At 31.7% G+C, this 61,802-nt stretch overlaps 2 protein-coding genes across 2 annotated transcripts; one reads left to right on the top strand and one right to left on the bottom strand.

Annotated features, from left to right (window-relative positions):
• The first annotated feature begins 2,959 nt into the window (after positions 1-2,959).
• Positions 2,960-14,371, top strand: LOC134706657 (uncharacterized). Its single transcript, XM_063565787.1, has 5 exons — positions 2,960-3,076; positions 7,469-7,610; positions 12,542-12,622; positions 13,178-13,284; positions 13,921-14,371. The coding sequence occupies exons 2-5, from the start codon at positions 7,538-7,540 to the stop codon at positions 14,164-14,166; spliced, it is 507 nt and encodes a 168-aa protein (XP_063421857.1). The 5' UTR covers positions 2,960-3,076; positions 7,469-7,537; the 3' UTR covers positions 14,167-14,371.
• A 44,445-nt stretch (positions 14,372-58,816) lies between these two features.
• LOC134706649 (fez family zinc finger protein 2-like) lies at positions 58,817-61,224 on the bottom strand. Its single transcript, XM_063565774.1, has 2 exons — positions 61,095-61,224; positions 58,817-60,651 (listed from the first exon to the last, which is right to left on the bottom strand). Exon 2 carries the CDS (start codon positions 60,624-60,626, stop codon positions 59,217-59,219), a length of 1,410 nt encoding a protein of 469 aa, XP_063421844.1. The 5' UTR covers positions 60,627-60,651; positions 61,095-61,224; the 3' UTR covers positions 58,817-59,216.
• Between the last annotated feature and the right edge of the window lie 578 nt (positions 61,225-61,802).

The following is a 61,802-nucleotide window of genomic DNA, read 5'->3' as shown; positions in this document are numbered from 1 at the left end:
ACATTAACAACAGCGAAAAACAATTGCCACTTGTTTTCTATGCAGTCTTACAGAATGAAAAAAAAATAGCGTATAGTCGGCAACAAAAGACTCCGACATGCAAAATTTGAAACTAATTGCGAAAACTGGTGACTTTGATAATAAAAAATTTACGAAAACCACGTATGGCAGACATTAACAAGCGAAAACCATGTTAGCAACAAAAAAGACAACCACTCAATAGTTAAGTGTTGAGAATGGAAATGGGAAATGTGTCAAAGAGACAACAACACGACCATAGAAAAAACAACAGCAGAAAAAAAATATGTTTGTCAGATTTGATTTTTCGTAAAATTGTTTTCTAATAAATTAGACCGTTAGTTTTCTCAGTTTATTTAATTTATGTTTGTCATGTCGGGATCTTTTATTAAATTTTAATCCTGTTACCTTTAGTAACTATTCACACCACTGGGTCTATGCCACTGCTGGTGGATGTTTCGTCCCCGGGGATATCACCAGCCCAGTAGTCAACACTTCGTAGTTGACATGAATATCAATTATATGGTCATTTTTATAAATTTCTGTTGACGAAACTTTGATTTTTTCTAAAAAACTAAGAATTTTCTTATCCCAGGAATAGATTACCTTGGCCGTCTTTGGCACAACTTTTTGAAATTTGGGGTCCTCAATGCTCTTCAACTTCGTACTTGTTTGGCTTCATTACTATTTTGATCTGATCGCCACTGATGATTCTTATGTAGACGAAACGCGCGTCTGGCGTATTAAATTATAATCATAGCCGACTATACGGTATAAGTTTCTTCTCATTGTTGAAGACCGTACTGTTGTTACTGCTTACATCCGTTTAATTTGAACCAGGCGAATAGTTGTCTCATAGGCAATAACATCACATCTTCTTGTTCGTATATTAACTAGTATCCGTCATTTCAATATTGATAGTATAGATGCGTTTAACAAAGTCACCACTCATAGAACTATTTAATGAGAGGAAATCCATGCATTTCAGATCTCCATTCATTCATGGATGATACGAGGATATTAAAAATCAAATCTAAAGTAATTAAAAACAAAAACCTAACATGACATATACAATTATCATAACAGAATGGGATAATTTTGTTTTACATTCCAGACGTTAAATATAGTTTATGGTTGATATAAACGTACGATGAGCGTCAACTGTGTAGACAATGTTTACAAAACAATTCAAACTCAACTTGTCTATTAAAATAAAGGCAACAGTAGTATACCGCTGTTCAAAAGTCATAAATCGACTGAGAGAAGCCAAATCCAGGTTTCAATTTAAACCCGAGGAAAACAAAGGAACAACAGAAACACTGAAGTGCAACAAAAATTAACACCAACATACAAAGAAACGAACTATTTGATAACAACTGCTACAGTCCTGACTTTATACAGAACATTTTAAAAGGCGAATGAATCTCTGTAAAGTTGTATACATATTTTAAAATCTAATTATCATTGAAGCCAAATATCTAAATGATCATATTTTGTCATCAACTATTTCAGCTGGGTTTTTCAAATAGAAAAATGTAGTTTCAGATAGAATAAAATTGGATCATTCGTTTGTATTGTGCAATTTCATATAACGAAAAAAAATATGCTTGGTCTTGTCACCTTAGACCACTTCCGTTACCATAGTTAGATATTGGAATCCATTAGTCCTTCAACAAAATTAATCACTTGATCAAACTTGATGGTGCGAAAGTAGTCCCATTTCAGAATTACAAATTTTGATTATATTGATAATCTTTTGTTCATACCTTGAAAAGATAACGTCTGAACCATTGACACTCTAAAACAGATTTATCCATCGGATCACCAGTAGTGATGGTGATACATGGCTGTGTAAATTCTGTATATACAACTCGTCTAAACATCAACACAATAATGTTAGATCTGTAAATTTGCTTTCGCATATTTTTTTTGTTCTGAACAGTAAGCAATAAGGGCCCGACATGACTTGTGAAAAACATTTCAAACAGGAAAACCAACTGTCTTATCAATATAAAAACGAGAAATTTGAAACCTAAAATACAAAACATATACTGAACGAATAAACTTGATCTATTAAACAATATAAATACAATATTAATAAAACATAGCCATTATATCAAGTAAAAAATGAAATACATCATTTACCAATTGGTTCTGAAAATTGGTTATCTGATGGTGAGGCAAAATAGCGTATTGGGTAAGTTTAAATTTTACAGGCATCCTCGAACAATTAATGTTGGTATTGTTTATAATAGAAGGAATGTAACAAATTCCTAACAAGAGCATATGCTTGCATTCCCATATTGAATGTGAAGTAGTCCTGCGTTGTTATGTATACAAACAGTCTGCTTCGTTTGTTGCATTATTTCGTTCACTGGTGGGTTGTTATTTTTAACATAAATCAAACATTTAGTTTGAGAGGTTTTTTTAAATGACTGAAAATACTTTTTCCCTACTTAAAAATATTTAAAAAGTAATTGAAAAACAAAGGTCATTATGAAATTATACCCTGCTTGAGGTATCAATTTATTCTCGAGATGAAAGTAAGATCTAACGATGTTCATGGATTGTTAAAGTAAATTTAAGAATGGTGAGGAATATGCCAAAGAGACAACAACCCAACCAAGGAGCAGATAACAGCCAACGGCCACCAATGCATAAAAATCTCACACCCGGGGTGGGCCAAAGCTAACTCCTTAATAAAAATGCACTAGTTCAGTGAAACAAGTGTTGTGAAGAATATAGATTTCAATCGAACATTAACAGCTGATAAAAGTGAAGTATTTAGAAGAGTGTTTGTAAAAAAGTCGATGAGTAGCATTACACATTTATTAATATTGTTTATAAGTATTATGTGTAAGGATATACTAATGAAATGTGGCTATTTATGTCGATGCCATTTACATTTGGATAATATATTTCCGGAGTATCGTTTTCCTTCCTCGTTTTTGTGTATTATGCACATTTAAAACACATGATAACTGTTTTTGTCGTATAATAAATAGTATGCTTATGTAGAAGACACTTGATGCTCCGACAGATTCAAATAAACTAACAGGTCAGCACATAAATAATAGTATTTCATAATTAACGTAGGACTAAAATCTAAATAGTTAAGTTAATGTTACTTTTTGTTTTATGAATTTTAACTAATAATTGTTTCGTTTATCTAAAGTTTTTTAAATGCTTGAAAAAAACGTAGTATCAATCACTGACCTTCATAGCTAATTTAAAATACGGTTTTGTCCTTGTTCACAAGTTGTTTTGTACAATCTTCTTATTTATAGTATCCAATGACAAATAGTCGGGGCGAGAAAAAAAATAATTTTATTTTATAGTTTCGTTCACGAATGACGAAATACGTCTTTTTAAAAAAAAAAATTATTTGAAAATACTCTGAGTTTAATGATGATGCGCATCATTCTTGATTTATTGATGCCCGCGTCACACTGTCCCGATTTTTACGCCGATGGCAACACGATTATAGAAATTTTCATAATCGGGACTGATCGTATCCATATCGGGCTATTCGTAGTGCCATCTTTAACCATCGTAGAACCATCGGCCACTTTTTCTAGCCTTCGGAGACAACTTCGGGAAGGGTTCTAAATTTTTTAACATGTTAAAAAATCCCCGAAGGTGCGTCCGATGTGGATAAATGTCACCGGGAATGCATCTTTGAACATCGTATTGCATTCGTGTTTTCATCGTTTCCATTGGGCAGTTTTGACATTACGATGTCTACACGAATGAAACACAAAGCTACCCGAAGGTCTTATGATGGCAACACGATTACGTGAATACTTCGTAATCCCGTCGTGTTGCCATCGAATAAAAGTACGAAGGCGACAAGATGGAACTACGACGGCAGCTAAATTTAAGTTAATTTTCGCGCTAAAATATATTTAAAGTGCCAAGCGCAATATGCACTGGTCAGTCAAATACGACAGTTATCTCAGATGGTGCCATTAAAACAAAATACATATATGGTTTGGCGATATCTGGCCACAGCTTTTATTCATAATATGATAGATTCATATAATATATAATATATATATACATGTAGATAGATATGTTGTAGATAGATACTAAGATATGTTGTAGATAGATAGATAGACCATAGACCATGTATATGTAGATAGATCTATGGTCGGTTACCCGAAGATAATATGGCAACCAGGTAGATAGATAGATATATGTGAAGATAGATATATATGAAATGCACCGTGGGATACACTGGTGCTTAAAATTTAGAAAACACCGTGGGATACACAAGTGTAGTCTGTATTATCCAAAAACCTAAAATTTCATAGTTAACATTAAGATTCTATGCAGCGAATTCTGCCATTTACGGGAATATATTTATGATGCTCAAAGTTCAAAAATAAAAGTCACTTTTCTCAACAGCAAACGAGTTAACATCATCAGTCAAATCTGTATCACCACTATCACCGACAAAACCTGAAAAATAAATACAAAAGAGCAGTATCTTGTTCAATAAAAAGGAGTGGGAGGGCGGGTTTTCAAGTTTACCGCTTACAAAATTTAAACATCTTGCTTGCTGCGATGCACATTCTAAAAAGGAATAAATGACGTCACATAATATAACGTCACTCATGTCGGGTAAATCTAAAACATGAAACACAATCCGTGAGTCGCCCCGGCGATAACTGAATTTAAGTCTATTAACTTAAATTCCATTAAGAAAGACGTTCACAAAACATGGAGTCCTATCATATGATTCTATGATATCAATAAAGGCGACAGCGTTGTTTCTTTTAATTCAAATGGAACAAGAAGAGCAGCTATTACATGCTCAGGATTTACCTTTACAAGTCAAATATTATTTTTTGTCAATTTTTCATATCAAGTAACATAATGAAAATCATAAACGCGCCTCGTACACCAACACTGCAGGTATACACGTATATAGGGAAACCAACTTTTTCTTCATTATTCTTTTTTTTATGTATCGTCTGAGTTGTTGTCACACGAATGTTTACTCTATAACCATTTTGTTTTCTATATGTCATATTTTGCCGCATTTGTTGCTTTCTCCACATCCTTCCTTTTGTCTATATTACTATGATATTCTCCTGGAAAGAGCTCTTTTTGAATAAAAGGGATCAACGAACCCATTACCTTACCTTTAGGATAGATCAGTAAACATGGGCATAATGGGTGATTATTAAGACTAGTCTTCACATTTTACAGTTAAAAAAAGGCAATGCCGAGCGTGGCATCCCCTCGTATGTAACATATTGGGGACAAATATGGACACTATATTTGTATATGAAACATGTAGAAAATGGTAAATTGAATATGCATATTTGATACATAAGCTATTTTTTTTAGAAATCAACCAAAACATTCAGTAACTGGAAATACCTTTAATACTGTCTTTATAACCAGCAGGTAAAAAATTGAGCAACCAATTTCCTGTGTATTATGCTATTTCAGGAAAGAAAAAACAAGTCCATCTGCATGACCTTGACCTTTGACCTTGAACATAAAAAATGTCAGATCATTTAATACAAGGAGGAACAATATATCAAATGGGGTTAAAATCTTTTGAAGCATATTGGTTTTAGAGTGTCCAAAAGGGTAATATTGCCTTGTAATACAACTGCCACTGTGACCTTGACCTTTGAACTTTAATGTCAATAGCGCTTAAGATATCCTTAACGAGATACACCATACCAAGTTTTGAGCATTTTGGTTCTAGAGTGTCCATAACAATTTTATCTACACGCAACCTACATATAGTAGGCGAGGGGATAATAAACTAAGTTTTATAAGAATTAGACAAAAAGATCGATTTCTCGCCATGCATGGCAGAATTGTACAGAAACGATATGTTGTCGAAATTCTGTTTGTATCATAAAAAAGTTCAAAACAGGTAGAACGCATTTTAGACATCGTATGGCCATCGCGCCATCATCGTAATCCATCGCGTAGCCTACGTAATCCATCGTGTTGCCTTCGTGATCCACCTTGTAGGCTTCGGCTGAGATATGAAGCTTAAATACCCGTCTTCGGTTAACCTTCGTATGTCCATCTTTTGCTATCGTATATAATTTCGGCACCATCGTATAGACTTCGTTATTCGTCGTACTTGCTTCGGTCACTTTTTGGTATTTTTAACGAGATCGGGACCAACTTCGTACGAACTTACAATTTTCGCATTCGGGTGTCCATTGTCTATAAAAATCGGGACAGTGTGACGCGGGCATAATTAGAGTCGGACACAATCGTAACTGTCCAGATTTTATTTAATATCAAGAAATACCTAGAAAATAAAATAATTACCACGAAAAGCAGATAAAGTGTTAGAAAGTGTTATATTAGTAGATCATGCTGTGCATTTCACCGACTTTTCGCGTACGCTTTTTACCAACTTCTAATTATTCAAAATAATTTCTGACTTCGCAGTCTCAAGATTTTGCTTCCGATGTGAACAATATATGTACATTGTCGAAATATATAAAAATGTATTTGTATGAGCATGTCCCGACAAAATTCATAATTATATTGTGTTCTCCTGCAATTAACATGCCGAGACCTTTAAGGTTTTTGTTGTTTTTAAAATCTACAAAAAAAATCGACATATTTTCACGCGGACAGCGAAGAGGATCCCCAAAATGAACAGTCACATAGAAAGAAATATTCAAATTATCCGTTCATTCGTTTGTTCAATTTAGATGTGGAGTACAAATACAAATAGAGTAAATATGTATTTGATTGGTGTACTTGTTATTTGTACACTAGTTTGGCTGATTGCAGGATAAATGTTTATATTCGGTCATGTTAGGCTTCTGCATTTTATTTTTCCATCGGTCAACTATAAACCCAGTTGATGATGTTATGTATTTTTCATGATAGTATATTTGTATTTATTCATTACAAGCTCTTTGATCGTCTAAACTAACAAACAAAACACTACACATTTTAGTCTTTGACCCACACGAAACTTGTATTATAATTGCGATTGTAACTATTTAATTGAAAAAAACAAGGTGATAATAATACTTCGATCTAACAAATATCCTTCTTGGTCAATCTTCCCTTTTACCTTGAACTCATATATATATTGTGAACTTAAAATTGCTTTTAAAATTAAATTCGCAGTTAATTTTCATATTCATAAGCACATTTTAACGAAAAATATTTACACTGTAGTATAGGATAGCAAAGATCCCAGTACTTTAACGAAATGACTATTTATTGAACTTTATCAGCTTTTAAAGTTGTGACTTAACCTGTTCAAATAAAGGAACAAAACATGTTTACTCGACATGTTTTTTCAGACCAGAAAAGATGTATTTTAAGTGATCTTGTGCATGCCTTTGGTGATCTCGTATCTCGTTATCAATACGTACATATAAACATGCATTCCTGTATTACCTGAATTTTATCAATATCTATGGCCTTGTCATTTGTATTTTCATAGATGTCACAGGTCGCATTTACGATATAACCATACCTGGATCAGCTGTTTTAAAACAACTATAGGACAAAAATGGCTGGTGAGAATGAACGGACTGTTGTGCTTTGTATGGATGGGAGCTATCATTCAGATTTAGCTTTTGATTGTAAGTATATTTAATATGGTGACATTTCTTGTCTATTTTTTTTTATCTCAAGGCTAGGGTTAAATAACATGGAGTGTTTGTATTTATTTTATTAACTTAAATGGATTTTTTAAACTTTAGCAAAACGTCTTTACCACCGTAGTACCATTACAAAGCAACATAAATAGGAATATGAAACGAATGAAACATTGCAATTGGTACATGGGATAGACATGTGATCAACAATAAGAAAGTCAGGAGGTCAGTCATATCTCAGGAAATTGTTTTGCTTTGTAAAAGAGGGACGAAAGATACCAGAGGGACAGTCAAACTCATAAATCGAAAATAAACTGCCAACGCCATGGCAAAAAGTGAAAAAGACAAACAGACTAACAATAGTACACATGACACAACATAGAAAACTAAAGAATAATCAACACGAACCCAACCAAAAACTAGGGGTGATCTCAGGTGCTCCGGAAGGGTAAGCAGACCCTGCTCCACATGTGGCTACCGTCGTGTTGCTTATGTGATAACAAATCCGGTAAATAGTATTATTCGGTAGGTCACATTCATGAAAGGGAAGGGGATTGTAGTTACGACGTTAGGAACATATCCGATATCATTTGTAAAACAGTTATTCCCTAACGGTCAACCAAATCGTGATGGCGTCCGTAAAATTTACGAAGGGATGATTTCAACCTCACCATTTGGAACTCTTGGTTTAAAAGCTTTTTTGTGAGCAGCAACCCTCTATCAAGAAAATCATGATAGGAAATGCAAGCACGGGAATATCATAACAATTGGATGATGTATACCCCGTATGCAGGTCCTGCTGGAATGTTGCTGCTTAAAATTGGAAAGTTCACAATTGGAAAGTTGAAATCATCTCTTTTGTCGTAAAGTTTTGTATTCAACCTACCCTCATTGTCACTTTCTAGATGCAAGTCAAGATATGAGGCCGACTTAACTGTATATGTAGTATCTTTCATCTCATAGTCACCAAATTTTGAATTATTTAGTGAAAGAACATCATCTATATAGCGGAAAGTAGAGTTAAAGGATATTGCTGACTTCTTATCTTTCTTCCTTAATAGTTCCTGTATGATTTCAGCCTTATAATAATAAAGAAAAAAGTCGGCAAGAAGAGGGGCACAATTTGTTCCCATTGGAATGCCGACAGTCTGTTGAAACACACGTCCTCCGAATGTAACAAATATGTTTTCAATCAAGAAATCAAGCATCTTGATAATGTCAGTTTCAGAGATTTTTTTGTTTGAATCAGAGTGATCCGTTACAAAGTAGGATTTATCCCTCCCTAAGACAAGATACTTGTATCTACGTTGGCCATTCTTTCTTATGAAACAAAGCAATACCAACTCTTTTAATTTGTCTTTTAGTTTTGAATGTGGAATACTTGTGTATAGTGTAGAAAAATCAAATGTTTTAATACTACTACAAGATGAAAGAGAGTTAGATTGTATGTACTCTAAAATATCTTTGGTATTTTTAAGTATCCACATCTGATTCACGCCACCTCTAGAATAGGCAGTTTCACAATAAATTTGACGCCCGTCTTCGATTGCTGATAAAATAGATGTTAATAATTTAGAAAGAGGTTTCGTGGAGTAACAGACCTATGATTATCCAGGATTACCTCTTTTGTAAGTGTCGTTAGGGTATATGTTGAGTTTCCAAGTAAATTGTCCATACCTAATTCGTTTATCAATCAGTAAATGTTATGAGTTTTTTACACACAAAAACGATGTTGTTTGGGGCTTTATCTGCTGAGACAACAACATATTTGTCATGGAGGTATGATAAGTGTTTCGCAACATTTGTAAGAAAGCCGATAATTTGAAAGAATCAACTTTTGTCAATTTTACTTAAAAGCTAGTGGACATTACAGGTTTCTGACAGTGAATTCATTTTTTGGAGAGAAAAAAGCAAATGGAGTTTGTACATGCGGCTACGATGGTAAATGAGTTTCCGGAGGATTACGAATGCATGTTTCTGTATTGTTATGTGTTTATTTCGATCCTCAATTGTCCTCTTAAAAATTGAAAATAAAATGTTGCTAATTATAAGACGGATACTTATACATTCCCACAACAAAAAGACATTAAATACAGCTCTGAGAGTCTCGTAGTTACTGACAGGTAGTTTCAAGTCAATAACAACTGATAACAAATCATGCATTTAAGACTTATAATCACTATTTTTTGCATTTTTCCTTTGATCTTTTTTGTGATAATTTTCATATCATGCTTCTCGCTTGATATGGAAAAATTATCGCTAGAAACTAAGGAGGCCACGTGGCGTTGCTAACGAAATTGACATTGAAATTGACAACGTCGTCATAGGTAAAATAGCGGTAAACAGATTATCATTGGTCATCTCAACTCGATTGCTTTTCTCACTTTCGCTGTACCAGCTCAAGCGAGAAAATCAATCTCGTTGAGATAATCAACGATAAACTATAATTCTCAATCAGTAAACACCCAACGTCCATGAAATTAGTGAAAAGATGTCAGAGAAAAAAATTACCTTGTGCAATCCCAAGATACATCTACAGACAGTTTGCAGTGCCATAAATAATAAACTGAAATAAGAAAAATGTCAAACGACGTTATTTGTTGATTCAACTACTGAGAGTAAATTTTATATGTACATGTAGCAGAAATCGTCTAAAAATGGTAAGATAATAATAACATCTACCAAAAGTACAAATATTTGGCTCATTGTTCAAGAGTTCAAAATTGTAGTTTATATAAAATCCTCTCCGTTTTACAACCGGGAGTCATTTTGTACAGCTTGTTATTTTATTTGTCAAAGTAATTAATGCAGGGTTTTAATCTGATATTTCATTAAGTAATTTATAATACACCTAAACAAAAGTAAAATGCACGAAACGAACAAAATGCCTCGATTCTTTTTTTTTTTTATTTACTGCATGTTTTGTGTCTGAAAGGAAACATTACATAACTCATTTTGTCCAAAAGTCTGAAATTGATATGAACAGCATCTGCAAAGACAATTTGAAGACACCAAGACAGTCCTCTAAATGTAAAAGGCGAAAAATATATGGCCTTCAACAATGATCAAAGCCCATATCGCATAGTCAGCTATAAAAGGTACGTTTTCTTATTTATTTGTTTGAACTGCTTCATCCTTTTAAGCAAGATATATCAATGGGCTTCTCTTTCCTTTTTAAAAGTCTTTGATCGTCCACGTCAATTACACTGAACACAATTCATAGTCGTCCGCTCTAAACAGGGACAAAATTCATAGTCGTCCGCCCTAAACAGGAACACAATTCATAGTCGTCCGCTCTAAACAGGAACAAAATTCATAGTCGTCCGCTCTAAACAGGGACAAAATTCATAGTCGTCCGCCCTAAACAGGAACACAATTCATAGTCGTCCGCTCTAAACAGGAACAAAATTCATAGTCGTCCGCTCTAAACAGGAACAAAATTCATAGTCGTCCGCCCTAAACAGGAACAAAATTCATAGTCTTCCGCTCTAAACAGGAACAAAATTCATAGTCGTCCGCTCTAAACAGGAACAAAATTCATAGTCGTCCGCTCTAAACAGGAACAAAATTCATAGTCGTCCGCTCTAAACAGGAACAAAATTCATAGTCGTCAGCTCTAAACAGTAATAAAATTCATAGTCGTCAGCCCAAAACAGGAATAACAATAAAACGCACTCAACGTAACTGGAGACATACACATTAGTGTCATCACCAGGATTATGTAAGAGGTCAGACCTAGATAAGTGTGTAAAAAAACAATATTAGATGCTGACAAATGTAATGCATCAATGTTGACACTAAACCATTTGTGTGTCTAACTCTGCAAAAAAATACTTGTTAACTGTCTAACTATATTTTCCACTTGAAGATGCATTCTTATTGGTTTTCTTTTTCATTTGTGAATAATGTTATTATGTAATTGTGCTAACGCTAAATCAGTAAAAACTGTCTTGGTTTGAGTTTGACTATTATATTTAGATCAATATACAAATGTAAAAGCCTTTATTTTTTCTCCCCAAGCCTAAGTTTCGGTTGGACATGTTACAAATTACAGCTGGAAACACGTCGTCCTATAATCGGAACTTCCACTGATATCTCGAATTTAATTGCATGAAGCTATGGAAACGAGTTTGTATATACTTTTTCCCGAACTTTGCGTCTATCGTCCATTCGTCTAGTTATGATCTACAAACTCATGATGGCGTAAAACTTACGACGGGCTAGTTTCAAATTCACCATTTAGAATTCCTTTCTCAATTTTATTGGTTTAAAAGCTTCCTTGTGAGCAGCAACCCTCTATCAAGGAAATCATGATAGAAAAGACAAGCCCGGGAATATCACAAATAAGTACTACGTATGAAGGTGCTGCTGGAATGTTGGGGTGGTTTATATCGTGACAGTTAAACTACGTTCAGAAATAGTTGAATGAAAAAACACAGGATATGTTTCTTCTCTAAACACAATCTGTTCTATTTGAAACACAATTTTAAACAAAATTAACAAGAATACAATGAGTTAATAAAGGACAAGGTATGATAAGGGACGTTTTTGCCCCCCCCCCCCTTTTTTTCCAGAATTTTTAAACTTTAAAGTTGAAACCAATCACGCTTGTATAATGAACTTCAGTATCTGTTCGTCCCTGTAGAACCTTATTTTTAGGTGGTATGTACTCAAATATGTTCAAACTTAGACCTTGAAAAGGCTTAAACTCCTATATATTGTACCAAGAAAATGACAACCAGTGGAATTTCTTGTGGATTATTTTAAATTATTTTTTTATTTTCTGAAAAAAAATGTCAAATTTGAGAGAAAACTCTCAGCCCAAATTGGTAGTGAATTCATTACATACCTTTTGATGTTTGTTTATTCATCAGACACGGGCACTTACTTTTGATTTAATGTTTATTATTTTTCAGGGTACAAGTCTCATATAAAAAAAGACAATGACTACGTCATAATAGCGACCTGCTTCGATAGACATGCCTATGGAATTTATGGTAATATAATTTTAATGAACGTGATGGATTCCTGAACATTACCAGTGATTCATGTTTATAAAAAAAATCTCAAGAGATAAGAATTGTGTTCACAAGTTTCGTCTACAAAAGAAGCGCCAGGGTATAAGTTTACCAAGTGTGTACAGTGCTTTAGAGCGTTTTATTTATAATTCATATCATTCTTTAGTTTACTAAGGATTCCGGTCCTTTGAAATGATACCAAGCCACTTTACTTTATTCTTCATGTGACAAATGAAAAGTGCATTTTTGGTTGTAAAATTGTTTTGAAAAAGTGACCAAATCGTAACGATACGTGCATTTGTGCGATCCGTAAGATTTAGTAGGGAAATTTCGTGTAAATAATAATCTTTCTTATTGTTACTATTTTCTGTTTTTTTTTTTGTGTAAGTTAAGTTGAGGCATTTACGAATGTTTTGTCATTTTAATAGATATTTGGTTGGCTCTTTGAATTTTAAAAAATCGAAAATTATAATAAATCTCTTAAAACATTTACCATCAGATATTCATAAATATCTCTTGGTTGTTTTTCTGTAGCATTTGGGACGGCTGATTCTGCCGAGCTGGCTTCACAACTCCAAAGAGATATTGATTCACACAAAGAGCATGCTGAAGAACTTAAGATAAAGCTAGCTAAAGAAGGAGTAAGTCTAACATATTAATCATTATCATAGTTCACAATTTACATCGATTCACCAAGTGACATATTTCTGTTGTTTTTACGAGTGCTTTAACAACCATTTAGGAATTTCTTAATAAAAAAAACAGGAGACAGGACAGTATTGGCCATTTGGATGTTAGAAATCACGTTTCTATGTTCACAAGCTTTTTAATACCACACACTTTACTTAAAGCTGTTATCATAATGCTAGTAAGTTGAATGTTTGGTTGGCTTGCTTGCTGTGTTTTTATAAATGTTCACTCAAGCTTTGTTATTAAGATTGACATCTTCAATCCCTAGACAGACGGGGCTTCAACTTGTATACATTGGGTTTTTTTTTTACTTTAAATAATATTATAAGAATAAAGTATATACACAAATTGCACAGCCGCAATATATATGGGAGGATAATTTGAAGTATGATTTATTGTTCTTGAGGTTGTTAATCGTGCTGTCTTATCCATGTGTGAGCAGCCGTTTTGAGTCATGTTGCATTTTTTGTTAAAAGTAAATCTTTGAAACAAAGAATGTGGCCCTCATTCGATATTATATGATCACCTTTATCGGCCAAATAAAGAAACTATTGAAATAAAAATTTTCTTGTTTAAAATAATTTCAGATGAAAGGGGAAGTTTTTATAACTGCTGGAAAGGCCGGTGAAAATGCAATCAAAGTGGCCCATGAAAGAAACGCTGCAATGATAGTGTGTGGTGCCAGAGGTCATGGAACTGTACGACGTACGATCATGGGAAGCAATAGCGAGTACATAATGCACCATGCCGACATACCTGTCATAATATGTCGACATAAACCTCACCAGAATCCTACAGCTGAACATAAACACGAGGACAAACACAAGCACTAAACCAATATTACCCATGCGAACGTTAGGACAAACACAAGCACTAAATCAATATACACATGTGAACGTCAGGACAAAATTAAAGCATTGAATCAAGAATTATACATGACATATGTGTTCTTTTTTATATGCATTTGGGGACATTTTACAAAGAGAATTGGGCGGCATTAATAATTGTAAGTTGTAATAATAAATGCTTTTTACAAGATCATCGGAGTTATCTTTCTTTATATAGAGAAGAAAAATGGCATGGTCATAGCGAAAACAAAAAATGCAATAACCAATCTCCAATAGTGCAGGTATAACCAAGACACACAATGTGTAATGTTTCAGTGTCTTGGTTCTATAAACGACATTACAAAACAAGGTATAAGATAATTGATTGATTGACTGATTATGGGTGGAAATCTACCTACAAACATTACATGGCATTGCATATTAAAGTCCGAACATGCTAGTTTACAATTTTTTTTAACTTTTTTTGGTAAACATTTTTTGAGTTGGGGTCGTCTGAACACGTCACACGAAAGCATGCGCCTCCACGTTGTAAAGCCAACTACATAGAAATGTTAAGGAAAACAGTAATCCTGAAAACTTAACGACGAAAGCAGTCTACTATGGTCAACTCAATCTGATTAAAATTCAGACAATTAATACCTCTATAGCTTAATTATATTGTGATCAACTTTGTCTTCGGGTTGCAGTAGCTCTAGTACAATTATATTTCGTATGCATTCCGTGTAAATGATAAAAAAATCTTCAAAATAAATTATTGAAAATTCCATTGTCATATGTGGATGCTGAATTTATATCATTTATTTGTATTATAATCATACTAATTCTTAAGTATTGATGATGATGGAAGCTTTTAACGATCTTAAAAGGCTACACAGCCCTATTAAACACGGACGGTCTCTTAAGTAATATAAGTTATCCATAAGTTCTCTATTATAAATACATATTCCACAATCGAACCTATAGAGAGGCTGATATAGTGAACAAGATCAACAGATTCATTCAAGATCATTCAATTGTCATTAACTGTACAACTCGCACAAATATAAATGAAAGATCGTTGACCAAGACTATCTTCGTAGATATCTAAAATTGTGTTTTTAATATGAATAAAACATCTGACCAATTGCTGTCGCGGTCAATTTATTTACTCCATGTTCCCTTTTATACATATTGTTAATAAATTGGTAACATGAGATCAAACGGACAACGTTTTAAAACTACTAAGGAAAAGAATCTACTTAATTAAAAAGGGATAATATTGTAAATCAAATTAGTCGTCTTTTTCACAGCCTTCCGACTTACAATTATGAAAGTGGCAAATATTTCAAAATATCAATCAACAATGCACTACCCGGACTGTTCAAATAACACATGGACGAGTGCATAAGTTTTTCTGAGTAAACATATAATCTCTAAGGCCTTATGTCGGGCTTTTGGAGAAATGGGAATATGCTTACCAAATAATCAGATTTATCGGTGAGCTGCTCCGAATGATCTAGTACAATGTTTAACGATGACATGTGCTTATGTAACAGAGTTGTCTCGCTTTACGGGTTCAATTTATTTCTAACCAGTTAAGATGGGGTTTTTACGAGGGAAAAATATTAAAATATGTCAGTTTTGGTTATATTTGACTTCATCTTCCTGTAGACTTGTCTTTTCCTATTATTGAAATGGTGGGGTTATTTTTGGTTCAATATAATGATATATCTATACTGGTCAAAGTATCTGTCTCTTTTGGTCATATACATAGCACTTGCAATGTTTTAAATACTTATTATCACGGGTTTTCATATACTTTTGTTTGGGAGTTTCTGCTGGAAATAAATCCTGAAAAGCACTGTTGACGAACGAAATTGGTTTATGTTAGTTTTATCTATAATTACAGATGAAGTTTAGTTGAACCTGTAGAAAACTTATTTTTAAGCCTAAGGGGACAATGTCATGTTTTTCTCTGACTTTTTTTGACGTCTTTACACGAAATCCATTGGGTGTTGGATGTGTACGAATTGATAATTAAGTCTTAGATGCATTCTTTTTTTATTAGTTGTGTGAGGCTTGAACTAGCTGTCAGTTAACTGCGAGTATTTTTCAGATCTGTACCTAGTGTCTTTTTGTTGTTCGGACGTACAAGTACCCGTCCACGTCCACGTGCATTTTTATCCATCTGCTGAGTTAAGCCTTTTTCAACTGATTTTTATAGTTCGTTATGTTGTACTGTTATATCGCTGTCCCAAGTAAGGGGAGGGTTGAGATTCCGCTAACATGATTAATCACGCAAAATTATGTATGTATGTACCTGTCCACAGTTCAAAGTATTCCATATTTGAAAAATTGATTTGGAACAGGTAGTTTAAATGTTTTCCACTGTTGTTTGGGTTGATTTTGTTAGAATTTTGGAATGTAATGTACAGTATATAATTAGTGCCATTAGTATATTAAATTAATAATTAATAAACAAATCCAGAAAATCAATAATCCACGAAAAAATAAAAAGGATTTTTAATTTGCTGTAATATGATTTACGTGTGACAGAAACTAATGTTTAACTGCTTTAATTCCTGTCATTTCAAAAATTCAGAAATGCCAAATTTGTATTTGTATATATGGAATATGCACACAGCTCATAGACCTGCATGTGTATTAGTTTCTTATCTATTATGGGGTGATTTCAAACCTATTTACTGGACCGGTGCTATCATAGTTCGGACATTTTGTAAAATGCACACTGCACATACAATTATTGGGAGCTTATACAAGAATCTAACCATCGGATGACTGTCATTTTCAGTTCCAAATTATGTACGGCTGTAATGATAAATCAAATACACAATGAATTTATAAGACGTATAATTTTCAACGTTCTTCAAAATAGTAATGTTTAGGTATTTGCATACAAAATTACTACTCTATTGTACGGGGACAGAGTAGGACGCTCTATATTGAACTTTCGTATTTTATACTATTAAATCATTGCAAATTGTTAAATAAATTACTTCTAATAGAGAGCTGTTGTTTCTATTTACATAAACAGCGTAGCCTTCTGTCTTTAGATGCTTTAGAGTTAATGTGGGTCAGCTGATGAGATGTGGATGCGTATTCATACATCACACACATCAAACGGACTCAACCCAGAACAGAACTGTACTAATAAGGGTTCTTATGTACATGTAAAGAGACAGACGCGTGTGTCTTAAGGTGGTATGCGAGTCTAAAATAAAAATGATAGAATTGGTTCATACGTTGTCAAAATGTAGTATCTATTGATACATATTCACAAATATTATAAAAATGATAGGTCACCGTGCATTTTCTCAAGCTACATGACACATTTTGTATGGTTTATACAGGAAAAAACACAATTTTGTGAATAGAAACTAAACAAAATGATAGAATTGTAAAATAAATCGGGAAAAGATTGCTTTCAAACAACGCTTTGAGAATATCAAAAGAAAAGATAGGGTCACCGTACGTTTTTTCCAGCTAAAAGACAAAATAGGAAAATTTCATGTAGAGTCCTTCAGAAAATGCACCCCTTAAAACGCCAATTTGAAAATATTCAAAAAAAAACGAAAATAATCTACTCTTGTAAAAATATTATATTTCTAAGTTATATTCTTATAAATTTGTTCTTTTAGATGAAAATTCACATTAAATATCTGCAATCCTGCATCAAATTTTGCTAACTTGATAGAAAATATGGACCTTAGATTCTCTGTTTTTTACAATCCAAGATGGCGAAAGACACCCATACCACCTTAAGGGCATACGATACAGTTACAGGGAAGGTAATGACGTTGCTACATAATTTGTTATTTTCGCGACGTCAAATGTGACATATCGGGAAAAGATGCATTTTTCGACTGATTTTTATCATTCAAACTGATTTAATTTGAAAACGAGTCCATGGACCCCTTTTTTTCAAAACGGCATTTTGTTTCATTTTGCAGGGAGATTATGTGACCCAAATTTTATAAAACTGTAAATAGAGGATTTTTTTTTATTTTGATAAACATGCAGTAAAAAATGACGTTTTTTCCTCAATTCATGAACATTTGATAAATATGAGTTATTTCTGAATAGAAAATTGCATATTTTTTTAGGATATTTATAAAATACAGAAATTACCGATTATTTGACAAAAAACAATTTGTGTTTATCTTTTACAACAAAAAAGTTATGTCTTTCTTTCGAAAAAGAAATTACGGCCATAAATCTGAATTTTGAGCAAATATACAAAATTTCGACCTCATTTTACTCAAAAAGTAGCAAATGAAGGTATATTATTTATTACATATTTGATTGAATCAGGTAAAAAATAGCCTATATGCAAATTTTCATGAACTTGTAAATACAGGATCAAAACTGTATCGTATGCCCTTAAAAATGACGTCCCTAATCTAACCGACGTGCATATTCCTACATCTGTAAAACAAAGATGAAGCACTCTTGCGAAAGCTGTTGTATTCTCTAAAAATGTATAGCGATGATATAAAAATAAGCATATTATTCACGTGTTACATAATTGTTTTTCGTTTATTTTTTGTACATTAGTTTCACCGATATAGTTTTTTCGTTTGTATTGTTTCACATTTGTCATTTTGGGGCCTTGTATAGCTGACTATGCGGACTGAGCTTCTGCTCATTGTTGAAGGCCGTACCGCGTACGGTGACCTATAGTTGTTTATTTATGTGTTATTTTGGTCTCTTGTGGAGGGTTGCCTCATTGGCAATCCTACAAAGTCTTTTTTTTTATATATATAAGTGGCATAGGATTAGTGAGACAACTCACCATCAGAAACCACATTGAGTAGAAGTAGCAACTATAGGTCACTATCTGCCATTCAACAACGAACAACGAACAACACACAAGCTGAATGGCAAGTTATACAAAATCCTGAAATGACAAATATAGAATTAATGTATATGATGACTTCTATCGAGACCCATATAAAAGCTAAAAACTATAACTTTAAAAATATATAAATAACAATCATTTGATAAGTTATATATCAATCGTGAAAAGTAGCAAAATTATCCCCAAATATTGTGTTCAAATAGCATAGCTGAAATCATAAAATTATAAAAGAAAAACAAACAAAAAAACCAGTCAAATCAATGAATAAGTAAATAAATATAAAACAACATTGAAGGTAAAAATGTGCTTTCTGTATTAATATTTTCAGGGTTTCTTTTTTTTATTCTTAATCCAATTTGAAATATACCAGCAATAAGAATTCCAAAACACCTTTCATTAAATTTGTGAAATGCTTCACAATATATTGTACGATAAAACGCGACGATTCAACACTGTTCATATTGGTAGGAACGAAAATTTAATAGCATTGTCCATATTTGCACAAATTACATCTTTCAATAGCATCTAAGATCATAAATTAAGATATGGGTTTGAAATTGAGATGTCCTTTTTAACTGTACTGCCAAAAGGGAAATAGTTCGATACAATATAGTGCTGAATACTTTTTGTATGTGCGGAAATGACCAGTGACGGTTTTAGTTTTTGTTGGGAAAAATAACAATCATTTAGACCGCCCAAAACCATGCGGAGGAGATAGTTAGTGACAAATTATATTCCTCCAGTGAAGAATTTGTCAATAGTGTTGATCGCATGGGTGTAGGCAGACAACGATCAATGCACATACCAATCGTTATCATAATGAGAATGTACAACCTCTTGTAAAAGAAACATTGTGCATTTTATAGAGGAATTCATTGCCGAAAGTGAAATTACAGTCATAAAAATATTGCAGGTGTCTGAATCGGTAGGCAGCGGTCATGTATGGGAGTTATTTGGAGGTTGTGTATTCAGCCTTCAAAAACAAATGTTGTGTATAATTATATTTAATAGGTCTATTATTCATAACCATATAGAACAAATATACTTCAAGATTTTAATCGGACTAGTATATGTGTAGGTCTTTTAATTGAAAAACTGACGGCTCTGTAATCTGAATGATGATTCACATTACGGACTATAAGTTATGCAATATCAATGACCTCTGTCTCTTTCCAAATGTGATGTTGTTTCTTTATATCTACCTTATAACATTTTTGTTTCAAGAACCAATTACTCCCTATGCAACTGCATCGTTGGTTAACGCTCAAATTATTTACACAAATGTACATTTGATGTTGAAATTCTGTTATATGGAAAAATACGTAAAATGTCTGCCATTGGTTAATGACTTAAAATGATTGAATATATAAAAAAGCAATACAAACTATTATACTTTAAAACTGTACTAAGATCTTTGCTGAATATTGTTATTATCGGTGCTAACAATGATTTTTTGTTTTGTTTAAATAAATAAATGTATTATTATACATGAAACTATAAAAACACATGGTCTTCGCTCTTGTCGATGTTATAATATGTATTTCACAAGACCATGCTCTTCTCATACTTTTTACAACATCTGGGGGCCGTGTCAATGAAAGTATCCTAGGATATGTCCTAAGATAGGTCTTAGGACATTATTTAGGATGGTCTTAGGACGTGTCTGAGACATGTCTTAGGATGTAAAACAAAGCTGTCTTATATATATATATATAGGACAGTCCTAACTACGATGGTCCTAACTCTTATATAGAAAACAATTAACGCAAAATAAAAGTTAAAGTTTTTACGGAATACTAATAATTACGTTATTAAATACGATAAAAGATATAAATGAATTTAATACGAAAACAAAAGTAAATGGTCACAAAACTTTGTGATATTCGTGCTGCAATTTTAGTACATAAACTTGTTTTTCCTTAGGTCCAGTCGAATTCATTACATGTATCGAATCAGAATTAGGTAAAAAAAGAAGTAAACTTTTTCCCATATTTGATTTTTTTGAAATATGTTGCTCATGCTGATAGTATTGTTTAAAGGATTAAAAAAAGGCAGCACGGAAAAACATATTATTATACAATTAAATCTTTAAGGTTTATGTACCCTTCTGCAGCCATTTTTGTACGATTTTTTCAAACATCAATTGTATCAAAACTACAGATAAAATGAATAATAGAGACAGACCATTTTGAACATAATTTATACTAGGGGGAAGCTTGATGCAAAGCATTATTACTTACTGTTGCATTGCATTTAATAGAAAAAGAGTACTTTGTGGCAAATAAACCAAGATTTTTATAGAAAATCCACAGCCTTTAATTAAGAGATATTTGTTATAAAATTTGAAATATATATTACTCACTTGCTTTTCTATGATGTGCTAGTGTTTATTTTTTACAAAAAGTTCTATCCAACCTGTAAATTCCAAAATACCTGGTGCAGAGTAACTGAAGTCGAGCCGGTACCCTAAAAGGTGTACTTGATTTGGTCCATATTTGTATTTGCTCTAACCAATAACTACATTAATAAACTTGTTTTAAGGAAATCAATGCTAGCACTGCATGCAATAATCCTATATCTATCGGTCATCAAATTGCCAAATATGATAGAACAAGGATAAAGGCTGTGGATTTTCTATAAAATTTCCATATGTTTAGCATTGAAGCAACACAAGGGTACATAATCCTTAACAAACATTAAACGGTTGTTTTTTATTAATTTTATCTAATGATAGTTTAATATTGTATTAGTATTTTTAGTATTGAGTTTATGCCATATTTGTTGTTTTTATTAACGTTTAAGGACTATGTAATTTTTAGGACTATCCTAAGACACCTAATTGTATATCCTAACTTTTGGACCAAATTTAGGACGTATCTTATTTTGGGAGACTTTCGTTAACCCGACTTAGGACTAAGACGTGTTCTAAGACCATCCTAAGACATGTCTTTGTCCTAGGACAGCTTCGTTGACACGGCCCCTGTACACTAAATCTACACCGATGACCGTACTGTATTTGTTGTATTTGGTTTGCTCATTGTTGAACTATACGCGGTGTTATAATGTCTAACGAACATGTCACCGTGCCAGATCAATTCCTTTATTCCACATCATTTAGAAGGTTGTATCATTGACAATTATACCACATCTCGTTATTCTATATGCTATTTGCTGGCCTTTCTCTGGTCTAGAATAACTATGAAAATAGTATATTATGTAAAAACCGTAAGGAAATATTAATCTTTGTATGTTATCTTCTTTTTACTTAGAGAAATACAATAGCAACATTGCATTTTACAAGATGAAAAGAACACTTAACTTTCACACAGACATGATGTGGTCCAAACAAATTATTTATAATAACAGCCTCCAATATTTGTTTGCAATATGCGTGCTACCCTGAGAAGTTTTAGCTCTGATTTGCATTAAATACAGGTATGGTTGGACATTAAACGAACATAGGCCTTCCATTGAGAACGGTATGAAAGTAGCAATCAGTTTCCGGCTGGTTTACTCCATCTTTTGTCAGTTTGTGTGATTATGTTTGACAGCCAACATCAAACCAATAAATCTAAGCTTGATTAAAATGGTAAAAGATGGTAAATTATAGTCAATTAGTATATCGTATAAAAATATTCCTTCAAAAGAGTAGTGTATCAACTGACAGTATCGTATAACATGTAGTTATAGCCGTGTGTGCCATTCGGTTTTCTTTCTGTGGAAACTGAACATACCTAGTATAAAACATAATTAAAAGATGACTTGAACTCTGCACAGACATAATTTTTGTTTTTATTGTGATTTAATTGGACGGAAATTTTTTTCATTTCATGAACGCGGGACAAACAAAATCACTTCCCATAATTAAAACGCAAGCCTATTCTCAGTAAATGTTGTTAACTACATGTGGTACATGTTTTCTTCAGAGACAAAGTACCACTGCAGGAGACGGTTTAATTTAAAAGAAAAATATGGAGTATTCATCCATGACACAAAATCAGTTAATGCATTACAACAAATAAACACACAAAAAGCAAAGGAACATCGCTTGTATTGCTGTTCTTCATCTCAAAATCCTAGTGAGGCCTTCAACACGGCGAAAAAAAAACTCTCGTCTGACTGCATGTCTAAGACGGTCCCTAGCAGCGGCTTTCAGATAGGAATTCTTTGCAAACACAATGTGGATGGACTTGGTCAGATGTAACACCACCCAATCTGGGCCGGTAAGAAAAGAACATACTGGAAAGTAGTATATATTTCAAACAAAATAGTTCCTACGCATAAAGGTAAATCTTAAACTATGCATATATCAGATGAAAGGTGAAATAGTGCTGATCCTTGTAGAACACACAATTTACTGATAACTTTGAATAATACAAAAATGTATGAGTTAATTCTAAAATTGAGCGTATATTCAGCCTGTTTCTTAGATATAAAGTTCCTGGTATGGTGTATCCAACATTGCTGTAATCAGTGCAGTACAGTCAAATGTATAAATATGGGTATTTTGACACCGCTACCATGAAAATTTTGAAATGAAAATAAATGTTGATAGGAATGAGGACCAAGAATATGTGGTGTGCGTCTTATTTAAATTTTAGTATACAACTGGCCTAAATAAGTGAGAATGATCCGCACACATTATAAAAGTTTTCTCAATGATAAATACACCATACCTTTTTCATATACAGAAAATTCTGACTTGATTTCACTTTAATGTTGCTTATTGTCAATTTTTATAGCTCATATGTGTTTTATCGGAACTATACTAGGAAGCAACTCATTTAAAACTTCAATTGACATGTTTCTTAAGAATAAAAGTTTCTAATTTATTTATTTGATAATTTGTTTTGTAATCCGGGATCAGGAAAACTCTCGTATCGCACTGCATATCACGTCTCTTCAAAAGTGTCTTAATTTAAATCAAGATCAATGAATCTTTCTGTAACTTAATTTCAAATGCATGTTAAATTTATTGCTCCACCTATTATGGTTAAGAAGCTTTGAATGTAATAAATGTGCCAGATTTGTCAAACGCTATGCATAGATAATGAACCGTTTAACAAAATAAAAACTTTAATGGCTATTATTTTTTAAATATTATAATAAAATACTGTTTCAAATATCTTTCGTTTATTCATTCATCCGGGAAAGTGTCGTTACGACACCGAGTCTTTCAATTATTCATAATAATTTCTTGGTGCGTAAAATTAACAATTTAACTTAAATGTAATTAAATGTCGTGAGGAGATACAGTGTGACTTGTAAATTATTTTTCACATATTGTTACTATGTAGTTGACGCACGGTTGACAGTTATCATGTCGATTATCAATAGTCATAATTATGATTTCTCTCGATAAACAATATAACGGCATGAATGACATGTTTCAATATTAATGACATGCGCAATGCAAAGTTAACAACATGTGTTTTCCGGCGAAGGATTCATTTACCGTTACTTATCTTTTTCAGCAAAGAAAATTATTAGCGATAACAAACAAAATTAAGATTGGCAATATATATAACGTCAAATATAATATAAAAAGTTTTTCATTCATTGGAGTATATGTTTTTGTTTTCCAATTTTATTTTATACGGATTTTTACAAGGAGAAAACAAATAATTAATACATACGACCTCTAATGGTTTACTTTTTAAAATTGTTATTTGGATAGAGAGTTGTCTCATTGGCACTCACACCACATCTTTCTATATCTATATACGACACCCAATTAAAGTTTCAAAATTACAGGTTGAACACACACTATTTATTTCGAATTTTTAAAATTAATGTTAAGAGTGTGTCATCTTGAAGAATTTGAATACATTTTTTTGATTTATCAGACCAAACAGTAAGAGATTATTACTAGCGATGTGTAATATTTGTTTGACTTCTTATATTGCATGGATTTAAAGGTTCTGACCGACAGGTAATCAACATGAATATTAATTGAATTATAGCAGTTAACTAGCATGTTCAGATACACAATGACTACGTTAGATGTTTTTTTATATCAAATAAATTAAATTTAGAATATAATTTGATATATTTGTGTTCACTAGGCGTCCAGTGGAAAATATTTCTTTAATACTCCGATCAAATAAATGAAATTAGAATACGAGTTCAGTAGAAGATATGTAACTCATGCACCATTTTGCGAATATCTGATCTCTGCCTTTCAACAAAATCTCTTGTGTATATATAAATCGTGTTGGCTATCGAATAGAATTACAGAGGGAGTTGTTTCACTTCCCGCGCAGGTCGAACATTCTAAAGTAGTTAAATCCTACTTGAATTTCAATACTGAAGAGTTTTTATCGTTATCGTCCAACACCTATATTTATTTATTTATTTCCGCAAATCAAAAGTGAAAGTCAGCGCTACATTTTGCTCTTGAACGCATTTTGCTCCAAAATTGCAAATTTAAAATATGTTTTGATAGAATTTCGTACTGGACGTCTCTAACCATTTTTCTCCCGAAAGCCAATGGGTAGCGCAATGTGCATCATAATTTTGGTTTTGATAAGTTTTGTCCTTTTTGCTTAATACTCGATATCTGTCAAAATCTCGTTTCGATCAATCTTTAAGTGTACACAACTTTGGCGTCTACTTGCAAATAAGTCATGGTTAAAGTATCAAATAAAAAAAAGAAGATGTGGTATGATTGCCAATGAGACAACCGTCTACAAGAGAAGTTCATTCAGAGGCACATTGTATGTAAATTACTTTTTTCGAAATTTTCGTGGTGTTCAAAGATTTCAGATGAACTTGACCATACCTCTTCGGAGGTAGGGTTGAGATCTCATAAATCATGTAAATTTGTTTAACCCCGCCGCACCTTTGCGCCTGTCCAAAAGTCATGTTTATATTCTTGACATGTATGTTTTTTTTTCATTCTAGTTCATGTATACGTTTTGGAGTTTAGTAATATTTTCACTTTGCGCTAAAGATCCATTGGTGCATGGCCTTCGGCTGTTTTCTTCCTCTGTCGAGTTGTTGTCTGTTTGACATATTTCCTATTTTCATTCTCAATTTTTTCAAAGGCCAAAATAATTTTGTATTTCAAGAAAATAAAAATACAGATAAATTCAGTTGAAAGATAATGAACACTGTATGAATTTGGCATTCCGGAAAAATTATAAATACAACTACTTAAACTATTTAAAAACAGGTGAATAAGATTGAAAAATATTTGCGAATTTCATTTCAATATTGTATTAAATAAAATTGTAAGAAGCAAGAACGAAAGACAAAAACACATACACAAAACAATTCGAAACAGAAGTAAAAATCGCTGAAAAGTGTTTGGCATTCTACCGACTTCTATGAGCCAGAACGATGGAGAGTTTAATGTGTAAATCTTATAAAGTTGTCTGGCGTTATTTGAGATAGATTATGACACGATATGATAATTAGCTACAATATGACGGAAATGTCATCTCTTTCATCAATATTTCAACAAATAATTGATAAATTTATACAACACCGTATTTCTTCGGGATTTATAACTTTCCCAGGAAATTGAGACTACCTTTGTAACTTAATAACTATATCAATTTTATTTCTAAACTGTACTTTTTATGTGATACAGTGAAGAAGATTGTTTGGAATGATAAGTCCTTGCCATAGGCAAACGTATCCAATTTAAGGAGCAATCCTTAAAATTTTAAGTGTCATTTTATATGTAATCGAGGTGCCAAAATACCACCTTTAAATTATTGGCCTTTTTACCACACAATGTTGTGGCTAAGGACGTTAATTATTATAACACCCCTGGTATGACAGTTCTTTAAACTTTCAAATCTAAGTTGAAATAATTTGTATCAAGAGTTAATTTAACGAGCCATATTTCAATGGAACGGCATGAAGAGAGAGTTAACAAAAGAAAAACTAAAACTGTTCATTTTAAATAGGACTTGGTCACCTGTTGCGTTAGAACAATCGTTCTGTTTGTCAGAAATGACCCATATTCATTCATTCAATCCTTAAGATAGAGAAAACTTAGAATAACAAGCTCGATAAGCCAATTTACAGTTCAAACTAAAGTTTGAAATAGTTTCGAAAGTTTTCAAAAACACTACATGTCAATCAAATGCATCTTAATGACCAATGGTCTGTAATTATAAAATAAATCTCAGTTAGCAAATGGTTTAAATAAATAATGAAATATGTCGATTCATCTTTTGAGGAAAGATATTTCCAAGGTGATATTATCACATTTTAAAGACAGCGATAGTGAGAATATTTCAAATTTAGCTTGATATCATGAACATACTAAGATCTATTTGATGAAAATACTCTCTTCTTCGTTTATATGTTGTACACTTTGACTAAGGTTAGTACATGATGTCGCCTTTCTGATAACTTTGCTGTGTGAAATCTGAGTATGAATCGGTGACAGCATGCTTAGACTTGGTGCTTTGAACTCTAAATAATAAAGTCCTTTCTTTGACCAGCAAGTAATATATTAATTGTTTCACTTGTTCCTATGTTTTTATGTTTTGTGTTATGTATACCTTTTTGAAAATTTTAGGGCATACGATACAGTTTTGATCCTGTATTTACAAGTTCGTGAAAATTTGCATATAGGCTATTTTTTACCTGATTAAATCAAATATGTAATAATAAATATACCTTCATGTGCTACTTTTTGAGTAAAATGAGGTCGAAATTTTGTATATTTGTTCAAAATTCAGATTTGTGGCCGAAATTTCTTTTTCGAAAGAAAGACATAACTTTTTTGTTATTAAAGATAAACACTAATTGTTTTTTGTTAAATAATCGGTAATTTCTGTATTTTATAAGTATCCTAAAAAATTATGCATTTTTTAAATCAGAAATAACTCATATTTATCAAATGTTCATGAAAATACGTAATTTTTTGCTGCATGTTTATCAAAATTAAAAAAAATCCTCTATTTACAGTTTTATAAAATTCGGGTCACATAATCTCCCTGCAAAATGAAACAAATTAATGTGTTGAAAAATAGGGGTCCATGAACTCGTTTTCAAATTAATTCAGTTTGAATGATAAAAATCAGTCGAAAAATGCATCTTTTCCCGATATGTCACAGTTTGACGTCGCGAAAATAACATTTTACGTTAGCAACGTCATTACCTCCCTTGTTCCAGTACAACTTTTATCAATCATAATAACATATAAACGAAACGAACATGGCTCTTTTTTTTAATTTGTCCATACAAAATTATGGTTTCGACGAACTGAATCACAAATTGAAATAAAAGTAATTTGTAGAATGTTTTATAAAACATATTTTGTGAAGTCGTTTTCAAAAAATTGTATTATAGTATAATAATTTTTTTTAAAGTCACTATGTATTAATTTTGTATTGCAAACAGTACAGGATTTGATATTGTATATTAGTAATTTTGTATGGAGTAGAATTAGAGATTTGGCGATTTTAAGACAAATTTTAGAAGGGTTTTCGCCGATTTTATGTGCTTTCTATACAAATGTTCACCCATTTTGTAAGAATTCAAACAGTAATATTTCAAATGATAATTGAGATAAATACATTATTTTTTCGATTTTCAGTTGCAGTTCATCGAGCCAGAGTTGTATGCCAAATTTTACTGAAATCTGTGACATAGCCCATTTACTGTCACTTGACCTTAAATCTAATTATAAAATTTGTTCAAACAATTTAACAGAATTCCTATCAACTACTGAAATCTTTTATATATCTGCATAGGACTATTTGTCTGTCATATCCGCCATATATAAATTCCGAAATCGTATTACCAACTATAAATCATATAACTACAGAAATAAATCATTTTATGGTGCTATTTTTGAATCTTCAGGTTCATTAGACCAAAACTCCATGATAACGGGTTCTTGATTCATATAGTTTTCATGGAGCTTAACAATTTTGAATTCTGATTAACTTCTCTGATGACTCTATAAAAGCAAATACAATTTTCCTCAATATCTTATTTGAATTTTATCAGTTCGGTTCACCTGCAAAGATTGCTATGAGCATCGGGTAGCTTTCAAATAAAACACCATTGTCTAGGTCGATCTACGGCACTTAAAAGATTAATATGTGTGATTGTGTTGTGAATATTTCTATATTATATCTTGGTTATAGAACTTCAAAGGGTATAGCGAGAGAATCATTGACTCGATTGAAACTCAGCAAGAATTTATGTGGCAATAGGCATTGCTGATAATCTCACACCTGACTTCACTCACAGGATAGAGACGAGCAAAAAGTCAAAAGTTCCACTTCTTTAGATAATGTAATTAACTGTTTAAACAATTTCCACATTAAATCAATTACTATTAATTATAATTTGTAAGTCATTTCCAAACAAGTGCTCTGCAAAATGTGTTTTGGTGGGAGTTTTTTTTCGCGCTTCTGATCATTTTTCAGACAAAAAGGAAACGTTGGTTGGACAGTCAGCAAACAAACAACATTGTCAATTCCAAGGTAATCTGAATTGAAATTCACCAAAAGACAGCATGGAATATCAGGTACCAAATCTAAGTACAAGCGAAGAAACAGGATGACTTCCGGTAGTGACAAGATAAATCTTTGTGACCTATATATGAATACAGTTATCCATCAGGAACCAAACAGTTCTAATGTCCCTTCCTCAATTATTAAATTTTACCAACCCCTTAAAGATTATTTTCTTTCAAATTATTTTCTCCTAATAAATATGTACAAATTTTTTACACTGGAACTGTTCTTTGTATTAAGTTACAGGAAACCACAAATACAGTTTTTTCCCCTATTTTACTGAAGGTTAGAAATAGGCAGTGATGTCAGATTAAACTATGCAATAAACACGACTTTAACGTCCAATTCCTTCCACAATCCTTATTTGCCTCCCTTAAACTTTGCAAGACATACCTAAAGGTTTGATAATAAATCTGAACTCGTCCAAAATAATTTAACAATTTTTTTTAATAAAAAAAAACCGTTTATTGAATAAATGCATTTTTTTACCCATATGGGTTGAAGGCATATACATAAATCAACAATTTTACAATACATAATACAAAAAAAAACAACAAAAGAACAAAACATTATATACATATATGTATCTATCATGTAGTTGTTGAGTCCACCCTCCTCAGTAACTAGATGCGAGGTATACATATACGAGCTGTATTTTGTGTGACTGCAGGTCTTTGTCTACAGATGTTTGCACTCCAGTGGTTGTTGTTGATTGTTGTCTTGTCAATTGTATTTCCAATCATTGTTGTAGGATAAACCATTCTGTTGGTTTTCTCTTTTGAATTGTTTCATATTTGTCTCCTAAGTCCTGTTCACGCATAATTGATATGATATTAACTTTTTTCATTTTGAAGGCGTTTGATGACCTGTAAGAAAGCAACAGAGCCAAAATAATTTGAATTCCTTTTTTTCTTCTCAAAAATATTAAGAGCTTTTCATCATGACTATAGCTTGCTCGTAGCAGAAAATCTGTGCCATGTTGCAATTAATATAATCTAGTCTGGTTGTATCGTCCTCTTTAGTTTCCCTTATTACAACTCACTATATGATTGTCCTTGTCATCAGCGACAAGGGAAACAAAATAATCTATTTTTATTTATTTTTTGTGTTTCTAAGACTGTATTTCTACCATGAAGTCACTTGCCTTACTCTAGCTGTCGATTACTTTATGGTCCTTATGGTCGTTGTCTCTTTGACACATTCCCCATTTCCATTCTCAAATTTGTTCTGGTTTATATAACACACTATATCAGAAACCATACTTTTTTGGCAAAACGCACACCTAGATTTGTAAGTGATTAATGGTTGAAATGATGTGTTGACCATCTACAATGCAACTTGACCACTCCGACACCTACCAAAAGACTGAGACTAGTACTTTCTATTTTACATTTTGTTGTAACCCAATCTACTTTGTTGAGCTTCAGTTACCTTATGTCATTCGTATTACGTCGATATCATAACGTAGAAATGTGAGGGATTTTTATGAATAAAACATAAAATGTGAGGATCGATTTTATAAAATGCTCACACTGACTAGATTTTTATATAATATGTCAAATCTAACAAATAATAGGTGTCAAAATGAGTTATAAGCGATGTACAATCTAAAACGATAATCAAGTACCCCTAGAAAGACTATTTGAATTAATCAACCACTTATGATATTTAATAAGTAATAAATGTCCGTTCAATGTTGTGCACTATTATCCCATTCTAGCCGTCAAACCTTTTTTCTTTAATTCAATAGCTTATATGCTCATATAAAGTATCCCCTTGTTTAAATGCTCTTTCGATGTTTGAACGTTTTAGCGGTAGAGAAGTGTAAATAAATTGATTAAGTTTATAAGAGGAATGAACCCATTGTGTAATACTACATACGGTTATAATTATTGTAGTAAACATGTCAAAATATAAAGAATTTCCAACTCAACCCGAAGGTTTCACCGTCATCAACACCTGGTTTTAACACTTTGTATTCAGATTTCTTTTTTCATATTTTTGCATTGAATAAATATAAATGTTCATTATTATATAATTTTTACATTGTAGAATTAATCTTATTAAATTGATTCTCAATTACAAATGTCAATGTTAAATAACTACAGTTTTCTCAATCAATATATACCTTGAACTATAATTTTAAGTATTAACAAACTATCTGTATTATAAGAATTCGAGAGCATACAGCGTTCAATGGGTTTCATCATTAAAATGTATCTAGTATATTCTACAACCAAATTGCATCCCTGTAGAGGACACCTATTAAAAGATGTTTTCTTGCTGTACTGTAATATTATTTCTGTACAATTTACCCAGGCTGAGCACGTGAAGTGTGGTAAATGCTTGCTTCGCTATGAGTACAACTGTGTTTCGCTAGTTTGTAGTGACAATATTTCCTTCTTCTATAAACTAGCTGATTCTTATCAAATTTCTGTCAGAAATAATGAAACTAAATGATATAAAACAATAATCAAATAACCTCAATACAAAAAAGGAGGTTTTTATTTTCTGGTTTTCTATTCATGTTCATCATTTAGGCAACGCCATGACAAAATGCCGCGGAAACAATTGAAAAGAGAAAAAACAACGACCTGATTTATGATAAAACAATAAACAAAAACAACATGTGACGAATTACAACTAACACTAGCCACTGTATTACACTGTATTAGGTTTAACGTTTATATATATCCAATGACAATTGGATAAAATGTGTTGCATCTTGACACCCTTTTCACAAGTATGCGTAAAATTAAGCAGTCAATATTTGAGAAGTAATTTTTGAAATACTAATGACATCCTTATAATATCATTCTTTATCTTGTGGGCAAAACAATCGCAGTGATATTTTATATGATGATGTTTCCTTTTTTCATTCAGTTACAAACCACATTATTGAAGACCTTTCTGTCATTAATTTGTTTCTTTGCTCTGATTTTAATTGATATTTACTTTTGATTTCTGCTGAACGTAACCACTCAGAACATGTAATTTTATCTCAATGATATAGAAAGGTTTTTACCTGTTTTTCTGTCTTATCTGTGTTAAACGCATGCCCTTTTCCCTTTACAGTTTCCGAGATACTTGGACCAGAAAATTAATCACAAAAATAGCAGCATCAAATTTGATAATCTTAATTGTATTTTCTATTGTAAAATTCAATGTTCAATAAGTGACAAAAGGCCTTTTATTACTTAATCAATCTGATTGCAACTATGAGCACTATAGGTGAAGCGTGAACGATATAGTTAAACAAAGTGACGGCAAACTATATTTGTTTTTCTTGACTCATCACCGATTGCCATCAATTAATCTATTGTTTATTGGTTACTGTCAGACCTGTAAGTTGTTATCACAAATACAGGAAGTTGTGGGTTGTCGAGGTTTCTGGGGTTGACAGTAATCAGCCAGTTCTACTCCAAAATATGAATATTATTCAAAATTAACAGAACTATTTTTAGTGTTATCATTTGGCATTTGCAGTTTAATTCCCAATGTAAGTGACTTTTTATGTCAATTATATTAAAGCTTCAATTGCAAGAATGATAATTGTTTGAACAAAACGTACAGTGGGCTATTTTTTTATTTATACGTTAAATTGTCTTTTTTTTTAGATGCACAAATAACGTTTACAAGAACAATATTTGTCCCTAATAAAGAGTCTCTCACATATTTCTTGAGCAAGCATACAAGCAGAATATTTCCCCTGATATTGAGTCATACAAACATCGTTTCCTTCGGTTTCGCCGTATGAACAACACACTTTGTATTATTCCTTGTGTAGTTTGATATATGAGTATATTAAATGTACACGGTTAAAGTTACACCAATGTAATGTCAAAGGCAATATTTATGAGATTCTAAAATTCGTAAGGATTACATTTTATTTAATTAGCCTTTGCGATTTTTTACAGACAAATTCACAGTAAACGATGTAATTTTTCATTGATATTCGAGGTTAATGTAGCATTAATTTAAGTGCAATAAGGATGCATTAAGTTTATTGAAGAGACAAAGAAAAACAGCTTAATGAAATGATCGCATCCGATCACAACAATAATAGTTTGTATCACGTTCTCAAGTGGGTGTTATTTCTAACTAAATCTTCTTGTCATACTTAACAAAAACAGATTGTTTAACCCCATTGTCTTGTGTTAATTACTTAACATTCATTCGGGAATTTCTGGTTACTATTTTATCACTTTTTATTAAGTTAGAGGCGTTTAAAAGCCGATAAAAGTTATGTACAATATGGCATTTGACAAACCTTCCATGCTCCGTAGCGACGTTATCAATATAATTTACATTGATTGCGATATCATCAAATTCAACGACCATTTGCGAACCGACGAGTCTCGAGTTTCTAGCGTCGGTCTTTTCCCCGAGGGACTGAGAGCAATACACATGTCAATGGTTGTTGACACCGGTCATAATATGAGCAGGTATATTTTCACTCAAATGCGCAGTAAGCACGCTATATATCGCTATCACATTTTCATTGTGATAATTAGATACAACTTATCATCTTCAAACTTGATGATGCTTCAATCTCATTAAAATGTGTAAACATGTAAGTAACACGGATTTGTTTTCTCTCAATCAATTTATGACTTTTTAACACCGGCTTACTACTGTGTTGGTGGGTTTTTTTTAACATCCAGGGTAAACTTTCATCAGTAACGATTTTAAAAGAGGGACGAAAGATACCAAAGGGACAGTCAAATTCATAAATTTAAAATAAACTGACAACGCCATGGCTAAAAATGAAAAAGACAAAAAGAAAAACAACAGTACACATGACTCAACATAGAAAACTAAAGAATAAACAACACGAACCCCTTCAAAACTAGAAGTGATCTCAGGTGCTCCGGAAGGGTAAGCAGATCCTGCTCCACATGTGACATGTGAGTTCTGATTTTCTACCCAAATAAAAATATGTCAAACTGAGGACTGAAAACTGAGCAATATGTTTTTAGATATAAATTATAACTTCAAAAAAGTTTTAAAAAATAATAATCATTGGGATACTGTAATTACATAAATCAAAACAAGCTAAGTGGATTAACACAATCATCATAGATACCAGGAGAGTCTATTAGCTGTGATATCTATCCAGTGCTTGTAAATGAAAATAGCACTTAAGATATTCGTGTGTTCGAAGCATTTGCATTGCATGTCGAAATGTCCTATTGTAATGTTTATTTGTGTATTTCTCTGTCCTGAATGTTCTTGCATTTATATGTACTGTAGTCCTGTTATGTAAAGTTGTTCATTTTTAAGTTATATACAACATTGCCAAGCGCGAGGTTTGGCTAGCCGAAAAACTAGGTTCAACCCACCATTTTTTCTTCAATGTCCTGTACCATGTCAGGAATATGACAGTTGTTATCTTATAGTTCGTTTCTCTGAGTTGTTGTTTTGGGTTTTTTGTTGCACTTCAGTGTTTCTGTTTTTTCGTTGTTTTCCTTTTAAAGTTGATGTGTTTATCTCAGTTTTAGTTTGTAACCCGGATTTGTTTTCTCTTAATCAATTTATTACTTTCGAACATTTGACTATATTTTCCTTCACCAAGATAGCAGAAAAAAAATTAAAAAAAAAGAAATTATTTACTTTTAACACTTAATTTGCAGAAATATAGAAATACATTTTGTAGCAATTTGTTGATATAATTGATATAAATAATGGTGTCTTGTTCATAATCTTCATAGATTTGATTATATTTCTTTCCATTAACAAATAGAAATATAGTTATCAAATTAAACTTTATTATGAAATGAGCCGGCCCTTTCAGGAGCGTGATTAGTTTTTCAATAGCAGTTAAATGTTGAATTGCCATCAATGATAGGAATTTACAGACAAAGTCAAATCAATGTAAATATTGGTTTTGCTCAATGAAACCAATATTTTTAAATTTATAATTATATCCTGTGAGGAATTGAACACGTGGTTTAGGATAAGTGTAGCAAAAATACACTTAAAACACAGCTAGATTGGAAAGTTATTGAAAAAATATGACGAAAATTTACTGGCATAATGTTATGGCATTCAAAAGACCACCAATAACCTATTAATTAAATTTTCTCTTGCTTTGTAAAGCATTTTATGAAATTAAATACCAAGTTAATAAAGGCGTTACGTGCACCTGTATCAAGAATTGCCTTTTCAAGTAAATTTGCTCAAGAAAAAAGATATTAAAAGACCATTGTTCTGCTATATTAGTTGCGCAAACATTTTAAAGCTACTCAGTTCTCTGAAGAAATAAAATGAACCCTTTCATTTTATTCTTTTAGTGGAAGCTGCAATCAGCTTAGGTTATCGAACAACAATGACGGATTTTCCATACTTCTTGAGTTTCATCATTGTTTCTTTTCTTTTTTTATTCGTTCAGATTAGTCAACTGTATACGTCTTAGAATTGCCAGTATGACGTATCATTGTGTAAAGATTATTGTCTTTATATCTTTATAAAATTTATGCTATGCAAATTAAAGCCAAGTATAATGTCCTTAATAAGACAGCACCACAACAGGCCTATACACCTCTTAATTAAGGTCGACATATGCGGTATGGGCTTTGCTCATTGTTGATAGCCGTACGGTGACCTATAGTTGTTAATGTCTGTGTCATATTGGTCTTTTGTGGATAATTGTCTCATTAGCAATCATACCACATCTTCTTTTTTATATGGACTTTTCTTGTTAAACTATTTTGTGGTAATCGTCTTATCGTGCATAGATATACCTTAACATCCTTTTTCATATTCGATATGTATTCTAAATCTCCAGAGTGTAGACAATAGTTGTAAGTGAATCATACGACAACAATTAACTTACAATGAACCACAAACACATAGATAAAATAATGGATTTTACTAACTTTGACAGGAACCTTTATATGTATACGGGATATGGGGTTTAAATTAGTGTTGTCAACGGTTAACCGGTTAACCGGTTAATCGGTCGAACGACCGAATACCGAATACCAAAAACGCTAACCGGTTAACCGGACTTTTTCAATTTCGATAGATTTGATAAAAATTTGTGTTGAAAATTAAATAATTAAATAGTTATGTTTTATTTAAAAATTGTCGTGGTTATTAGTTTGACAGATCAATTGTCCAGTATATTGATTGCTATTGTTAATCCTAAAACATAAAATTAATTAAAAGTTCGGGGCAGGATCTTTAAGAAACATAATTAGTAAACATGTTTTTTTAACAGTAACTTTAAATCAGTAATGAGATTTAATTTTATTAATTATTCATTATTTCGTTTTCGATCTAATATTGTGTAAACCTACATTTAAGTGTGCAACCTCCGTAGTGCAAGGGTTAGTCTTACTTCAAAAATTGTGAAATGCAAACCAATGTGAATGTACTCAATGTATACGTGAAAGTACGAGTAACATGCTTGAAGAAAAAAGCAAACACAGTGAAGAATCAGGTCGTACAGTATGTACAATGACCTATAGTTGTTAATTTCTGTGTCATTTTGGTCTCTTGTGAAGAATTGTCTCATTGGCAGTCATACCACATCTTCTTTTTTTTATAATTAATCATTTCAAATTGAAACACATCCCATTATTTTCGGAGACAACAAGAGAAAAGGAAAGAATAATAGGTTTCAGACATAAGACATATTCAATTATACCAGATTAAGATTTTGATTTTGATTCTTTAATCTGAAGTTGGTACAAACGCTATAGTTGATACGGTGTATTTGATTATTAAAAGTCAAACTTCGCCAGGAATCACCAGAGACTAGCCTTATAATGCTAAAGGAAAAACTTCAATTCTAAAAGCGTAAATATGACTTGGATGAAAGGTTGTCAAATTGACACTCATACCACATCTTATATCTATTTGTAGGGTTCTATTGATAAGGCTTTCAAACACCAATTTAAATTATCGGTTAACCGGTTAATCGGTCGAACGATTATCCGAGTAACCGGTTAGGCAAAAGTGTACAATTTGACAACACTAGTTTAAATAATAATCGATTGATCTTTTTTTTACAATTTCAAAATATAGTTTGTTTTTTTCAAAGATATATTACAACGTATTGGTCATTGGTTTTTTAATTAAGCTACAGGTTATACAAAATTGTCATATTTCGTGTAAATTGAACATTATTGGCGATAAAAAGAATACCAAAATAGAATTTAAAGATAAAACATGAGAAGAAATTTCTCATAATGTGCTTTTTGAAAATAAAAATTAAAATTTGGTCCATGGACTCGTTTTCTTGCTTCACAACAAAAAGGTAAATTCATAACACATTCCTTTATAAAAAGTTAAATAGGAATAGATTACCTTAGCCGTATTTGGCACAACTTTTTGGAATTTTGGATCTTCAATGCTCTTCAACTTTGTACTTGTTTGGCTTAATAAATATATCGATATGAGCGTCCTGATGAGTCTTATGCAGACGAAACACGCGTCTGGCGTACTAAATTATAATCCTGGTACCTTTGGTAACAACAAAGTGCACGAGTTATCTACCATGATAGGACAACGTTGAATTAGTTTGAGGCAAAACAAAAATACTCTGTTAGTTTAATAAACAGTCGATCGTGTAATAAAACACATCTTTTTCTTCATTTAGATGAAGTCTTATTAAGAAGAAATACACTTTTCTCATAAAATGAACCCATTTTATTAAGAACTCTACCGATTGTTCTGCTATTTTGCAATCCAAGATGACAGAAGACACCCGATATACCTTGTATCCATATACGAATACTCCAATATATTCGTTTATTGTACACTTTCTTATTTAAAGAATTTATTTTGATGGAATTCCTTTAGATCCCCTATAACAGTATAATGTAGGTTGTTGCTTATTCTAAACCAGTTAAATATCAATATAAAAAACACAATAGACGTTTATGACCAAGTTCTCCACCTATATCATTGTTTTACAAATGAAAGTAAGAGTTCAAAAGTTAGACAAAAATGTATGCAAAACAAATGTTATATATTCGAACGATCATGACATATTTTACGATTTGAGAAAGAGTAATATATTCTGAAATTTTAGCCTCTTGCCAAACATTTTAACACTACTGCTAAAAGAGTTAACGAAAAGTTAAATATAATACACTATATTTCCACAATTTCAATACAATAGATTTGAATCGTGTTTCAAAATATTGAGTAACTATATGAAATAATGGTGAATGGCTATTGCTAAGTTTTGATTCGGTTCTTATTTCACTCTGTCATGTAACGATAACTAACAAGAGATTTCAAGCCTGTCAAAATCTTAACAAATAGAAATATTTTCCTGTCACCGTAAAAAGCACACTACGTGAAATATTTCCCTGTGGTAAGATCATTTTTATTTGTAAACGTGAATATAAGATCATAATTTCACAACATTTCTTTTTGTTTGTCAGTTCGAGCGATTGTTGGCTCCCCCGGGATATGATAAAATGCTAGAATCCTACCGACCATTATCGCGCCCGTCAACCAGTCAGTGTATGGATACTGATTGATGTTTAAATGCTTGTAAGGTTAAATGCTCTCAGGATTGTAACTTGAATGTTAGATTGCAATAAATATGAACCGTTTGTATTCCAAGTTATATTATGGCAGAAAATAAAAGAAATTTAGTAACAGATACTTAAGCATACTAAATTTACCTGCGTGAAAAGCAAAACACGCTATTTTGATAAGTTTGAAATCATAAAAAGTCACCAAAGATACCAGGCTTGTAATTTGGTGAAAAATGATATAATAAACTCATGATGGATACCAGGATAACAATAGTGAACTTCAGACACGCGTTTCGTCTACAAAAGACTCTCAATTCTAAACAAAAAGATAAAAAGGCAAACTAAAGTACGGTAATGAAGAAAATAGGGGACCCTAAATTCATAACGATTTTTTCCAAATAAAGCTTGGGTAATCTTTTCATTGGGGAAAAAATTCTTTAGATTTACAAAAGTTTAAAGTTTTGTTAACAGTTAATGTATTTTTATGACCATTTCATAATAATTCATGTCAACGCAGAAGTGTGGACTACTGGGTAGGCGAAAACCTCGGGGTGGAAACCTCCACCGTTAGTTGCATCGAATCAATTCTTGAAAATAAACTCACCATAGATGTGTGCGCCAGATGCAAAATTAATCTTTTAAACTAGATAGATAATGAATCTGGCTATAAATAGAGAGATGAACACACCGGATGTTGTGTTTCAATGAGACAAAAACCTAAAGACAAAACATAATTAACATGCATCCGGAAGTTAAAATACAATTTTCAATCAAAGTGTGATGTCTTCACAATGTCAAGCTTTAAAACGTCACGAGTAAAGCAATTTGGAATGAACTAACTTACAAATAATCCAGATGTTTATATATATTCTGATATATTTTAACTATAAAGAGTCATTTTTATAGGATCATTAAAATAGGAATACGATTTCGATATACAATTTTATTATTTTACATTTTCAAACAATTTAAATACAGTGTAAACATAATTGAATACACGTCGATCTAATGTAACTCTTCTTTTTAATGCTTAAAAATGAAAAAGAAAAACATATCATTATTTTATAAAAGGGCTGAAAAAAAATCTCCGCCATCTGAAACTTTTCAAGATCGTTCAATCTTATTATTATAGAATAATTTTAACGTTAAATTAAACTTTATGCTTGCTATTCAACGACGGATTTATGTTCATGAGAAGCATATGCTTACCATTTAAATTACCTGATGAAAAGTTAAAGTGGGGGTTAAGTCTAATATTAAACAATAAAATAAAAATAAATTTTAACAATGACAAAAGCAAACCTATTTAACCATTTGATATACTGATCTATTTATCTAGCCTGTAACTACCTTTTAACATCCGCAGTACTAATTGATAGCAAGAGTTTTCGCAAGAAATAAACATCAAATATATTGTATTTCATTGTTAAACTACTGTGATTTAGGATTTTTCAACAGTCATAGATAATGATTATCACACAATGATAGAAATGTGATAGTATAACCATTGATTATAATCACTACTGTGAAATATCTGACAGTAGTGTACTATAGTTCACATAGTTATTTACTGTGAAATATCTGAGAGTACTTGAATGATGTAGTATACTGTAGTTCACATAGTTCTTTACTGTGAAATATCTGAGAGTACTTGAATGATGTAGTGTACTATAGTTCACATAGTTCTTTACTGTGAAATATCTGAGAGTACTTGAATGATGTAGTGTACTATAGTTCACATATTTCTTCTTTTCTTTGATCAATACTTTGTGAAACGTAGTATTTTTGGTTTTTTACGCTCTTAAACTTCGTAACTTATTTATTTTTTTCAACTTTTTTTATTCGAGGGTCACTGATGAGTGATTTGTATGCGTCTGGCACAAATTCAAAATTTCAATCCTGGTATCTATGATGAGTAAATTAGCCAAAAATGGAATATAAACATACCGAACTCCGAGGAATATTCAAAATTGAAAGTCCTCAATCAAATCGCAAACACATAAATATATAACGTCCCGCACCTGTTCTTCTTCTTTCAGTAAGAAATTTGTCGATGCATTTTTAACCGACTCGCCAAGAAATTGCTATTGGAGCTTGTGCAGCATAAATCTCAAAATCTCAAACCGATATAAGCATGCTGTGTAATCGAATGTCAATCAATCTGTAAATCGATATTACTGGGTTTTTTTTCTTTAAGCATACGATTAAACGTACATGTGCATTTTTGACCCAGGTTATCTGGTTCTAGATCATGTGAAAAATAAATCAATCAAATCGTAAATGATTCGGTGATTAATTTCTGCTTGATCAAACTCAAAGTGTTCAATAGTAAATAGAAATACGGTCCGCTGGTCCTCTCCCGTCCAGAGGGTACTATTCTAAATGGGCGTCCTTTTATTTGTGCTGGAAGTATCAATACTCAGGCACGTACCATTATACCGATGAGTTCTTCTTATTATGAATCCTTACCACAGCTTTAATATTGGCAGTCTGCTGCTAGACTGAATTTCTAAATATTTGCCATACTACAAACCTTTTTTGTTTGTTTGTGGTAAAGCAAACAAAACCATTTCCATTCTTCCTTATTCATTGACAAGGAAGAACATTCTGTTATAGTTATTGTTTAATAGATCCCGTTCTGAAAATGCATTTAATATTTGCCACTGGAACTTAAGCAAATAACAAGTTTTTTCAAATGCACATGTGGGATTTTCATTTAGCAGTTTATTTTCGGGAAAATAGTTTATATCTACAAATGAACGTATCACAGAAAGATAACAGATACAATTTCCAACTATGGTAATCTCTCTCTCTCCGCTTGTTTGTCCCAGAAGTATATCATTTCAATCTTTCTCTGATTTATAGAGATCGACCTGATGACTGTTTCGGTATTAATCAGGTTAATTCAATTGCAACAATTTGACTAATGTCATAACTTAATATTTTGAAATTGTACCACAATAGATATCCTCAGAAGACAAATACCTGCCCTTTAATAATAATAAAGATCATAAAGAACCATAAAAAATAATCATCAACCGTAGGGACTAAATGAGCGCTAATACAAACTTCAATGCTTTTCCTTGTTTGATTAATAATACAGGGATTTATCGTTCATTTTAATCGCATTTACATATATTCATTATAAAATGATAAAATAACATCCATTTTGACGTCCTTTAATACAGGTAATGCGATCATAATGGGACAGAAGCTTTTAGGAAATGTAACTGCAGCCATTTATTTGTTTAAACGGAAATGTGACATCGATATTAAACAAAGGAAACAATCACGGATTGACTGAATGAATTTGATGCTCCGATAGTAACCTGCATATAAGGTTTTGATCTTTAATGGTTAATGACAATATAAGGTCTAAAGGTAAATAAATGACAACCGGTTAATTAGTCCAAAATGTCATTTGTGAAATTATGTTTTGCCATTAAAAGTGGAATCTAGATTATGTTTAATCCTTAGAGACATACGGTTGTATCGTGTTATTCTGATTGTTAAGCCATTAAATGTACAACAATGTAGTGTTTAAACATTACTATTTCCTGTTCCGTTCTCAGATCTTTCCGTGATTGTTAGATAAAAAGACAGAAGTAATATACAAATCAAACGCTTTAATAAAATTGTATTAATTATTTACCACAATTTGTTTATTCATACAAGTATATTATGCCAAAGAAGAGTTCAAATTTATTTACTGAGAGATTTAGTAAACAGTAGTTTACCTATGTTCAGGTCTTATAAATTGATTACAAAGATACAAATAAAAGTAACAAACAAATTGTAGGGCATCAAAATTAACAGGAGCGATCCCTCTTTTAAGACAGTTTTTTTTATTATTCCGTTATATTGACAAAATTGGGTAAGCAACTAAACAAATATACTATGTTCTAGATATAGGAAGATGGTGTATAATATGTTAGTTTGACAATAATTGTGATCTAGCAGCCACAATTGCGTTAATAAAGGAAAATGACATGTGTTGTCCGTTCGTTCGATGTGTTTTATCATTTGATTCTAGCATTTGATTACGGACTTTCCGTTTTGAATTTTCCTCGCAGTTCAATATATTTGTGAATTTTCTTTATACAGACATATAGTAGGTATAGGAAATGTGGTATAGTTATCAAAGGTACCAGGATTATAATTTTGTACGCCAGACGCGCGTTTCGTCTACATAAGACTCATCAGTGACGCTCATATCAAAACATTTATAAAGCCAAACAAGTACAAACTTGAAGAGCATTAAGGATCCAAAGTTCCAAATTTGTGCCAAATGCGGCTAAGGTAATCTATGCCTGGATAAGAAAATCCTTAGTTTTTCGACAAATTCAAAGTTTTGTAAACAGGAAATTTATAAAAATGACCACATTATTGTTATTCATGTCATCACCGAAAAGTTGACTACTGGGCTGGTGATACACTCGGGGACAATACATCCACCAGCAGTGGCATCGACCCAGAGGTGTAAACAGTTATCAAAGGTGCCATGATTATAATTTTGTACGCCAGACGCGCGTTTCGTCTACATAAGACTCATCATGATGCTCATATCAAAACATTTTTAAAGCCAAACAAGTACAAAGTTGAAGAGCATTGAGGATCCAAAATTCCAAAGAGTTGTGCCTTGAACGGCTAAGATAATTTATGCCTGGGATAAGACAATCCTTAGTTTTTCGACAACTTCAAAGTTATGTGAACAGGAAATTTATAAAAATGACCACATTATTGATATTCATGTCATCACCAAAGTGTTGGTATGAGTGCCGATGAGACAACTCTCCATCCAAATAACAATTTATTAAAGTAAACATTTATAGGTCAAGGTACGACCTTCAACACGGAGCATTGGCACACACCGAACAAAAAGCTATAAAGGGCCCCAAAATTACAAGTGTAAAACCATTTAAACACGAAAACCAACGGACTTATTTATATAAAAAAAAAGAGAAACGAGAAACATGTTGAACTCACATAAACAAACGACAACCACTGTTCATCACAACTATCTAAACAGAAAATCAAACACACATACATACAAATAAATCTAACAAAGACAAAAAACACAAATATGTTGAAATAAATATTAAATTTGATAGAGGCCAACAATAAAGTTGAACATAACACTTTATAAATTCATTACGTTCTTATTGCTTTTTTTTATTTAACTTCATCAGATACGCTAAAAACCGATTTTTTTTTAAAAGGCAAGGATGAATATGAATCAAAACGGTCGATAATTATGGAACATCCATCTTATCAGAACTGCCATAACACTATATGGGACGTGCCCATATATGCGAAATAGAATAAACGTGTTTTGCTATGCAGGAACACTCGGAATTTAGATCAAGTATCACTATAAAGACAAAAAAAAAGAAATAGATCACAATCGGGTGACTTTGCATGTGTCGTCAAATCTACCAATTGGTCAAAAACAAATTCAACGACAAGTCAATCAGCAGTCTATCAAATAACTACATAGCAATATGATATGACGAATATTATTGAAAGTGGACATTGTTTAATTTACTCTCAAGGTCATATTAATAAATTAACTGTTCATAAACATTTGATTTTTTGAAATACGAAGGCTTTTCTACCTCAGTAATAGACTACCTTAGCTGTGTTTGGCAACACCTTATGAATTTTGTTCCTCTATGCTCTTTTAACTTCATACTTTGTTTGGACTTTTTAACTTTTTTTTAATTCGAGCGTCACTGATGAGTTTTTGTAGACTAAACGCGCGTCTGGCGTGAATAGAAAATTTAATCCTGGTATCTATGATAAGTTTATTTTCTATTTTAACTATCACTAAATGTCTGTGAAAGAGGGAAGAATGATACCAAAGGGACAGTCAAACTCATATATCTAAAATAAACTGACAACGCCATGGCTAAAAATAAAAAAAAAGACAAACAGAAAAACAATAGTACACATGACACAACATAGAAAACTAAAGAATAAACAACACGAACCCCATCAAAAACTAGGGGTGATCTCAGGTGCTCTGGAAGGGTAAACAGACCCTGCTCCACATGTGGCACCCGTCGTGTTGCTGATGTGATAACAAATCCGGTAAATAGTCTAATTCGGTAGGTCACATTCATGAAAGGGAAGGAGATCGTAGTTACGACGTGAGGAACATATCCGATATCATTAGGAAACGGTTGTTCCGTAACGGTCAACCAACTCGTGATGGCGTCCGTAAAATTTACGAAGGGATGATTTCAACTTCACCATTTGGAACTCTTGGTTTAAGAGCTTCCTTGTGAGCAGCAACCCTCTTTCAAGAAAATCATGATAGGAAATGCCAGCACGGGCATATCGAATCAATTGGGAGATATATACCCCGTATGCAGGTGCTGCTGGAATGTTGCTACTTAGAAATGGAAAGTTCACAATTGGAAAGCTAAAATCATCTCTTTTGTCGTAAAGTTTTGTTTTCAACCGACCCTCATTGTCAATTGCGAGATGCATGTTAGTCAAGATATGAGACCGACTATACTGTATCTGTAGTATCCTTTATCTCTAGTTCGGTGGGATATATGCGTTCCATATAGTCATCAAATTTTGAGTTAATTAGAGAAAGAACATCATCTATATAGGGGAAAGTAGAGTTAAAGGATATTGCTAACTTCATCTTTCTTCCTAAGAAGTTCCTGCATAAAGTCAGCCTCATAATAATAAAGAAACAAGTCGGCAAGTAGAGGGGCACAGTTTGTTCCCATTGGAATGTCGTCAGTCTGTTGAAAAACACGTCCTCCGAACGTAACTAATATGTTGTCAATCAAGAAATCAAGCATCTTAATTATATCAGTTTCGGATTTTTTTTATTTTTTTTATCAGAATGATCCTTTACAAAGAAGAATTTATCCCTCCCTAACACAAGATACTTGTATCTACGTTGGCCATTCTTTTTTATGAAGCAAAGCAATACCAACTCTTTCAATTTGTCTTTTAGTTTGGAATGTGTAAAATAATCAGCGGATTTGGATTGAAATACATTTGATTCCAATTTGATTCCGTACTTTTTTCAGACCAGTTATAAAACTGTCAATGTCATGTTGCTACATATTGAAGATGAAAAGTCAACTACCAACCATTAAAGATGGTCATACAAGTATAATGTTTTCAGTATCTTGGGAGTTTGGGTGGTAATTTCTTGCAAAGTTAAATATTATATAATGATATGGTTCTGTTAAAGAAAAAATAATAAAAAAAATATAGACGAATTGATATCACACACCCACACACAAATATATTACTTTGTGTATAGTAATCAGTCTAAAATTGTCAGGGAAAATTATAAAAAAATATATGCCATATTGTATGCAATAAACAATTAGAAGACATTTAAATAAATTAGACAGAAGCCTTTTCATCAACAAAGACAATAATCTTCCGTATTATAAAATTTCTTCTGTTTTGAATACCTCATTACTTCATGGAGACATCATGTCAGAGACTTATTCCCATAATGGAAAGCTGATATTACTGGCCTCTCCAAGCATATGCTTAACCCGTTTATTGAGTAAATATTTCATACATTTCGTAGCAAATTGTCCGTTTTGGATTACGGTTACAACATTAAAAGGATTACTAGTTAATGGGGCATCCATTAATTAATTGAACTTGTGTCGCCATCATCAAATTATAGCAATTAGTATCATTTCAACGGAAGTCACATGTCAAAAAGCACGTGGTCATTGACGAAATTTTGACTGATGCATTTATATACATAATTGTCTGTGTCGAACTTTTATTTTTTTATGATTGATTTTGTTGCAAACTTTGTTTATTGAAAAATTAAAATCATAACAGGAAAAGTTACAAATGTATTTTCTTTCAGTCATTAATTAAAATAGAATTCAAATTAAAAACAAATTATATACAGCTAAGTTACAAATATTTTATTCTAGAGCAACTGATTAGGCTAATGTAGACGAAACGCAAGTCTATTGTATCTATTTAAGGAATGAATGTACTATTTTTTTTATGTCTATGAAGAAAAAATGTTGATGACGTCACGGTCACATGACATAATTATGTCTATGAGCTGATAAAGAAAACGACGTCAGCCAATCAGAAGAAGTGTTACATACAAAATTAAATTATTTATGAATAAAGTGAATTATTCAATACCCGTGATCGATTTTCCCACTTAATAATGCGACTGAATAAAAGAGGGACGAAAGTTACCAGAGGGACAGTCAAACTCATAGATCGAAAATAAATTGAAAAAGCCATGGCAAAAAGTAAATGGCAAACAGATAAATAATAGTACAGAAGACACAACATAGAAAACTAAATAATTCAGGTAAATGTTTAAGCCCTATATCTTTGGTTAGTTAAACAGACTAGGTCTTGTTGTCTTCCAAAATGAGTTGCACACTAATAAGTTTGGGAAAACTCAAAACAACAATTCATGACAGGATAAAACGAAAGAAAACAGAACATCCTTATTAAAAAACATCGCTTTATTTCATTAATATATATTTTAAAGAATAAATATCTAAGGATGTTATTTAGACATTTCGCTAATAAATATATCAAATATGCATGTATAAGTATTCAATTGGCTATATTTTAGTTTTCTTTTCAATTGAGAGGTTTGATACCTATAAAACCAGGTTCAATCCTCTATTTGCTAGATGGGGAAATGCCTTTAACTGTCAGAAAATGGCAATTATTATTCATTCGTTTAAATGTGTTTGAGCTTTTGATTTTGCCATAAGGAACTTTTCGTCTTTATTTTCATCGGAGGTCGGTACTTTTGTTATTTTACTTTCTATTAGATTAAAACATACTATATATATGATATTTAACAGTGATATAATTTATTAGATTAAAACATACTATATATATGGTATTTAACAGGGATATAATTTATTAGATTAAAACATACCATATATTAACAATCATCTACATTATTACCTTCAAACATACCATATATTTACAATAATGCAAGGCAGATGTCCTATTATGTATCTCTCTAAACATGAATATTGTATTATCTATTTGAAATTCAAAACTAGCATTTGCTATTGCTTTATGTTTTGTAAGCCTATTTGACTTTTGGAATATCTAGCAGGGATTTGAAGTGAATATAAACTAACATCCTAGCTGGTTTGTATTTAGTAATTTGACTCTTTTCCGGACAAAAAACACCTGGATTTATTTGTCTCAGCGTAAGGTAACTGCTGTAAGCCATCTTCTCATGATATTTCTATATGATTGGTACACGTAACTGTCACTTTTTATGATTGTTAAAATGATTTAGCAATTATCATTATTATTTTCATTGTTTAAAAAACCTGTTTATTTTATTTTTTTATATTCATTTTTTTACATGATAATTGTCTTCAACAAAAATAAGATCTGAAGTCAATTTTTTTCACACAAGTTGAGTGATAATTAATTATTCAAATGAAATCACTCGTGATGTTTTAAATCTTGTAATTGGACCTCTTTCCGGACTGGAAGCAAGATACAAATTTTGCAGTCTTCGAGATGGTGGGAAAATTCAAAATATGAATTACATTATGCAAAGTTAAACCGCCATACCTTGAACATATTTAGCCTCTTATTTTGGATACAATTTCAGCTCTTGTAGTGTTTTCGATATACTAGAAATGAAGTTTTTTAAAATCCATTCACATACTAGTCAGGCTCGGTTTTTAGTATGACTTTTAAATGATACATAAGCAGTTCAAATTAATGAAGTTGATTCAAGCATCCAGGAATACGCAGGGAAATTCTATTTTTAATTTTTTGACTACTTTCATCTTCAAACAGACAAGAAATAAAACCATTGAAGAAGTAATTTTGTTAGAATGTTTGCTTTTTAATTTGGATTTTTTTCTGGAAATTGCTCTGTAATGTTAGTGGAAATGTTGTTTTTTTCCAAGTCCCATGTCTCTAAATGTATATTGTATCCATGCAGTGTATTGATTAAGACTACGAATGGTCTCTAATATATATCTACTGATCTAAAGAGAAACTCTCCCAATTAATTGATGTTCAATTAAACTGACAAGGATGTAATTAATCTAATTTTGAAATGGCATTTTTTCTGATAGTTGCAGGTGAATAATTTGATGAGGTTGTATTAGTTTTTAATGACTACAATCAGATTTTCATCTTTGAGGCTATTGGTTTCGCGACAAAAATGGTTATAAATTTCCACATATCATTTATATCAGATAGTTTAATGACAGTCAATTCGGAAGAATAAAAAAACTAAAACAAAATCATAGGTCACCGCTATGACAGTCATGGTTTACTGATGATGCTGATACATTTATATTATCATATATAATTACGTTAGAAAAAAAATATGATTTTCCAATGATTTACAAATAAAGTGTTGAACTACTAATTGTGTAGTATCAAATTTAAACAACGTTTAAAAGTTCCACAACCCATTAACTGATTTTTTTATAAACCGAAGTAGTATCAACAAGTTTGAAAATATAATGAAATGATGTGCATGCTTCTGGCTAATAAAAATCACAAAAATACTGAACTTCGAGAAAAATTCAAAAAGGAAAGTCCCTTATCACATTGCAAAATCAAAAGCTCAAACACATCAGACGAATTAATAACAACTGTCATATTCTTCATATTTTTATTCTTTTTATAATAATTCAAGTCAAAATATGGTTTGGTTTTGTAACCCTTTTTAGTTCAATGCTATGAACAAAAAAATAAATAACTTACTTATTCTTATATGGTATTCTTATGTAGAGTTGTCACATCACTTTCAATTACCAGGTGAGGGATGATGACCTACAAAATTGTCCAACCCCACCATATTCCACTAAACATGTTCATAGTCAGGGGCCTGAAATTTAGTGCTTGTCATAGGTGGTGGTTGTCCTAAAACTGGGCCCTTTGTTGTTGTTTTTTCGTTTGATTTGTGTCACATTTTGTCTAAATTCGCAGCTACAGGTAATACATTATGAAATTATAAAAAAAATAAAGTTAAAACTTAGATAAATTTGGTTATATTCATGTTTCTTTTGGCAAACATAGTTAATAATGTTTCTTCATTTTTATTCCATTTTTTATCGCATCCCAAGTAAGTTATCACGTTGTGATTGGTTTAACGTTATCACGTGGTAACCGCCTATGAGACCGTAACAAAAGGATTAGTAAATTTCATAGGGGTTTCATGACGCGTTAATGGTGACGTCATCTATGAATGTTGTTGCGTTTCATTGTTTATTTTTCAACAAAACGCAGCAGAAAAAGTTTAGCGTGCGATAAATTCGTTATACGGTTTACTACTGACCCCTACGGATCCACAGAGGGTGAATACAATCCATAGGGGACTCGGCCGTACGGGTCAATAGCAAACCATATAACTTATAATAGCGTCCCGGTTACCTTTTAGACCACAATGTGTCACCGTACGGTCTTCAACAATGAGTAAACCCATACCGCATAGTCAGCTATCAATAAAAGTCCCCGAAATGACAAATGTAAACTAATTCAAACGAGAAAACTAATGGCATAATTAATGTATAAATTAATGACAAAAACACATACAGTAAGAAAAAGTAACCATTTAGTTATTACAGGCGCCTGACTTGGAACAGGTAACTACAGAATGTGGCGAAGTTAAGCTAGTTTTAAGGCGCCAACCATTTCCCAAATCGGATACAGTTGTGTGACAATACTATATAAGAAAAAAAAACTATAAAAATCAGTTGAAAAAGGCTTAACTCGTCACGTGGATCTTAAGAAGAAATACATCTAACAAAGATAAACAAAATACAGGGTAGACATGGCAGTGTACTTATACATCCAACAACACAAAAAGACTTTACGGGTAGATCTGAGAGTACTCGCAGGTTCTGACAGCTAGTTCAAAGACAATAACAACTATTTAAGACTAAGCTCCTAAGACTGAAAAATCAATCAAAACACATCAAACTTGCACTGGATTTAGTCAGAGAAAAACATGAACTCGTGCATTCACAAGATACAGATAACCAAAGATTGTGGAGCCATGAATAAACATATGAATATACAAATAACATTTAGTTTGCTTATGAACTACACTGATAACATAATCAAAATTAATACCAATATAAGTAAATAATTATACAAATAGAATTGCCATCTAAATGACATTTCTTACCAATTTCTATGTTGTTAGTTTTATATTCTTCCAGCTTCTTACTTATTCTTTTAAATAATACAATGGCCTAGTACAGGTTATATCTGCATTGAATTGTTCCGAAGAACTAATGAGTATCGGAATACAAATGTATTAAATGTATATATAATGCGTTAAACATTTTGACACACCTTTTTGTTACTGAGCATTTAAACTCTCTGAGTCGCGAAATACAGTAACAGAAAAGCTGTCGTTTTAATTAAATACAGCACTTTTAAATATTACATGAAAATCTCCTCCTCTATATACAATGAGAAATCAAAAGAAATTGAATTGCAATAACTTTCTTAACTTCAATTCCCTTATTAGAGCACAGTGTCTAAGTATTAATATATTTTCTCCAGCGATCATCACGGGTAATAATTTAATGATTTATCATTTCTTCGCACGTAAACACCGTGTGGTAATATATTAGAATTTTTACGGTTAACGCATTTTGACACGTGCATTGAAATGAGAGTCGGACAGGTAAAAGTAATTGTGCTGATTCCTTCCGATAAGGAAACGATATTTTTGTCGTTAATTAAGGAATCGATATGATTATTTGCAGGTATCGTTGTTAACTTGATGTTTTGTTTGTCTGAGAGTAAGATCATTTAACACTGCCATAATCCCCGACACGAGTTCACTTAATTTACAGGTTTTTTTATGAAAAATATAACGGTTCTATCATACTGGATCTAAATTGAAATTATAATTTAGGTACAATTGTAATAGTTATTTTCGTTCAAAGACTTCAGTTCATGAATTGTAGCAATGAATTGAAAAAACTCGGTTAAATTCTATCTTATCTGTCTCATAATTATTTGTTTTCGTTCAAAATAAGCCATTTGCTAGAATTTTCCTTTGTTAATATTGTTAATTGTTTTTGCTTGGAGTTTTTAATTACTAAAGTTTTTGAAATAGTCTCAACATTTGTCACAAAGGACCGACTGTAAGGCTGAGACTGTTAAGTAAGACTATTGTCACTGTGTTCCCTTTGATTCATAAAAAGTGTCTCCTCTAATTGTTTCGAAACCGTACTTATTCCCCTCACATATAAATGACTCAATTAAGTTTCGAATTTACTTCACTCATTAGTTCTTCAAATTTCTTTACCATGTCTGTGCGGATTACATAAGGGAAAAAAAGATGTGGCATGATTACCAACGAATCAACTATCTACCAAGTTAAAATGAAGTCGATGTAAGCAATTGAAGGAATTCGTACGGTCTACAATAATGAGAACAAAAAACCATAACGTATAGACGGATATAAAAGGTATCGACAATGGTAAAAATAATCAATTTAATTAAGAAAACTTACAAAATATATTAAAAGGTATTTTACCATAAAGAATGACAGTTGATTCTGTTTTAACGTGAATATAAGATACTTGTATGTAATCAGTGGGAAATCTGGATCTATATTAATTTTGCGAAAATTTTAAACAAGTGGCTTTCTAATTTTTACAATTTGTATCTGTTGACTCGTTGTCGAACTTTTTTTCAAATTATCAAAAGAATTCAAACAAATTGTAACAAAACGAATCTACCGTGTTTAACCATATGTCATTTGTTTATAAGCGAGAGAAAGGTAACTTATTTTCTATTAAATAAATATTCAGAATTTTTGAACAGGAGAATACTTCTGTAGATGTTTTGTATTGACAAATTTTATTGCTTTGCTAATTACGAACAAGTCAGTTTAAAACAACACAGGAAATAAATTTAGCATGTATATGCATGAAATTAATTCCTTTACTTGGAAATTCATTTTCAATAACTCATAGCTTCAAAGAGCTGAGACGAGAATAAATGAATAAAATAATTCTGAACAATATGTCTTATTAGTATTTCTACCAAATATCGCTTTGTTAATAATGTCTTTTTCATATAATATTCAAAATATAAAGAACTTCCTTTTGCAATCCAGCCAATTGGTAAATTTTCTTTTGACATGTTTTTTTCATCTTACCGCATGTATTAAATATGTAATCCATATCATCTTTTTCGTAAAGAAAAAAACTTGGACATGATGAATGTGACAAATACCTTCTGTCGAGCTGATCTCACAGAAAAACAACAAAGAAAAGCATGAAATTAATATTCCACGGAAAACAGTCTGAATTTACAAACGAGATGAATTAATTTTGTGGTAGTTTTATTTAATTCTATTTCAACTTCATTTCTAATTCTGTCCTCTCAGAGCGTAAGTCCAACCCTAGAATTACAACAAACGTTAGTTCTATAATTTTGTACAATTATGCACATTTGTCAATGAACTCGATGCATTTGTTGAAAATTAAAAGCATTCACAATAAATTGAGACATTCAAAAAGTAGAAAAAAATCTGACATCAAAAAGGTGAGCGGAACGCTATAAAGTGGTATGAAAAACTGCAAACGGCCTACAAAGTGGAGCATGTTTGAGAACGGCACTCCTGAACCAGCTAACCTAGAAGTTATTAAATCATTTTGGAACATTTGAGCTTATGCGATGAATATATCTTGTTTTTAAACTTTTCGGCGTTTATAAAATGCATGCAAATTGTTATTTGGATGGAGAGTTGTCTCATTGGCACTCACACAACATCTTCCTATATCTATGAAACATTTTCCACTGGATGTTGAACGACAAAGCAACTAACTGTATTGTAATTCATTTAAATTGCCACTTGCTTCACTTCAATGTTTGTTAAATTGCAACAAGACTGTCTAAAATTACTTGCTGCATATATATATTTAAAAAAATACTAATCATAACATGAACACTGTTCATCAGAACTTACTGAATGAACATAACAAAAAATATTACTATACTAAATATAAAAGGAGACGCCAGATAACTGTCAATATGACGGCATACCAACAATAAAATTTCAATGTTAAGACATAATAGATGTCACCACACGGTCTTCGACGATAGACAAACCCTGTCGTTTGACATTGGTGTAATTGAGAGGCCTGTTTTGTTATTTGTGCGGACTGGGTTGTTGTGTTATACACCTTATTGATAGACCCATACGGAAAAAACCAGGGGTGGTGTTCTCGAAAATTTCCTAAGATTCGTCCTAAGTCATAGATAAGACCAATTTCAGGACGGACTTAAGGTCAACTTAGGACACTCTTAAGTTGTATCTCGAAGCTATCTCAGACGAATCTTATGTTAGGACGTCCTAAACATATCCTAAGTCGAAATTTTAAATCGTTAAAGAAATTTGTTGATAAAACATTTATTAATGACGAAAATATTTAATAAAATTGTTTACGAATTTTATAATAACACGAACAGAATAAATTGCATAATTACCAATGTAATTATATAAAAAAAAATATTATTTAAACTGGAAAACAATTTGTTTTGAAAAGAGAATTAAATTTTAGTATAAGCGTATCGTGAAACACGAAGTTCAAAGTTTAAAATCATGCACCTTTTCTTTATATACGAGTTAATAAACGATGGTGCGTTTCATTTCATGTTCATTTTCACGTAAAATAATGAACAAAAAGCGAAATCCAAACTTTATTACACTAGGATGAAGATAGGATGCTCTTAAGACACCTTGTTGGGTGTCCTAAAGTTAGGACGAAAAATGAGATATATCATAAGTTAAGAGAGCTTCGAGAACACGACTTAGGACAAAGACTTGTCATAAGATAGACTTAGGACACGTCCTAATCCTAAGATAGCTTCGAGAACACCACCCCAGGGGCCGTGTCAACGAAGCTGTCCTAGGACTAAGACATGTCTAAGGATGGTCTTAGGACACGTCTTAGTCCTAAGTCGGGTTAACGAAATTCTCCTAAACTAAGATATGTCCTAAACTTGGTCCTAAAGTTAGGATATACAATTAGGTGTCTTAGGATAGTCCTAAAAGTTACGATGTCCTAAAATGTAATAAAAACAACAAATATGGCATAAACTCAATACTAAAAATACTAATACAATATTAAACTATCATTAGATAAAATTAATAATAAAAAAATGTTGTTTAATGTTTGTTAAAGATTTAATTGTATTATATTAAATTATTTCGTGCTGCCTTTTTTGAAGCCTAAACAATACTATCCTCATAAGCAACATATTTTAAATAATTCAAATATGAGAAAAAGTTTACTTCTCTTTTTACCTAATCCTGATTCGATACATGTAATGAAATCGAATTGACCTTAGGACAAAACTAGTTTATGTACTAAAATTGCAGCACGAATATCACAAAGTTTTGTGATCATTTAATTTTGTTTTCGTATTAAATTCATTTATATCTTTTATCATATTTAATAACATATTTATTAGTATTCCGTAAAAACTTAAACTTTTATTTTGCGTTAATTGTTTTCTATATAAGAGTCATCCTCCCTCTCTTTACATATAAAATACAATTCAATCTATGTCATACACATCTCTACATATATATTTTCAATTAGATAAATGAGTTAGGATGGTCCTAGGACCATCGTAGTTAGGACAGTCCTAGGACAGCTTTGTTTTACATCCTAAGACATGTCTCAGACACGTCCTAAGACCATCCTAAATAATGTCCTAAGACCTATCTTAGGACATATCCTAGGATACTTTCATTGACACGGCCCCAGGCATTTAAACGACTTACTGTTTGGATCAAGAGACGGAAGAGCAAAGGTCATCGGTAATCGTGTAGAAAGTGAACATTGTTTCATTGGCAACCGTACCACATTTTCTTTTTAATATTTTGAAATTCGTATAGTTTATGATCCAATTTTTTAAACATAAATTAAAGTAAGAAAAATGTTTTGTTTAATCTTATTTTTATGCACATCACATTGCTTTAATACACGTCAAAGAGTTGTGTAATTTTAGAACTTCTCCTAATTGGAAAAATAGAGATAAGATGGTTTAGCTCATACACAGACATTTTTTTTTTCAAAAGTTAAATCTGCTTCTAAGGCTTTAAAATATTTTAAACGAATCTGATTCGGATATTCAATGCAGTTTTAAATACCTATATGTTGAGACTCAGCCCATATAATTATAATTTTTATTTCTGCAATGTCAATTTAATATACATTGTAGGTTGTCAATTACAAAACTAATACCATTTATTCAAAATGCGCAATCATCAACAAGAGGAGGGTCAGAATAAAGGGTTTACCTTGACAAATAATCCTTTTTTTTCATTTTAATTAGATACATACCATAATTTTCAAATGAAATGAAAATGTTAAATGCAATTAAAAGAAGAAGGGACTTTTTGAAAGTTATTAGGTTTCAATAGTATACAATATAATTCTAATTTTGACAATATTTGGTAGGAAAAATTGACGTTTTCCGATAGATCATACAAAGTACAAAGCCGATTTCCAAGCGCGCTCTATATTTGTCTTGAATACTTTCTATACAACAGTTCCTTTTGTCAGTCATTGTCAGAAGAAGATTCTTTCGTCATGAGTTAGCTCTAGGTCAATCATTGTCACAAATCGACAGATTTACAAATTACGAGACGGATTGCACAGGGTTGATGTCTTGAAACTTTTTGGTAGATTGAACTCTTTAGCACACTTTAGGAGCAAGTGTTTTGTAAGACAATTCTTGCAATGCAGACTTTGTGATTCAGCATTTTGTAAGACAATTCTTGCAATGTATATGCAAGGGGTCATATGCGTGCATGTGTTGTCTCATTTAAATTCTGTGTTCAATGTATACTAACATTTATGTGTGTATCTTTTAACTTTCAATATTTTGAATATAAATACTAAACAGAAACTTATGTTTATTTTGAGAGTGTGATAAGACCTAAATGAAAAACCTCGTATAACCCTTTCCCTTTAATCGACTCTCCCTCTCTATCTATCGTAGAGCAGACGAATATGACGACTGAATTATTCGGGTTAAATCTCATAACGTGTTGACAAAATAAATTTTACAATCCCACGAATAATTACGATTCTCCTTTGGTCTCATATTGGTTGCATATTTTGTCGCATTGGCATTCATATACTAGTATCACATCTTTTTATTTTCATAAAAACAATATTTGGGTATAAACACTATTAAAAATTACCAGATTTTTTTAAAAGACGAAAGAGAGAGGTGGGTTACTTTCTAATGAACATGTCATATGTCTTTTGTCATTTCGGTGCATTTTATAGCTGACTATATGGTATGGGATTTGATCATTGGTGAAGGTCGTACGGTAGCCTATAGTTGTAAATTATTGTTGGTCTCTTGTGAAGAGTTGTCTCATTGGTACTCATATCAAAACTTTCTTTTTATATTGTTACAGCGCGTAGCGTATTCAAACAGACGTTGAAAGATGTGGAAGTAGGACTTAAAGTAGAGTTTAAGCAGAAAAAATAATTTCAATACCATTTTGAAAAACTATTTAAAGTCTCGTCTCATAATACGTTTAACAAAAAACACATGAAGACAAAATTCAGGAATTGATCCCACCAAAAATTTTAACTGCCCCAACAGAATTTACAATATTCCAAGATATATCTGCATGATAAGAAGTAATTTATGATAATTTAAGTGTCAACCTTAGATATTTATTGTATTTTCTTTTAATACAGATTATTTCCAGCCAAACGCAGCAATTGACAAGAAAACATCTCTTGCTTAACAATAAGCAGTTGCTTTTATATATTAATGTGCATTGCAGAGTTCATTTTCAAGAGAAACGGTCGTCAAACTTGTATAATTGTTTTTTGGGCAATGTAAAAAAAAATATCAAAAATTTCTTAAATTTTTTACAAAAATACTAAAAATAATTTCTCCTCCGTATGTAAGCGTTTCCAATTTTAGAAAGTGAAACATAATTTATTTAATTGTAAAAATGGCATTTCTAATAGAAACACATTAAACGTGTAAAAGAATTTGATTCAAACATCTTCTGATATTGACTACACGGAAACTTTGGTCAAATACTGACGAAAAATAACGTATAAGAGGTTTCATTATTTGCATACAGTTGTGTAGAATAATATTTCGTGCAAAATACATAATGCAACTATTATATTTGGGGAATAGAAATTAATATCAGTAACTTTCATACGTCTTTTCCAGTCTACAAGTATTAGTCATAGACAAGTACATTGGAACATTAAATTTAATTCATTTGGACGACATATTTTATATTGCATTATTATTATTGTCCATGTTCCTCCAAAATATAACAAGATTATAATTTTACTATATGTTTTGCATAAAAATTAATAAGTATGTCTGCCGGATGTAATCCAGTGTACAATTTCAACACTATTTGAAATTAGATGTACACGGCCATGTAATACCAGTATGATTGTATTTCTTATTTGCTAACTTTTTAACTGGATAATAATTCGTTGTATATCTTTTTATTTTTTTTAATTTTTGCATAATGAAGGTAAAAGTTGCTTAAATGGTATGTGAATAGTGGATGTTTTGGTAAGCCTGTAAGTTGTAGAGGTGTTGAATTAAATTGTACGATTTGAATTTTATTTCCATGCTTCTTTTTTATATTCACCATATGAATAATATGTACATGTTATATAACAGTCAGCAACACCAGTAAAACAGACATATTTTATGTTTAACATGTTTAATAAAATAATTCTCATATAAATAAACACTACAATATAATAGCACTTTCTCAACAAAAACAGTTCTTATGGTTATGTGTCAATATTTTTACACAAAAACAAGCACTATCATTAAAATAACAAAAAAATGAAAAAAATTCTTGTCGAAGACTGCAACATTTTTGCACCAAACGTCGATGTTAACCCGAAAATGTAAAAAGATTAATAAAACCAAAACAATAAAATATTAAAAATCAAATCATAAATGTCTATTATAGTTAAATTCACTGTGCCGTTCTACTAAAATTGTGAAAATTTTAAAATTATAAAATGAAATAATACGTATCTAGTCAATTGTTTGTACATACTGTATTGCACGTTTCTCCTTCTAATACAATGTTCAATGGTTTACTATAACTGTTTATCACAAGTATTGAGTGGAAATAATCAAAAGTTACCTTCAATCATTATCCTACACGAAACAGTTAAATTTCTGTAGGTATGCAGCTCCTGGTTGACCCAGCATGTACTGAGAAAGTAAATTACGATGATATACCAAAGACGGATTACTATATGCGCTTGGTCTTGTTGACAGAAAAGCACTTTGATGGGAAGGCATCGACGGCTGAGATAAAACGTTTGTTGGTCTGGAGTACGAGGCGCTGTCGAGAGAATACGACGCTGATGATGATGTTGATGGCATAGTACTCCCATTGTGAAGTTTTCGTGTATGCTTCTTGAGGTCAAAGTTCCTGCAAAATCCTTTCCCGCACATGTGACATGTATACGGTTTCTTATCATTATGGGTATGCATGTGAAATGTTAGATTGTACACTTGATGGAAGGCTTTGTTACAAATGTTACATTTATATTGTTTCTCGGTACTGTGAGTTAGTTTGTGGTTCTTGTAGTTCCCTTTCTGGTGAAAGCCTTTCCCGCAGAATTCGCACACGTATGGTTTGTAGTTGAGGTGTATACGCATATGTGTGTTAAGTGTGGAACTCCTGTTAAAAGCTTTCCCACATTTCCCACATTTATGTGGTTTATCAGATGTGTGTATAATCTTGTGTCTACACAATGTACTCGCCTGTCGGAAACCTTTTCCACAAATCTTACAAATAAATGGTCGAGCTCCAGTATGGACGGGCATGTGCCTTGTCAGATTGTAGTGTGCATTGAAGATTTTACCACATTCTGGACATGTAAAAGTTTTCTGTGTCTTTGAGACGACCTTCTTTCCTTTACTTTGCTGAATTTTAACGGGATCATCAACTTCCTTTGTGGATTCTTTCTCGTTTTTAATAAAATCAGAGAGAGGGTTTTCTTTTGTGTTGTCGTTAATGTCTCTAACTGGTGTTATCTTCTCACTGGTAAGATTCGTCTGCATCTTGTCTTGTAGTTCAAAACGGCTAGCCTTTGTGGTACTTGGATATCTCTTTAAAGATGGACTCTTCAGGTCTAAATATTTGCCAAAAGATGTTAAAGTGTTTGTTGGTAGAAGTGAGTAGTATCTTAACAGGTAAGCTTGGTATTCCTCGTTTGGCACTCTCCCCATGGTAAAAGCTGGGTGCACCAATGTTTGAAGGCCATAATAATTATCGAAAGGCTGTGAAACAATTTCTTTCTTTGCTGTATCATGACTTATTAACCAGTTGTTGTAAGAATGTGGCGAAGTATTTTTAGACGGCAAGGTTTTATCTGTATGATTGCTATCCCCTCCAATGTAAACTGGTGTTTTCCTCTCCTTCGCGATTACATCGTCTTTATCTACATTTCTCGAAACAATTTGAGCATCTTTACTGGCTTCATTTTTGTGTCCTTTTCTTTCAATGAGATTGTCAATGGAGAATGATAATTTTGGTCTTTCTGTTTGCGTTTCCATGGCAAACTGTATATTACTGTTGTACCTATTTAAAAAAATAAAAGTTAAATTTAAAGATATATTTTACAAATTATGTAATGGTGTTATTATTATTCTGATACTTAAAGGAATATATTAAAGAAAAAAAGAAAAAGAAATATTTACTTTGTCTTAACATAAAATTATTTCACTTTAAAAGAATTATTTTAAAAATAATAACTACAGTATATTTTTTGTTTTTTTCTAATATTTACCACATAGATTAACTTCCATGAAAATTACAAATACATTAATATCTGTAGAGAAATAATTTCATGCAAATTCGGAAGATCTCCAAAAATATAGACTAATACGGTAATTCTATGAAGGTGTTTTTATTTTATTTAACAATTTTTTTTTCTCACCTATTGTATATATAAATAACAATAACGAATGCAAAACAAATAAACAAAATTATTTAAAATTTTATGTTTTTTATATCATATTTACCTAACACGGGAATAGTATTTCCTGCCTCTTTCTTAAATCATCAATTTGACTTTTTTTAGGATGTATCGTCACTCTTGGAACAATTTGAAAACTGTATCACCTTTTAACAGATGTCTAATATTTATGATCTTTAGCTAAATTTCAATATTTGATTATGAGCATTAAGATGCTGACTTTTGATAGGTCAATTGACTGTCATCATTAACACTTTACTAAAAAGTCAATAACTGGCATAAATCAACCAATCAGAGAAGAGATTACAGATCCAACAGTAGTTTGAAGAGTTCTCGGTAAGATCTTCATTTAGCACAATTTGTTTTTCCGGTTGAGTTCATCAATTATGTTAAAATGACGAAGGCGGGGTTACCAACAGTGAATTACAGAGAATACTTCTTAGGGAATCAAACTGAATACCAAATAAATCTCATTTTAAACTTTTTACCTTTTTATTCTATCAAAATAGTTTGATTTTGTAGGAAATCATGGATGATGACAAATTTTATAAGACAGATGTGTGAATAATTAATACATATCGTATTTAAAGACTTTGTGATCATTTACCGTGTTATTTCAGTATATCATATTAATAATAAAGATGTTAGCTTATCTTGAAATCGTCTGTTTAAATACCCGTTTAATTATAAGAAAAATAACATTTTATTAAAGGGAGATTGACATATCAAATTTATAAATATAGTCTTTTACAAC

Source organism: Mytilus trossulus, chromosome 1 (genome assembly GCF_036588685.1).
Source record: "Mytilus trossulus isolate FHL-02 chromosome 1, PNRI_Mtr1.1.1.hap1, whole genome shotgun sequence".
Lineage (NCBI taxonomy): Eukaryota > Metazoa > Mollusca > Bivalvia > Mytilida > Mytilidae > Mytilus > Mytilus trossulus.
The sequence above is the reverse complement of the archived record's forward strand: the minus strand, read 5'-3'. Positions and strand labels throughout refer to the sequence as shown.

What these genes read in the sequence shown, in the direction of transcription:
- LOC134706657 (XM_063565787.1), top strand. Translation starts at nt 7,538, where the DNA reads ATGGCTGGTGAGAATGAACGGACTGTTGTGCTTTGTATGGATGGGAGC. An exon ending in TTCAGATTTAGCTTTTGATT is followed by an intron (nt 7,611 to 12,541) that starts GTAAGTATATTT and finishes ATTATTTTTCAG; the next exon opens with GGTACAAGTCTCATATAAAA. An exon ending in TAAAGCTAGCTAAAGAAGGA is followed by an intron (nt 13,285 to 13,920) that starts GTAAGTCTAACA and finishes AAATAATTTCAG; the next exon opens with ATGAAAGGGGAAGTTTTTAT.
- LOC134706649 (XM_063565774.1), bottom strand. Translation starts at nt 60,626, where the DNA reads ATGGAAACGCAAACAGAAAGACCAAAATTATCATTCTCCATTGACAAT.